The sequence below is a fragment of the Mobula birostris genome, chromosome 13 (assembly GCF_030028105.1).
Source record: "Mobula birostris isolate sMobBir1 chromosome 13, sMobBir1.hap1, whole genome shotgun sequence".
Lineage (NCBI taxonomy): Eukaryota > Metazoa > Chordata > Chondrichthyes > Myliobatiformes > Myliobatidae > Mobula > Mobula birostris.
This window is the reverse complement of record NC_092382.1, coordinates 51,412,055-51,474,146: the sequence shown is the minus strand read 5'-3', so window position 1 is coordinate 51,474,146 and position 62,092 is coordinate 51,412,055. Positions and strand designations below refer to the sequence as shown.

At 43.6% G+C, this 62,092-nt stretch overlaps 1 protein-coding gene across 1 annotated transcript; it reads right to left on the bottom strand.

Moving 5' to 3' along the window:
• Positions 1 to 24,133: 24,133 nt before the first annotated feature.
• LOC140207604 (scavenger receptor cysteine-rich type 1 protein M130-like) lies at positions 24,134 to 49,482 on the bottom strand. Its single transcript, XM_072276151.1, has 12 exons — positions 49,253 to 49,482; positions 44,476 to 44,790; positions 43,549 to 43,863; positions 35,783 to 36,097; positions 33,704 to 34,021; positions 33,550 to 33,624; positions 31,795 to 32,106; positions 31,629 to 31,664; positions 30,021 to 30,137; positions 29,092 to 29,199; positions 27,079 to 27,189; positions 24,134 to 26,182 (listed from the first exon to the last, which is right to left on the bottom strand). The coding sequence occupies exons 1-12, from the start codon at positions 49,458 to 49,460 to the stop codon at positions 26,169 to 26,171; spliced, it is 2,244 nt and encodes a 747-aa protein (XP_072132252.1). The 5' UTR covers positions 49,461 to 49,482; the 3' UTR covers positions 24,134 to 26,168.
• Between the last annotated feature and the right edge of the window lie 12,610 nt (positions 49,483 to 62,092).

The window sequence follows — 62,092 nt, the reverse complement described above, 5'->3', positions numbered from 1 at the left end:
CGCTCTCTCATTTGTCTCCGTTTAACCATGTGCTTCGCTTGTTTCCCCTTCTGTCTTCCAAATTCCCCAGTCTGTAGGTATCAGTCTCTTTGCAATATCAGTCTGCAAATTTGCTAGCCTTCTTATCCCCCTTCAGGATCACTTTGAGTAAGTTTGCTCCGTTATGAATCCATTCTTTTACCGTCACCTCTCCTACCGTTGTTCTGCTCTGCCCCTCGTGTACTGATGAGAAACAACGTCCAAAAACAAACTAAATGAATAAATATTTACTCATTTTCCTTTCTTCTTTTGTTCGTGGGTATTACTTTATCGGATCAGTTTTGACTGCACCTTTTTGTTATAATATTAGTATCCCTTGGTATCAGTACTGTCATATTCCAATACTCCTGCGATTCTCCGACACAGTGGACATTATCTGCCAGTAATGTAGGAACTTTAATAGCCTTTTCAACGTTATCTAAACCCTTCAGAATCTGAGTATTGGCCAAATCATCTTAATTTGACGATCCAGCGGCAACGAGCTAAATGTGATTTCAGGCCTTTTAGGTATTAATGCTGAACTGCTGTTCAGATGAGCCAAATATTTAAATTGAACCTGTATTCCTAATTTGCAATGCAAATGTTTTTCTAAAGAAACAAACTCAAAATCTGTATGTCAAAAGTCTTGAGAAACATGTCTTACGTTCTCTAAAAAGAAAACAGTTTTATTCTCGAAAAGGTAACATTTACGATTGTTCCCCAGATAGTCCAAGCTTCCAAAGCATCAATTTCAGATTCTCAATTTAACTGTCCAGCAATTTCCCAAACTACAGATCCCCGTCTGAAATGTGTGTATCTTATATCCTGAATATAGATGCAAAGATCACCTTCAACTTGATTCCACAGGGCCAGATCGTTTCCCCCAGGGCCTGTTTCAGCTACAGAAAGCAGTCCTGGGGTAGTGTTGGGGATGGTTGCGTCTGGTTAAACTACGGCAAGCAGTCCTGGGGTAGTGTTGGGGATGGTTGCGTCTGGTTAAACTACGGCAGACAGCCCTGGGGTAGTGTTGGGGATGGTTGCGTCTGGTTAAACTACGGCAAGCAGCCCTGGGGTAGTGTTGGAGATGGTTGCGTCTGGTTAAACTACGGCAAGCAGTCCTGGGGTAGTGTTGGGGATGGCTGCGTCTGGTTAAACTACGGCAGACAGCCCTGGGGTAGTGTTGGGGATGGTTGCGTCTGGTTAAACTACGGCAGACAGTCCTGGGGTAGTGTTGGAGATGGTTGCGTCTGGTTAAACTACGGCAAGCAGTCCTGGGGTAGTGTTGGAGATGGTTGCGTCTGGTTAAACTACGGCAGACAGCCCTGGGGTAGTGTTGGGGATGGTTGCGTCTGGTTAAACTACGGCAGGCAGTCCTGGGGTAGTGTTGGGGATGGTTGCGTCTGGTTAAACTACGGCAAGCAGTCCTGGGGTAGTGTTGGGGATGGTTGCGTCTGGTTAAACTACGGCAGACAGTCCTGGGGTAGTGTTGGAGATGGTTGCGTCTGGTTAAACTACGGCAAGCAGCCCTGGGGTAGTGTTGGAGATGGTTGCGTCTGGTTAAACTACGGCAGACAGCCCTGGGGTAGTACTGGGGATGGTTGCGTCTGGTTAAACTACGGCAGACAGCCCTGGGGTAGTGTTGGAGATGGTTGCGTCTGGTTAAACTACGGCAGGCAGCCCTGGGGTAGTGTTGGGGATGGTTGCGTCTGCTTAAACTACGGCAGACAGCCCTAGGGTAGTGTTGGAGATGGTTGCGTCTGGTTAAACTACGGCAGACAGTCCTGGGGTAGTGTTGGAGATGGTTGCGTCTGGTTAAACTACGGCAGACAGCCCTGGGGTAGTACTGGGGATGGTTGCGTCTGGTTAAACTACGGCAGGCAGCCCTGGGGTAGTGTTGGGGATGGTTGCGTCTGGTTAAACTACGGCAGACAGCCCTGGGGTAGTGTTGGAGATGGTTGCGTCTGGTTAAACTACGGCAGACAGCCCTGGGGTAGTGTTGGGGATGGTTGCGTCTGGTTAAACTACGGCAGACAGTCCTGGGGTAGTGTTGGGGATGGTTGCGTCTGGTTAAACTACGGCAGACAGCCCTGGGGTAGTGTTGGGGATGGTTGCGTCTGGTTAAACTACGGCAGACAGCCCTGGGGTAGTGTTGGGGATGGTTGCGTCTGGTTAAACTACGGCAGACAGTCCTGGGGTAGTGTTGGAGATGATTGCGTCTGGTTAAACTACGGCAGACAGTCCTGGGGTAGTGTTGGGGATGGTTGCGTCTGGTTAAACTACGGCAGACAGTCCTGGGGTAGTGTTGGGGATGGTTGCGTCTGGTTAAACTACGGCAGACAGCCCTGGGGTAGTGTTGGGGATGGTTGCGTCTGGTTAAACTACGGCAGACAGCCCTGGGGTAGTACTGGGGATGGTTGCGTCTGGTTAAACTACGGCAGACAGCCCTGGGGTAGTGTTGGGGATGGTTGCGTCTGGTTAAACTACGGCAGACAGCCCTGGGGTAGTGTTGGGGATGGTTGCGTCTGGTTAAACTACGGCAAGCAGCCCTGGGGTAGTGTTGGGGATGGTTGCGTCTGGTTAAACTACGGCAAGCAGCCCTGGGGTAGTGTTGGGGATGGTTGCGTCTGGTTAAACTACGGCAGACAGCCCTGGGGTAGTGTTGGAGATGGTTGCGTCTGGTTAAACTACGGCAGACAGCCCTGGGGTAGTGTTGGGGATGGTTGCGTCTGGTTAAACTACGGCAGACAGCCCTGGGGTAGTGTTGGGGATGGTTGCGTCTGGTTAAACTACGGCAGACAGCCCTGGGGTAGTGTTGGGGATGGTTGCGTCTGGTTAAACTACGGCAGACAGCCCTGGGGTAGTGTTGGGAATGGTTGCGTCTGGTTAAACTACGGCAGACAGCCCTGGGGTAGTGTTGGGGATGGTTGCGTCTGGTTAAACTACGGCAGACAGCCCTGGGGTAGTGTTGGGGATGGTTGCGTCTGGTTAAACTACGGCAAGCAGTCCTGGGGTAGTGTTGGGGATGGTTGCGTCTGGTTAAACTACGGCAGACAGCCCTGGGGTAGTGTTGGGGATGGTTGCGTCTGGTTAAACTACGGCAGACAGCCCTGGGGTAGTGTTGGGGATGGTTGCGTCTGGTTAAACTACGGCAGACAGCCCTGGGGTAGTGTTGGGGATGGTTACGTCTGGTTAAACTACGGCAAGCAGTCCTGGGGTAGTGTTGGGGATGGTTGCGTCTGGTTAAACTACGGCAGACAGCCCTGGGGTAGTGTTGGGGATGGTTGCGTCTGGTTAAACTACGGCAGACAGTCCTGGGGTAGTGTTGGAGACGCCAGGTTCTGCACCCTATGCTGTGATCGAAAGTCACTTTCCCTCACGTTCTAAGTCAGGGTTGCTGTCTCGCAATCTCCGTGTGTGGACAGACCTTTCTTCATCCCATCGTTACTCTCCCTGTCGTGGATATTGTGATGCCTTTGTGTGTGGGAGACTTACCCCGTACGTATATGTGGGAGAGTGGCTCCTTCCACCCCGTGTGTGGGTGGGTGTCTACCCCGCGGTGTGATTTTTCGCTCCCCTCTCAGTTCAATTCTCCTGGCCCTGTGACTCCTCCTTTTGCCCTGTGTGTATAAGATACCATCACTGAGCTGTGTAAGTGGACGTCACTTCCTGTTGTGTGTGTAAAGTGTTGGTCCCCACTCCGAGTATGAGAACCCCTTTTCGCGACGATCTGTTTTCCCCCATTCCCCCCTCCTGTGTGCTCATTCCTCCTCTGTATGTGTTTTGGATAATTTCCGCAATGTGTTGGGACATCTACCCTCTGCCTCGTTGGTAATATTTTCCTCTCCATTCCCAGTGTGGTCCAAGTGAGCGCTGAGTTCTCGCCCCACCAGGTGCTCATCCTCCCAGTGAACGGTGTGTGGCAGTTCTTTAACAGGGAGATACATTTAAACGTTCGTTTCACAACTGATTTAATTTTAAACTAAATAATCTAGTGACGCAAGTGATGTGAGACTACGCACACTCGTAACTGAGTAATGCCAACCTGGGGCATCCGGAGTGAAAGTGATATCTGCCACTGACGAATTCGGACTGCAAAATGCAGGTCTTGTGGTAATTACCAGACTGTGGGAGATTGAGTTTATGGTCACTAATCGTCTGACATGGAACGTTCGTATGGTCATTAATGGTGTCACTGATAAACACTGCGGAAATACACAGTCTCCTCTCTCTCTCTCTCTCTCTCTCTCTCTCTCTCTCTCTCTCTCTCTCTCCATCACCCTCAGTTTATCTGATCTCACATATTGCAATTCCGAGGATCACGTTCCCGTTCTCAGTGCAAACTGATCACTGACGGAGCTGAACCTGAATGAAAGTAAACTGACGGGTGTAATCTGTCTCTGCGCCTCTGATAAATCTGAACTGTAAAACAGAGAAACTTCTGCAAATACCAGACTTTGAAACATTGTGTAAATTGTAACCGGATGTATGGAGATGGACTCATGATCAATGATTGTTTTAATAATAAGTAACAGCGATTACACCCTTTCGTGTGTCTCTGTGTTCTTCATCCCCTCCTCCCCCCCTCCACTCCCTCTTATCTCTAAGCTCTCGGTACAAACTCTAAGAGATAGACTTGGGTGGTAGTGAAATGGAAGACTCGCGAATGTGTCTTGTGTCCATGGCTATGAGAACAAGCAATGCAAGATACAGCAACTAATGACAGTATCAGTCTGTGAAAGATTGTGTTCAAATTGCCTGAAAGCTGGTATCATCAGTGATTGTATTGTTGATAGAGACTGGGAGTCTGCACCGCCTCCATCACCCTCTCTCTGTCTGTCTGAACTCCGGGGTGTACAGAAGCAAGCTCACCAATTCTTGCATCGAAAGTCTTGGCTCCGCTCCTTATAGAAAACCGCTCACTGAAAGAGCTGGATCTTGGATAAAACTCCTTCAGAGACCAATCTACCCCCGCTCTCCACCACCTCATACCCTCCCCAGCCTGGAACCAATCGGGTAGGTGTTTGTTTTAATATTTAACGGGGTAGTTCATCTCTGAATCCCTGGCTTTTTGTGAAGATTCACTTTTGGGAACTGATTTGAAATATACCCACATACACTGTTATTGATAGTGATATGCAATTTGTTTACTTCCTCTTTATTCTTCGAGCGGTTTCGGGCTCAACGGGAATCAGCTCATTCAAATCAAATGAATGAATTGAAATCGCTTTGAGAAGAGCTTGGATCAACGGTGGCCGTCTACTGCTGCCAGTTCACGAGAAAAGAAGGACAAACATTGTTCGGCAACAGAAGATTGCCCTGTGAATTCTCGTGTGTCCGAAACAGGCTGGCACGTACGGACCTGAATTGTCTACCAAAGCCAATTGGTCAAATGTCACATTCCAGAGGGATTTCAATCTTAACATGAAACAGGTTATGCAGAGGGTTTCATAAATTTATTCATTACATTATTCCGTCGTCGTGGCTATCCCTCGATGTCGAGGATGATGGTCTTCGTTCTGAAGAAGTGGGCCACCGAGCGAGACGCCTGTGCGTGTATTTGTATAACGTGTACTTGACGTTGCACTCCAAGAAGCACACGATACTTCACAAATCAACCAACTGACTCCAGTGGCGTGGAAACCACAACGATTGGAGCTGATGGATTTGTTGCAGCCTTCATCCGCCTTCACAGCCGTTGAGTTCGAAGTAACTTTGTCCGCCTGTTCCACCGTTGAGGTTTTGGTTGGATTGTTCTTTGTCAAGGACCTCACCCTCGACCTTACCGCCATGGGTGACCCTACCAGGAGCATAGCTCCAGACGGCATTGCTCTCCGGATCACAAGACCACACAAGCTTCTCCGCCGCGACAAGGTGACAATCCACGGAGAAGTAAATTATTCCGCACGTTAAAGGGATATTCTCAATGACCTCTGTACTTACTGATAAACTGCACTGTCGTCAGGGTTCGGAGACAATAGCCCCGATTTCTTACTCTATCAGAGTCTAACAAAAAACAATTTGGGAAATACATATCCGAGAGTTATTGATCTTATTGTTTGCTGTTTATTGGACGATTAATGTGGATAACAGGTCACTCCAGCTCAGCAGTACATGTTTAACCAGCGTCTCGATTTCTTTCTGTGACTCTCAATGGCTCCGATGAAACTTTCTGTTTAGAATCCAAAATCTTAAGACTACGTACTTCAAACCATTTTCTTTTTACAGGTAACAAATTAATATAATTACAATGCCACGAATAAACTATGTCAAGTGACAGCGCCACGCGAATTTAAAACCATTAATTCAATTTCATCTGCAGATTTCCTCGTGTTTGCGTTTTTAAGTTCAATTTCACTCCTGTTGTCAATGACAACTCAGGATCCTCGGGGAACAACAGGGAAAGGAACCGAACGCTACGCAGGACTGGAAGTTTTGGTTTAACTTACATTTTTATTGATCAATGACATAATAAACCTGCAGGGAAATATTATCAGCGTCTTCATCTGTTCTCTGAACTTAGTTTGTGTCACTGCATAAATACAGGTGTTTGTACAGGAACTGAGCCGGGTGAGTAGATTTCCGGTTTCAGAAACTATGTATGCGGTTGAGTAATAGTCGTGATCAGAACGCTTGCTGAAACCGACAATAAAATGATTCACAGCCGTTGTCAGACTGAGTAACATGAAGCTGCCCGATACACTGAAGAGTAAAATTATTGACTTTCTTCTGCTTTCCATTTCCGGGTCACGAGAATTCTCACTCCTGTGATTTCGGAATCCTTTTCGGGATTTGCTAGCCACCAGGATATGTCTAACTGTCAACCCATTAACTAGAAACATTAAGCCAAAGGCGCACACTGTACCTAGGAAAACCTTAAATCGGGTGAACGCGACAAATGCTGGCGACCTCATGACAGCCAAACTAAAGGCAATACCCCATGAAATACTGTCAATTCTTCGCAGAGGCTGAAATACAAACAAATAGGGGATATTCTCCAAGGAAATCAGGATCAGAATTACTACTGCAAGGATTCTCACAGTTTTCACTCTGCAGTACTTTGCTTTAAACTTCTGACAACACATTGCAACATACCGGTCAAAGGTAAAGGCGACTGTGTACCACTTTGACAGATCCAGACTGACTATTATCAGATACGAAATGGCGACAAGGAAGCTGGTGTAATGCAGAAAGGTCTGTGGCAGACGGGGAATTAAAATTTCCTGCAGAACGACATGGATGACGATGACGGATAAATCTGACACGGCCATGATCATCATGTAGGCGCAGATACATTCAGAAAGTCCGCAATTTCGCCGGGAGAGAATGATAATTGTCAGCAGGTTCGCTGTACAAAATAATTAAAATAAGTCAGTAAGTGAGCAGATATCCCCTGTCCCTGCTGCTTAAGTGTTAGCCATTCCCAACTGTTTTAATGCCTTGGAGCCTTACCACTTACCGTGGACCCGAGGTCAGGACACTCTGTCTCTCCAGCTAAACTCATACAGACCAGTGTCATTTGGCGGCGTCACGGCACAAAGAACAAGACATTACCAAACACCGATAACTCCTGAACAGTTATGTGTTGGTCAAGTATATGAGCATATCTCTGAGTTGAGACAATGACGCAACACTCGGAGTGGATCGGGGCGAATCCTTAGACTTGCTGGACCGAGCCAGATGAATGGTTCCCCTACGTGCAGGGAAAGGAAAGAGACTGTATTTGTTCATTCATTAACAACAGTGGACCTTCACAGTGGACTCCATTTTGTGCGGCGTGTTTATCGTTCCACCGGATCCACGAGGTAGTGAGGAATGAGGAGAACTAGTGAGACAGAACTCACATGAAAATCAGACCAGTAAGAAGGGCTTTTCGCTTTCAATGCTCAATAGTGATCAGAAAGCTGTCTGAAACATCGGGAACAACAGGAATTCTGCAGATGCTGGAAATTCAAGCAACACACATCAAAGTTGCTGGTGAACGCAGCAGGCCAGGCAGCATCTCTAGGAAGAGGTGCAGTCGACGTTTCAGGCGGTTTGGCGTCACTATTAAGAACGGGCATTATTTCTCAAAATAATACTAAAGAAATTTATGTTTCTCTGGTTTCGGTGGCGAAACCAGAGATTTGTGGCGAGAAAGCAGATGATGTTGCAGAGATGACCCTGCCCCATTGAATTCGTAACCATTTGGTGCACCGGTGGACCACAGAGAGATCCTCGGCACAAAATCTCCAAATATCACAGATCAGACTGCTCCGGTTAAAGTACTGCATGCACAGTCGAAGGAAATAGCACGTTTACAATAAATCTGCTCAGGGTTTGACGCCCAGCACAAAAGCTCCCTTACTGAATGGTCTGTTGTCGGTTTCAGGGTCGTGGACTGGCTGCTGTACTCATGCTCTGCACAAGTCGATGGCTCTGCACCGCCCACCTCTCCCCGCATTTAACAACTTTAAATGCGGTACAATGCGACGTAAAATTTGTACCCACTGCAAAGCAGAGAGAAAAAAAAACACCGAGTTGCGAAATGGTCAGAAGCTGCGAGACAATGCGTAACTTACCGGGCAAAGCAAAGATCGCTAGAATCGGATAATAAACGTCATTCACCTGCTGGATCGGGGCGCCACTCATATTTGAATTATGCTTGATTTTGATTCCGTCTTGTAGTTCACCTCAGAGTATGAATGAGATCTGGAAAGCCTCCCGTTTTATAGAAATCCAGAGTCCTCAGGAGGGAAAAGGTTGTGCTCAACGGGTGTTAGTGACAGCCACTGAACAAACAAGAGGCGATGTTCCGCTCCACTGAGACCGGGTAAACAATGTCCGATGGAGCAGATGATTCACATTCCACAACGGATCATACCGCAGAGTAAGTGACGTCCTGCAAGAACGGCCGATAGTAAGATAATTGCACAAACCATCGGTCAGCGCCTCCCGATTGAAAACTAATGAGCCTTTTCAGTTTGGTAACACCCTCCCTCCACTACGCCACTTTATGTCCAGTTAGTGTTGATCGATCCCACTGTTTCCTTCTTGCCGCTTGTCCAGAATCTGCAAACTTATTCACTGAGAGTCCGCTGTATTTAGATGCTTTGCAGGAACAAGTGATGGATGATTACACACTATGATTGTGACCACATGATACTGGTCGGTGAACAACTCGATCTGAAGGGCATCGATAATATTTCTAGAATACAACACATTCAGCTTTCCAACAGTTAGAACGTGACTGAGAATGGATGCGTGTCTCATTAAGAGAAGTGGCTCGAGTCTGGCCTTGCGGGTGGTCGTTGACCCTCGTACCTTTGGCCATGCAAAGGTAAGAGAAAAGGAAACGGAAATAACAATCGGCCACTCAGGATCTTAATCCTGTTTAACATAATGAACCTACTGATCTAATCTTGTTCTCGGTTCGAATGACGGAGTGGGATTATTGGCTTTGCTCTGTCAGCCGTAAAGTTATATATGCTCGTTCCTGTGCCGTGATCAAACAGAGTTATGGGGTTAAAAAACAGCAGCAGATCTTTGACCAAACTCTTCTATGATTCATCAAGGTGCCCATCTAAACTCGACCCACACAGCCGTCTAAACCTTTCCAATATATGTAGTCTTGCAACAGTCTTTAAATGCTGTTATTGTTCCTGCCTCAGTCTCTTTTCCTGATTGCTCATTCAATATAGATATTACCCAATGTTATCAAACCTGGTTGAGGAAAAATTCTGAATGCATTCAACTTATCAAATCTCAACATGATCATACAATTCACTAAGATCACTTCTCATTCTCCTCAGCTCCAATCAATAGTATCTTAGCTGTTGAGCTTCTCGCAGTCCCTTCAGTCGGAACAACATGCTCAGAAACTGCAAATGTACCACTTAAAAAAATAAGACAATCTTACATATAGCAGGCTGGTTAAGGCTGAACATAAAACTCCAATATGTCCTCACTAGCGTATGAACATTTGGACCCCAAACCTACCAACTCATGCATTACAACGTGCCAAAAGCCTTCTTTATCTGTCTGTCTATATGTGACAGCACTCTTAGGGAAACATACACTTGAACTTTTTCTGTTTGCAGCACTCACCATGACACTATGATCACCATGCATATCTTACTGCGACTTTCCAAAATGCAGCTTAACTGCATTAAACCCCATTTGTCATTCATCGACATATTTATTCCACTGAGCATGATGATATTGTAATTTTGGCCCATTGAGCACAATCATCAGCATGTTGCCCTGTTGATAAGATCTCCGAAGCAATTTAAATATAACCACATTTTGAGATTAATGTTGACGGGGCCGCTACGCAGCACAGTGCGGCAACTAGAGCTCTCACTTAACAGCGCCAGCGAGCTGAGTTCGATCGTGACCTCTCTTCTGCCGGTTTGGATGATTGATTTTCTAAACAACAAAGAGCAAAGGTCTCGGCGATAATTATCCTTAATACTGGTGTCCTGTAACCCCGTGCTCTCAGCCTCTTAATTCCCACCCACCCCATACACTCAGAACTGTGCGTCTCAGATTTGACTCCATCTGCATTGACATATTGGCCTAAGATACCACTGTAGCCGGTATGACTTGAAGTAGCGACGAGAAGAAGCTCGGAATGAGATTGTGGACCTGAAGTACAGGGAGAAAATGGAGAACTTCGTGGGCTGGTGGAAGGAGAACACATCAACACAATGTAAGCAAAACGAAACAGCTGGCAACTTAACTTCAAGAAACGGGATTGAGAACACAGCTTCTTCTATTAGAATGGCTCTAACGTGTAGATGGATAAAAACTCAAGTTGAAATGTGTAAAAAAGAAGAACAGCAAGGAAAGATAACGCCAGTAGATTCTGGAGACCCAGACAACTACTTCCAATTCCTCCACGAAATAGATTACTTCGTTTCTCTTATGTCTTTCCTTTCCTCTCAAGATGCTTCTGCCTCGGACGGAGTCAGTGATCTGCAGTTCAAGCTACGGTTATTCACAAGCGGAGGGTTTTCGGACCAACTGTGCGGCCTGGCGATTTGCTGTCTCCAGGAACGGCCTGGAAGACGTGCGCCCTCGGGGATAGCAGGACGGAAGACTCAGAGCGGTTCGGTGGAGGTCATGGCTCCTTGCCGATTTTGCCGACCGAAGCGTCTAGACCGGAAGACCGTTGTGAGCTGGTTTCCCTATCACAACCTGCAATCGAAGGAAGGCTCCCAAGCTCGAGCATTCCCAAACACTCGCTACCCCTCTCTCTTTCGATACAGAGGGAGAACCTGTCGGTTCTTGAGATTAGGGATTGGAGAAGCGACCTAGTAGTTTGTCGCATCGGAAGAGCAAGTTGCATGTCTCCATTGGAGTTTGGACTGGATCGGCCTCTCTCTTCCTCACTGGGGGAGGGAGGGAGGGAGAGAGAGAGAGAGAGAGAGAGAGAGAGAGAGAGAGAGAGAGAGAGAGAGAGAGAGAGAGAGAGAGAGAGAGAGATTGAGATTTTTCTGCCCAGTCGTTTTGATAGAGTCTGGATCGACCACCTTTGCGTCTTGACCTATTTCTCACATGGTGGGGTGAGAGAATTGCTGCTTCTGTTGGTGCGGGTGTCGGGTGGAGGAGGGTGTCATGCTCTGTGAAGGCCGGGGTGCGGTTAGCTTCGGAGATTTGTTCGTTTTATCATTTATTCTACTGGGGTTCTTGTTTCGTTAGCGTATATTGTACAGATACTCTGATATTAAATTGATTTTTGAAGCTTCAAACAATTTCTCCCGTCCCGTTAATTAGAAGCTCCGAGTAAAAATCCTACCTGTACTAATAATTCACAAGCAGAAGGATTTCAGCAGACTATATGTATTGCTTTCCTTACCCAAGCAATGCAAAATTCAAACTATTCGGATGTATTGCAGCTTGGTCTGTCATTGCTCCACCCAAAGCAGCATGAAATTACAGATAGCTATGGTTACGTATATTCCACGAAAATCAGCCTCTCTTCTATTTACATAGTTTTTTTTTTATTTTCTGGAGATCGAGCACGTAATAGGCTCCGCCGGATCACCAAGTGGCGCCGACCAGGGAGGCTCCAATTTAACCCTCGGCTATTCACAGGGCAACTTAAAGTGACGAATTAATCTACCGTCGCTTTAACAGTTACACTATCCTGCCGCTCTGTTGACCCTGTCTGCACGTTCTATTCTCCCTAAGTAAGAGCAGTCCGTTCACCTTGCTATTTCTCTCTTCAAACCCCCTTCTCCCCACGACGACCACAACCTTTCATCTAACAGATGACACAAAATGTCTGTTTCGCTGTTGTAAGGCACTCGGTTGGACGTGTTGTGCGATGAAAATGAGCTCTGGGATCTCTCAATATCCCTCAATATGACCCTTGCAGTTTACTTATTCTCCTTCTCTACACATTCAGCTGGAACTCTCATTGTTTACATTTTGCCTCTCCAAGTGTCCGTACTCAATGCTTTTGACATTTGTACAGGTTCATTTATCAGAAAAAGATAGAAGATTATGAGACAAGCCTTGATAAAAGGATGACCTTGCATAAAAATTAAGTGTCGAACCACTTCATGAAAATTTTGACCTCCGTTACAGAAGAACTTGAACCAGCCGCAGTCACTGTGCTAGTGTTGGACACCTCTGAATATTATTAATTCTTGAACTATGATAGATACCTGCAGCCTGCGCTATTTAGCCACTAGTGTCAATTCGTCACGGCAACAATGTGAAAAAGATTTCCGCCAGCGCTTCAAATTCAGATTGAATTTACGATGATTAGGTTTGCAGAGGCCGGACAGTCAGTAAGACAAGGATCAAAAGGATTCGGGAAACAATGCGATGTTGAGGAAAGCGAGGTAAACCTGAAGGATCTATCAGTTTTACTACTGAGAGGTGCTGAGCGATCGATTGCATTTTTCTCTGATATTCTGTTGTAAAGTATAGGTGCTTCCATCGGTTTAAATATAAGCGTGCTCAGTACCTGTGAGAGGGTTTAGATATGTCCTCTTGGATTGACCACTTGCAATATTACAGTGAAATCTCCACTAGCATTCGCAGAGTGTTATCGTCACTCATGTTGGCAGAGGCCCCGACTCCATTGCCACTTATGTTGAAATGAACCGTAATTGATAATGTTAGGCAAGGACCAGCAGACAAAGTTAGGTTGGAAGCATAAGAATAAATGCTAGAGAGGATTAACCCTTTAAGTAAAGAAGGAATATCAGTAGAAAAAAACAATTCATCACCGATAATCGCCAGAGTGTAAACCAGATCGAATTACAGAACGGGGGATTGAAGTGTTCATTCTTTCTGCAGTACACGATATTCTTTGAGGCCATGGCGTATATGATGCTCATCAGTCTGGATCTGTCAAAGTGGTACCAGCGCCTTCACTTTATGTTGCTATGTGTTGTCCAAAGTATAGCAGAGTGAAAGTTTTGAGAGTGTTTTCAGCATTAATTCTGATCCTACTTTCTTTAGAGAACATCCCCCGTCTGTTTGTATATCAATCTCTGCGAATAACTGGAAACAGCTCATAAGCTGTTGGCTTTAAACTGGGTGTCATAAGCTCGCCAGAATTTGTCGCGTTCACCCGATTCAAAGCTTTCCTGGGTTCACAAGGTTCTATTTAATGGGTTGACAGGGATTCCAGCGTCACAAAAGTGAAATTATCGTGACACAGATAGAGAAAGCAAAGGAAATTGCATAATTTTACTCCTCAGTCTATCGGGTTGCTTCATATTACTCAGTTTAGCAAGGTTCTCTGATTTCAACGTGCTTTCTGATCGCGACTATTATTCGTCCGTATTTGTCCCTGCTCACAACAAATATCAGCGCACCGGCCTGAAATCCTGTATAAGCACCTGTATTTATGCTGTGGACCAAACTAAATTCAGGGGGGAGCTGAATTTCGATAATGTCTCCTTGTAGGATTATTCTGGTATTGACCAAGAAGCTGTAAGGCAAGCCAAGCCAACCTGTCGTACGTTGTACTCGTTCTCATTCCAAGCTCGCTGTTCCAGCAGGCAGAATTCTGAACGGAATGGAATTTGTTATCAACAAAATGGGTTTAATGTCACGTTCTGCAGTTAATTGACATTTTTTTGTATTTTAAAATTCAAATGGCTGAATGTGCAGAATCGCATGATTTTAGACTCTAGACCAGAAGTTCCATCAGGAATTTCAGCTTTTATGTTGTAAACTATTTGAACCATCTCACTCTCTGGACAACAGGGCCGTCTGTCCCACAGACTCTGTCGTCATTTATTTATAAAAAAACACAATGATGTGTGGTCCCAGTTGCGTAATGGTTATTGAGAAAATAATCTCGTTTTCCATTTCAGAGCATTTCAATGTTCCTCGCAATTATATTCTGTGAATCAGATCTGGAGAACTGGCTGCCTGATTTATTTCCCCGTCATTGGAGTCAGATATGACGTGTTATAGCACTGAAATTGACACTTCACACCGATCGTCCGTCCAACAAGATACGGTATCTACCTGTTGAGTCCCGTATGGTTGTATTTTACCCAAGTATTATCCAGACATTCCTGTATATGTGCATGTCCGTATGTCTACTAACCTTCAGTATTTGGTTCTGGTGACGTATTCCGCAGAATCACGATGTCTGCGTTGGGGAAAAAAAAATCATCTTGCACTTCAAGTTCCCGTTACTACCTTGCCTTCTGAACGTAAATGTCTGGACGCTTGTTTTAGACATCACTGTGTTGAATGAAATACTTCACTTTCTAACCTATGTACGTCCATGGAATATTATAAAATTATTAATATCCACCTGCCAGCCGCCTTCGCTGAGATGAAAATAGCCCCACCTCCCCTTGTTCTACGAGACTTCCAGTCCCGGCAATAATTCTGCGATTCTTTCGGGACCTGCACAAGTTAATTAGATCTTTTCTGGAATATTTATGAATGAGATCTGCCGATATGCTACTCGTATGCCACTGGGACAGTCCGGGTTCCCTGTCCGCCGCGAGTGGAACTAAGTCGGCCGTTCCACTGAAACTGTGCTGTTCTGTCCGATGTGTTTCCCTCTGTCAGAAAGACCAGATGTAAGCGTATGAAGCAGTTTATGATCTATATCCCTTTGATCCAAAACATTAAAATGTCCCTTGTCCTCCAGCTGTGAGTTCAGGTTTGGGAATGAACGAGTTTGTTGTCGCGGAATGCAATTGACCACAGCTCACTGATGGAAGAAAGAAAGTTTATCAAAGAATCGAGCGACGAGAATGGATGGATTGAGAAGGGCCAATGATAGACAGTCAAACCCAGAATTCGGAACCAAATGTGCAACTGATGGAAGCAATGATGAAAATTCGATTCTGCTACCTTCCCCGTCCAAGAACCACATTAACCACTACCAGGGTTTGAAGCATAACAGAGTTACAGGCAGAATGTCACAAGAAGCCGATGATACGCCTGTTTTCTGGCTGACTTGGCATATGAACAAGTGAATATGGGCATTTTGTTTCGGATGTCTGAGTGCCTTGAGAAAAGGCTCGCTTTGTAGGACGGATTAGATGCCACCACCGGAACCCACACTCTTTGGGATTAGATTACACGGGTCAGAAAATACCGAGAAAACATGTCTATGTAACATGAGTCAGAATGCAGCTCTGGCGCACCGCACTAAATTCTTCGTAGACAGTGTGTATGGGTAGCGAGTCGCCGTTCCCGATGCCTAACCATTCACTACCGACAGACAGTCGTTTCAGAATAAATTGATTCTATCTTTGCGGGAGTGTACAGTAGGGATAGGTACATCTGTGTCAGGGCCGACATGAGGAATGACCGTAGCGGAGGCTGTGAATACACCTGCTCAGCTGGTGGACGAGTACAGTTTTAAGCTAAAGGCCCCAAGAAGCGAAATCAAATGCATGGTGAATGAATAATAGGAAATAGTACAGATAAAAAGTTAAATTTCCAGCAGGGAAATGTTCATTTTTCTGTTAAACGCCAAGGCAGACAACAATAAAATTGGTCGCATTCTGATTTGGACTATATATACCCACTGAGGAAAAGACTCCGGACGCCGACAGTGGTGGAGAATGAAAACGACTCGGCTCAATCAGAAACCACGAAGGTGAGGGGACGTTTATCCATGGATTTGCAAAACATTATCTGTAAATGATGTAATCCTTGCATAATTCTTACGTCACAATGCATTAATTTGAATATTTTGCATGCAGTTTACGCAAGTACTGATGTGCTTATCTTATCCCTGTGCCAAGACAGGGAGTTCGGAATAATAAAGGGCCACCAACTATCCGTGCCACTCAGCGACACATAGTTTAGTGTGAACTGTAGTCAACAAATCAAAGTGGCGCAATGTAATTCAACAATTAAAATGACCTGTCTTCTAGCATCTCCTAGGCCGAGAAAGCAGGCTCGCTTAGGAAACAAGTAGATCGTGAGGCTGTGAATTACATAATCTGAAAAATGCGTGAATGTGTTCGGGTATGATAAGCGTGTTTACGGCAGGAAGGTAGTTCTGACCGACGTTGTCTCTGTGTGAGTGAAGACAGCTGTTTTCTTATTGTAATTGCTAGATGGGTGTGTTATTAAAAATGATTCAAGTACAGGCCGTTTCAATGTATGTGCGTAACCTATAATCGAGCTCACGGGACTTCAGCTCCGCTGCTCCGTTCCTCCAGGCTAAAGAACTTTTTAGCGCCTACGTTGTTCGAAAAGCAACTACAGGAGGTAAACTTACCTTCAAACACCGAGCCCGCCGCCCTCAAGTCAGAGCTCTTCAAGAGCATTTCTCACTGTTGTCTAAACGTGACGGAAAAATCAGCCGATGTGACCTTCATGGACGCATGGTTCCACCTAAAATCTATTCCCAGAATTTCCTTTCCAGCTCGAACGTTTCCATTAACTCCTCGGCTCTTCTGATTTAGTTCCTTAATAAGCTCAAAGGAACCAGATCTGTTTTGCTAACGAGCTCACAGTGTAGCGAGGACCCAGTAATCAGTCCCAGGACTAGCAATAACGCATCATTTCAACTCTGACACAAGCACGAGGAAATCTGCAGATGCTGGAATTTCAAGCAACACGCATCAAAGTTGCTGGTGAATGCAGCAGGCCAGGCAGCATCTCTAGGAAGAGGTACAGTCGACGTTTCAGGCCGAGACCCTTCGTCAGGACTAACTGAATGAAGAGCTAGTAAGAGATTTGAAAGTGGGAGGGGGAGGGGGAGATCTAAAATGATCGGAGAAGACAGGAGGAGGAGGGATGGAGCAAAGAGCTTGACAGGTGATTGGCAAAAGGGATATGAGAGGATCATGGGACAGGAGGCCTAGGGAGAAAGAAAGGGGGGGAGGACCCAGAGGATGGGCAAGAGGTATAGTGAGAAGGACGGAGGGAGAAAAAGGAGAGAGAGAAAATGAATGTGTGTATATAAATAAATAACGGATGGGGTACGAGGGGGAGGTGCCCTCAAGTTTACCTGGACCATTTCCGACACCTCTCTCCACTTTCTAGAGCTTTCCGCCTCTATCTCTGGAGGCAGCTTATCTACTGATATCTACTATAAGTCCACTGCCTCTCACAGCTATCTGGACTATTCGACTTCTCACCCTGTCTCTTGCAACAATGCCATCCCCTTCTCGCAATTCCTCCGTCTCCGCCGCATCTGCTCTCAGGATGAGGCTTTTCATTCCAGGACGAGGGAGATGTCCTCCTTTTTTAAAGAAAGGGGCTTCCCTTCCTCCACCATCAATTCTGCTCTCAAACGAATCTCCCCCATTTCACGCACATCTGCTCTCACTCCATCTTCCCGCCACCCCACTAGGAATAGGGTTCTGTTGGTCCTCACCTACCACCCCACCAGCCTCCGGGTCCAACATATTATCCTCTGTAACTTCCACCACCTCCAACATGATCCCAACACTAAGCACATCTTTCCCTCCACCCACCCCCCTGCTTTCCGCAGGGATCGCCCCCTACGCGACTCTCTTGTCCATTCGTACCCCCCCCCCCATCCCTCCCCACCGATCTCCCTCCTGGCACTTATCCTTGTAAGCGGAAAAATTGTTACACATGCCCTTACACTTCCTCCCTTACCACCATTCAGGGCCCCAGACAGTCCTTCCAGGTGTGGCGACACTTCACCTGTGAGTCGGCTGGGGTGATATACTGCGTCCGGTGCTCCCGATGTGGACTTCTATATATTGGTGAGACCCGACGCAGACTGGGAGATCCTTTCGCTGAACACCTACGCTCTGTCCGCTGGAGAAAGCAGGATCTCCCAGTGTCGTACTCGATCCGACCTGATGCAATAGCAATTGTACCACAAGTACACTAACACGCGTAATTCTTTTCAAACCTTCATTCTTTACTCAGAGCGTGCTATGGGGGAAGTTACAGACTGATCTCCCAAAAGAGTCAGTCCAGACACTGACCCCGAATTACACAGTTCTCCACAATCTATAACATTGATCAGGTAGCAGGAAATCTTACGATTACAAGTTTAGATAATATTAGAATCATTTCAATCACATGCTGAGATACAATTAGATGTAAGATAATTAGTTATAATTGCTATAAGCCAAAGCTAGCCCATGAGTTCCTCATTCGGATTCTTCCCCTTTTCTCCGGAACATTCTAGCCCCTACACTATACTTCCCATATTTAGCTCTACCTTGAGCTGCTTCTGCAAGATCAGATAGTTCCTGATTTGAGCCTTTGCCTGTCTTTAGAGGACAATGACTAGTACGTCACCGGTTGCTGGGTAAAGCTTATTTTTGACTGTCCAAAACACTAAGCTAAGGCGCCCACAAGGTGATTGACCATTAATTAATCATTGCCTCTGTTTTTCTCCCATTTACCTGTCCCTTCATTCTATCATTCCTCCTTTTTATTACTTTATGATGAACAATTAAACAGGGACCAAGCGAAGCATCATCAGTCTCTCCGTGCAAAGTCATCAGCCAGCATTCAGGCAGGTCATCATCACACAGCAGGCAATAACTATAACAATAAGAATAATCAGCCCATGCAGCAAATAAGATGCCCATGATCCTCCCTGTAACCATCCTAACCAGCCGTCCCCCTTCCCCGAACCTTGGCTGAAATCATCCAATTGTTTCTTCATTGACTGAATGGCATGGGTCACGTTGTATGATTCGTCAGTGACATGGGTGATACATTTGTCTCTGATTATTACGCACACCCCTCCCTGTGGGGGCAACTGATAGTCCACTGCATACCTGGTCTTTTGTGCGTAAAGCCGCAACTCTACCAGTTCTCTGCTAACAGCCTCCAGACCTTCCATTGTACTGTTCCCCAATGCCGCCAGCCAACAAATAATGTATTTGTGGTTCATCGTTGCCATGGTTCCTGCCGAACTCCCTAGAGAGAGAGCGCTCTCAGGAACCCATAGCCCACAGAAGAGCCCAGAGCGACGGGACTCCTCCAGTCAGCACAGAATTCCTTACTCACGGCTCGAGCTGTCAGTCGCCGTCGAACGTGGGCAACCTGAGGTCAGGGAACAGAAAGTGGTCCGATCGTTCCCATTGCAAAGAGGTTAGGCAGTGTGATGGTAGCTGGAGCATAGGTGCCATTGAACAATAACACATATCCTCTCTTGGCCCTGTAGCAAGTAATTCTGTAACTTACTATTTTATCATACGACAAGTGCTTCTGAAGATTTAGGAAAGATTATTCAAAAGTCTCTGAACCTGCTGACACACGAGTCCCATTGCAATATCCACACACAAACTGAGTTCCCTTAGAGAGGGGCACGCATTGTTCGTGGATACATTCACAAGAGAATATTCCCTGGATTATCTTACATCGGCGGTCCGGACAATGTTTCTTCAGGCAAGGTATCTCCCTGGGTACCCTGGCAAGGACGCATCCCTCCCCTTCTCCTGCAAAACAGAAGGGATAATTCCCAATGCCCTTACCCGCATTCTTATTCCCCACTCCCCAACGACACTTTCCCCTGAACCCCCTTTACATCCAGCCCCTGATCTATCCTCCACTATTAAGTCATCTTCTGCCCAATTTAGGACTGATGGGTTATCAACAAACAATGCTTCTCCAGATTGTACCAAAGCATAACATGCAGTACGGCTTCCATGCAAACTCATGTGAGCTTTATAAAAGAAATGTCCTCCAGGCTTCATGCCACGGGGGCAATTATAACAGCGAAAAGTCGAATAACAGTCTTTAGTCCACCTGCGGAGCCCATCGTTTGCAATCACTTAGGTGGATCCAGCGGCTGTGCTTTCGAACCTTAACGGCCGTCGGTGTTTGCAGTGGTATCTGGAATGGCCCTTTCCACCGGGGTCCAAGCTTGGAGCGCTCCCAATCCCGGATCAGTACCAAATCTCCAATTTTCAACTCCGGCCACTCTGTTCCCTGACCTCCAGGCTCCTTAAGGGTATTCTGTACTTGGGAGTGAAGAAACTTTAGAGAGGATATTAGTTGGCGAAAGTACTTCTGCAATTCGTCCCCCATGACATTTAGATCAATTTGGGCGGGAGGCTGCATGTCAGCGTCCCACGGGGTCCTCCTTCCAGGACGCCCATAAACAATTTCAGCTGCAGATATCCCTGTAGTGGAGTACGGGGTAATTCTCATATGGTATAAAGCCAGCGGAAGAACCTTCAGCCAACTCAGTCCGGTTTCGGACATTAACTTAGACAGCTTGTTTATCAGGGTGCCGTTGGCCCGTTCCACTGTTCCTGCAGCCTTCGGGTGGTCAGCACAATGAAACTGCGGTTCGATGCTCAGCACCTCGCATAGTTCCTTATTTATATTTCCTGCAAAGTGAGAGCCATTATCCGAAATTATTTGTCTGGGCACTCCGAATCTCGGTATAATCTCTGTCAGCAACGACCTTACCACCGTGGAAGCTTTATTATTGGTGGTCGGAAAAGCTCAATCTATCAACTGAACGCATCTACAATCGCTAAACAATGCTTATAACAGTGTACACGTGGTACTTCGATAAAATCAAGCTGAATACATTCAAAAGGACCACTTGGCAAGGGGTTTTCCCTGCGGCACACTTTACTCCCCTTCCCGCGTTTGTCTTTTGGCAAATCAAACAGGCTTGTATTTTTGCTGCAGCAGCTTCCCCCAGCCTGGGGTGTCACCATGTACGGAGCAAAATATTACTCATTCCGCCCTTGCCAAGGTGGGTGTCCGTATGCAAGCAATCGAGCATCATAGGCAGCAATGCATCAGGAATACAGACCTGGACAACTGGGGTATGCCAGAAGCCCGTGGACACCGAATGCGCACATCCCTGTGTCTTGCAAAGTTGTTTTTTTTTTCTGAATCAGGGGCGTCCCCCTGGAGTCTTTGAACTGTAGCCCTGTCTGCAGAACACAGCGCTCGTGGTGTTTTAGTCAGGGTGAAGGCCTATCGCTCTGCAGTTAAACTATCGCAGTTGCCTCCTGCGCAGCCTGCTTGGCTGCCAAATCGGCCCTGTTATTTCCTTTAGTCACTGCAGATTCATCTTTTAGATGAGCAGAACATTCAATAATGGCTAATTTTTCGCGGGGGGGGGGGAGTATGGCCTGAAGGAGGTTCCTTACATACATGACATTCTGGATGGGGGTCCCGGAGCGGGTGAGGAACCCTCGTGGCGCCCAGAGCTGTCCAAGGTCATGGGCCACCCCAAATGCGGAGCGGGAATCTGTGTAAACATTGGCCTTTTTGTCCTTGGCTAAGATGCAGACTCGTATGACAGCAACAAGCTCTGCCTTTTGGGCAGAAACTGGGGGCTGGAGAGTGCCACTCTGGAGCGTGCGGTCGTCGTCGGCAACGGCGTAGCCGCAGAGGCGCTCCCCTGTCTCAGAGACCGTGAAATGTCATCCACGTACAAAGTGAGCTGTGGCCCCTGGAATAGCTGCATCTGAGAGGTCGGGACGCGGTTAGGTGAGAAAATAGTTCCATAGCAAATAGTCATGAGGAGGCTCAGTCAACGCAACGGAGGCCGTCTCTAAAAATGCAGCAGGGTTTACGGTATCACAGTATGCAAAGTTGAGGAGTGGGTGATTAAGTAATGCTATTTCATAACGGCTTAGTCTGGACTGAGTAAGATGTTGGGTTTGGTGGGTGGTCAGTAGCGCTACAATGGTATGGGACGAGTACACTGTAACTGGCTGTTGGAGGGTGATGTTGGAAACAGCCGTAACTAGGCAGTAAACGGCCGGGAGCGTCTGCGAACAGGGGGGTAATCCCTGCGCTACGGGGTTTAACTTAGTGGAATAATAGGCACCGGGCCTGCGTCTATCTCCATTAATCTGAGTGAGCACTGCGGTGGCGCAGCCATCAAAAACATTCACAAAAAGCTGGAACGGACGAGCCGAAGCTCTCGAGAGGGATTTTTTCAATTCCTTGAAAGCCTCTCTCTGTTGCTCAGTTAGCCCTAGGGGCCCTTTAAGCGTACAGGAAGCCAGAGGACTCAAATGTTTTGTATACAGAGCAACATTGGGAATCCACTGTCTGCAAAAGTTTACCAGCCCAAGGAAGGCACGCATGGCTTTCGGCGTAGATGGCAGGGGCGTCACAAGGATTGGGGTTACCCTTTCTGGGGTGAGCTGCCTTTCGGTTGCACTCAAAAGGGTTCCCAGAAATCTCACTTGCCGCTGGGCTCTCTTTACATTTTGGGACGGGATCAGGTATCCTCATGAATGCAGAGCTTTCAGAAGCGTATTGGTGTCCTGCACGTTTGAGGTTTCTGACGGGCTTGCCAGTAGGAGTTCATCCACGTACTGTGTTACCGTAGAGCCCCCGGGTAATTGTAAATCTCTAAGCTGCCTGTGTAATACCTGTGAGAAAATTGGTGGGGGAGTGCACAGGTCCTTGGGGTAACCTAGTCCAAGTGTACTGCTGGTCTTGAAAGGTAGATGCAAAAAGGTACTGTGACTGAGGAGCAAAGGGTATTGCAAAAAGCGCATGCTGCAGATCAACTATAGTGAAAACTTGGTAATCCGGTGGAATATTGCTTAAAATCGTAGGGACCACCGGTTGTATAGGCTGCACAATATCATGCCTTCGGTAATCATTCTCTCTCTCCGGGTCATCTTTACAAAGTTTAAACAATAGCGTGTTATTTACAGACCTATCTAATGTTTGCCCCATGTTTCCTAATCGGATGGTCAGCCGCCTCCTTTTCTCACTCCCATTTCAGGGTCCTGACCTTCGCGTGGGGGATTTCGTCTCTTAACAACCGGTCTGAGGCTGCGTGCTGATACTCCACAGTGCGGTTATACCACCTTATAATCTATAACCCCTACTCCCCGTTAATCTTGTGCTGTGTCTCTCTGCATCCACTTCAACGTCCTGACCTTCGCGTGGGGTATTTCCCCTCTTAACAACCCGTCTATAGCAGGGTGCTGAGACAGGCAAATTGTCACAATGTTCCTCAAAACGTATTTACAGCATCCGGACGGATAGCAGAGGAGAGCCACTTCCCCTGTGTTTGGCCAAATGTCTGCTCTGCCCTCTGCTGGTCAACTTACTGCGCTACACGCCCCGCACCCACCGCCCCCGCGCCAATTAGAATGGTTACCAGCTCCAAAACGTAATAGGTTACTGCCACTAACCTGCTGACCAACTTACTGTAACACACTCAAAGAAAATGTAACAGATCACTTCCAATGATCCGCTGCCCAATTTGTTAGCACCGGCAGGCTTTAATATTCTCAATACTTCTTTGGGGACTCTAGACCCTTACCTTACCTTTGTCGGGGACTCTAACCCCTTACCTTACCTTATACCTCATCGGGGACTCGAACCCCTCTTTTAAACTGTGGTACTCGGACGATCCTCAACTCAGGTTTCGAAAGGATTCCGTCAGATGATTAGCCGCCAGATGAGGGGATCGTCAGGGTGGGCAGTTAATGAGAGAGGTCAAGGTAAATCTTACCTTGTGGGCCCACCTGTCTCACGTCACCGCCACCGAGTCGACCGCTGACGCCGTCTCACGAGACCTCTGACCTCGTCTTGGACTCCTGGCTGGCTCGCCAAATTGTCGTACTCGATCGGACCCGATGCAAAAACAAATCTACTACAAAAAACACTAACACACGTAATTCTTTTTCAAATCTTTATTCTTTACTCATAGCATGCTATGGGGGAAGTTACAGACTGATTTCCCAAAAGAGCCACTCCAGACACTGCCCTCGAATTAAACAATTCTCCACAATTTATAACATTGATAAGGTAGCAGGAAATCTTACGATTACAAATTTAGATAATATTAGAATCATTTTAATCACATATTAAGATACAATTAGATGTAAAATAATCATTGGTCAGTTAGTTATAATTATTTTAAGCCAAAGCTAGCCCCTCAGTTCCTCATTTGGACCCTTCCCCTTTTCTCCAGAACATCCTAGCCCCTACATTATACTTCCCATATTTAGCTCTACCTTGAGCTGCTTCTGCAAGATCAGATAGTTCCTTATTTGAGCCTTTGCCTGTCTTTAGACAACAATGACTAGTACGTCACCGGTTGCTGGGTAAAGCTTCTTTTTGACTGTCCAAAACAGTAAGCTAAGGCGCCCATAAGGTGATTGATCATTAATTAATCATTGTTCTTCGTCTATACCCGTATTTACCCCTTCACCCCAGCAGAGGGTTGTTAGAGATTACAGCAGGGCATTGATAGGATGTAGAATTGGGCTGGGAAGTGGAAGGTGGAGTTCAACTCAGATAAATGTGAAGCGGTTCATTGCGGTAGGTCAAATTTGAAGAAAACATATCATTAATCATAACAGTCTTGGCAGTGTTACGGACAGACGAGAGCTTGGACTCCGTGCCCATAGGACAGGCAAAGCTGCTGTGCAGGTTGTCAGTGTTGTTAAGAGGGTGTACAGCGTGATGGCCTTCATCAACCGTGGTATTGAGTGAATTCAAGAGCCTTGGGGTAATGTTGCAGCAAGAGACGTCTATAGTTGGATCAGTTCTGGTCACCTCACTACAGGAAAGATGTGGATACTATGGAGAGAGTGCAGAGGAAACTTACAAGTCTGTTGCCTGAATTGGGGAGCAGGCCTTATGAGAACAGGTTGAGTGAACCCGGCCTTTTCTCCTTGGAGCGACGGAGAAGGAGAGGTGACCTGATAGAGGTGTAAAAGATGGTGAGAGGAATTGATCGTGTGGATAGCCAGAGACTTTTTTCCCCCAGAGCTGAAGTGGCTACAACGAGTTCGCATAGTTTTAAGGTGCTTAGAAGAAGGTACATGTGTAATGTCGGGGGTATGTTTTTCCACACAGAGAGTGGCGGGTGAGCAAATGCACTGCCAGCAAAGGTGGGAGATGTTGATGAAATAGGTTCTTTTAAGAGAGATGAGTAGATGAAGCTTGGAAAATAGAGAGCCTTGCGGCAGGGAAATTCTCAGCAGTTTTTACAGCAGTTTATATGATCGGTACAACACTCTGGGCCAAAGACCCTATAATGTGCCGTAGATTTCCGTGTTTCTCTGTCTTTATCAATACGTCCGTTAGAGGGAATAGAGCAATAGAAAATAACAATATGAAAATCTGCAGATTCATCTTTCTGGATAGGAGGAAATGACATGCTATCAGGTGTTGTACGTTTTATTTAATGTAAAATCAATACTCTCAATAGTAGAAGAAGCTGTGCACTTGTTTATAAATTTGACCTGACAAATACTTCGAAGTTATTTCTTGTTGTATAAAAGGGATTGCAATTAAATGCCAACACCGATAAGAATATTGTTTTCGTGAATATATTAAGGTATCTAGATTTTAAGTAGCAAAGTAATCGCACTGAAAGTAGCAATCACTTTAAGATGGATTACAAGCATCGCCAAAGTATGCTACCTCAATATAAATGTACAATTTAATTCAAAACAATCATATGGAATTCTTCCCGCATTTATTATATTAGTTCCATAGTCTGCTGCTACTATTTGAGCACCGCACCCTTTATTGTGTATATATTGAACAATTCTACAACCGCGTACTTTACAGACAATAACATATAGAAAGTGCAAGCAAAAGAGAGCACATTTAGTATTTTTTTGGTCTTCAACGGGCTGATGTGAAGTATGGGAATGAACTGTCGACGATTCGTTCTGCAAGTGATTTGGAAATCCTGATGTGCTGTCGGTCATTTCATCATTGCTGTCAGTCGAAGAGAAAACATGGAAAGCCAGATGCAAGCGAATCTACGACTGGGCCTCTGTTCGAGCGAAAATGAGGGGCATCAAATTGATTAGAAAAACACAGTTTCACCAAACAAAGTAACTTTTGGGACAATGTTCAATGTGGAGTCAAAACAAACAATTTCTTTGAAACATCCATTATAGGCGACAGATTGTCTGCAATATTTCTGGTTTACACAACTAGTCCGCTTCGACTTTTAAAAAGTAGCATATTAAAAGAACATGTGGAGTGTGCAATGTCACATAATTCGCTTTAACCTTGGAAATCATGTTCTGCACGCATAAAAACAGAGCTTCTCATAGGCCACTGACGGAAACTTGATGTATTTTTGGAAACAGAGTGTTAAACAGACACAAAAATACATCAGAAAATACAAGGCAACCAATGAATATATACTTCTGGTTGTTGTGGATAGTCTAGAAGAAAGGAAAGAACTCGTCTTGTTTGTTCTGAACAATATCGGCAATTCAGGGTAGCAGAATATCAACACAACCACTGTCCGTCACGTTCACACAGTCTAAGCAATAAATTATGTCACTCACAACATCATTGCGATCGTCAGGAACCAGATCATGGAGCGATCATATATAAAACTTTATTTCTGCCGATTGCCGCTGTACAACAAAATACTTGGGATGATGAACTATTTTCTCATACTCCGAACATGCTCATTTATTTCATTTTTAAAGGACTATAATTCAAAGTGATTTAAAAGGGGGAAATCAATGATTTATTAAATTGAATGCTGACTACAGACTTCATTAACACTCTTCCTGTAACGCAAGATCCTCACAAAACCACGAGATTGTTCAATCACATCAATACGCACAGAGAAGGACAATTTTCTTTGCTGGGTTATGATTACAGACAGATTGAACCAAAGTAGAGCAAAATGAAAATAAGTGTACTGACCATGAATATTGGAAAACAACCCTTCAGGGTCTTGTAGATCATGACATGCACTATATAGATAGTCGTTGGTGTAATATTCGGCTTCATTAATGGAAGGAATGGATCCAGTAACTAAAATTCAATGAAAGAGATCATCAAGGTATTTGTTTGGTATTTTTCTTGTTTTTGTAATGAACACATCATTAAGTCATCGCGTCAATGACTGTATCATCTTTACCTTAAATGGCATAATTGTTGAATACCGTTCAATAGAAAGTGAAAAGGAAGATGCGCGTTCCGCCTTCAATTGCTAATGAAACAATCGATATGTGTTTATGGAATCGATTTTATTGCTAACTCGTGTGTGTATTGCTCTTGTTAACGCTTTCATTGACGGATGAAGGTGACTAAGACAAGCCTGCTGGAGGAGAATGAGGAAATATGTAGATAGAAAGACAGATAGATTGATAAAGTAATACAATGCAAAGGTATTTATCTCGGCCTTCCTTTAAGTGCGGACAGTTAATGTTATCGGTTACAGTTCAGTCGATATATTAAGCAAAAATAAAATCAGCTGAAGTGACTAAAGTCGTCATCCAATTGGCAGAACATTTTTATAGGGAAAAATAGTTCAAGTTCCTAGTTAAGTGTCTTCGTACAAGAATGTGAGTAGGTACGTCCTTGGAAAGTTTGGTAGAGTGAGCCATAGTTCGTGGTGGGTAAAGTATTGGAGAGGATAGTCAGCGACATAATTTACCTGCTTAAACCACACTCAGAATATCACGCTCAGTTCTGGTCAGCTCATTTTAGAAAGGTATGAATCCTCAGAGATAGTGTAGAAGAGATTGAACACAATGATTCCCGAACTAGGGGCAACAATTTATAATTATAGATTGTTCGAGCTGGACCTTTCCTCCTTAGAGGCTTTTCCCAGATCGGAAGTGGCTAATATGAGGAAGCTACCTTTAACCTGATTCGAAGAAAGAACGCAGTGTTGTCAGTGGTAATTTTGCTAGATAGATAGGGGTGAAAGCGTGGAACGCCCTTTCGCGCTGGTATTGGAGATAGATATATTAGGGCCATTTAAGAAACTTTTATGTGGCCACATGTGGTCCATTGCTTTATGTGAAAGCAACTAAAGAATGTGTAGGAAGGGAGAGCAAAATTGATCCCGTGTAAGTTAACAGGTCGGCACAACACCGTGAGCATAAGGAACCGTACTGTGCCATATTGCTCGATGTTCAATGTTCTCCGTTCTGCATTCTACTGGCGAACTGAGTAAAGTTTAGAATTCGGAATTGCTGAGAAAAGTGCGAGTTATTTCAGGAAAGAAGAAAGGGAATGCCTCTAATACTCTGAAATATTGGAGACTATATCAGCAGATGCTGGCAGAGTATGCTTCAGATTTCTATTATCCATTGAGCTTCCGTACGTTGATCGTGAGTAATATCATACCACTCCAGACTCCACACTCAGACAGCTGATACCTGGTTCTCAGCAACCTTCACAATTCATATCTATTGTGCCGTCGAACAATGTATATGGCTTTTCATCATCTACTTACCGCATCTACTTATGTCCTCGAAGCTTCTGACTTAATTTCTCACGTGCCATAAGGTTTCCTTTCCCCTCATCCGGTCTTGCCTATCACCTGCCAACCTGTACTCCTTCCCCATGCTCCATCTCCTTATTTTGGCTTCTGTAACTCCTTTACAGAGCTAATAAAGTGTTTTGGTTCGAAACGTTGACAGTTCATTCTCCACCATAGGTGCACCTTGATCTGCTGAGTTCCAGTAGAACATTGTGCGCTTTGCTCAAGATTTTCAGCATCCGCAGAATCTCTTGTGTTTATTGTATGACATCACACTATTATTTTTGTTACAATTTCATTTCTGAAGTTCCTATACAGTCATGTGTGTGTATGTGTGTGTGTGTGTGTGTGTTTTATTATTATTGCTTGATTTTGTTACCAATATTGGATGAATTGAGACGGTATCAATTTGTGCATAGCGGATTCCGTGTCATACTACACACCTGAACCTTGCATCTCAGTAAATTTCTTGAATGGTGGAATATTCTCAATTTCCTCGTAAATTGCTTGGTAAAAGTCAACAGGTGATCCATAGCCACTCATTAGTGCATCTAATAAAGAGAGAGTGGGGATGAACATCAGCATAAAGGAATTTGTACATGAACATTATGCTTAAACTAAAATTAATTAAAATGATCTTAGTCAAGGTGAAGAGTTAGTGAACGTGATCGTTGAATCAACCGATGTGTGGATGATGACTCTGGCCAATCAACCGAATAAATTTGGCATCAGAAAAATGAAAGGAAGGGTACAGAATAATGAGCATATTTCCGATTACTGTTTAATAGTGAATACACATCACATTTGAATCGATGACAAGTTTAATATTATGATTAGATAGATGCGAATGCCATCATTAATGGTAGTGGATGAAGACAGGATGGAAATTTAGAGGTCACTCCAGAACATGACAGAGAAAGCCTGGCTGTGTCGAAGAAATATAAAAGCATCGTGAATATGGAATGATGAAATGATAAGATGATGAAGAATGGGGAAAATGCCTCCTCTTACTTCGATTGGGAGAAACGAATCAGAATATTCGAGGATACAGAGCAGATTCTTGAAATTTATACTTCCAGGTGTTCAGAGCATGGATGTATTACAGTGAGATACACAGTAAGGTCGCCACTTAACAAATCAGATTTAACCATTTTCCATTACTACATAATGAAAATTTATCATAACTCCACGATCACTAAGGGCCAGTGAAAACCACCATTACAAATGTCCCACGGAAGGCAAATAAATTCCCAACAAAAGCGATGAAAACATATTTAAGTTTAGTCATGTTTGCACAAAGATCATGTTTTGGGAAACCCCAAAAAAACTGAAAACGTCACAATAAAACGTCGATGTGAAGATTGGCCCTCACCACTGATTGCTGACCGTCTCCTTGCTATCGTCACCAGTATCAATAACTCAATGATGAATACAGATCCAAGGGTTATGCAGACAGTGACCATGATGGATGGGGTCCAGTTTCCAAAATCTTAAAACGAAAAGTAAAAACATGTATTTCGATAAACACGAAACAAACACTATACATCCAATGCAACGAAATTTTGAGCGATCTTTAATGAACTTAATCATACATTCAGTTATCACGATTTTTAAAAGTTATATCCCTATGTATTTCATGACAGAAAGAGCGGAGCGGAGACACAAGGACTATTTCACAATAAAGCCTGATATGTCAAAAGTATTTCCCAGCACAATAAACCTACTCTCCTTCACCTGGTATCAGATCAGGATAAACACCTCAAGTAACGTCGTGTTCAAATTCCATTTCCCCGCACATTGCTGGATTGAAACAGCAAGAAGGAAGGTGAGTTTAATTATAAGAAAACATTTCCAGGAAAAAAAAATATTCCATCGTACTTATCCTTGCATTTCTTGTTAACCGCCTCTAATCAGCACAGAGAGATTTAGCTAGTAATGGTACACGGTTAAGTGTACACTCAATGAATTCAGAAAATATTGGAAAGCTGCCGAATATTATCACTGACACTCTGATTGTAACCAGCAGCTGCGGAATTATTTTCATTCCAATTATGTACTTATACGCCAGGCCCACATAGCGAGGTTGGTCTTTATGAAGGCAGAGCAATACTGAGGAAATGGGATCTTATACCCTTACTATTTCTTCCTGCACGGGTGCATGCAGGGTCCAAAAATAAGACTGAGCACTTGCACTGTTACAAATCGTCACCAAATCTCGAATACTATTTCGGGTCCGACATATTATTCAACTATATTGCCGTTGAGCACACATTAAATACAGCGCCTTCGCAGGATAACTAAATAATCATCAGACCATGCTCCCTTCTCACTGATGCGATGTACCGGAGCCTTGGGTCCTCACAACTGGGCTCAGAAATAATTATTACCTCTCAACCACCATGCTCCTGATAGGGTGCATTACTTCAATTATTCCAGTGGTAAACTGATTCCACAACCTATAATTTCTTTCAAGGGTTACATAACTCTTGTTCTCAGCATTAATTTTTACTGATCAGCTTGTTGACATTGTTTTCTGATTTTGCATTTGCGTACTTAGTTGCTTTTTGCTATTTGTTATTTTTCCGCGCTTGTTTCTGAGTAGTTCTTTAAAGTTTCTGTTGCGTTTCTATACATGTACAGTGAATGCCGTAAGAAAACGAATCTCAAGGCAGTATATGACGATATATGGATATTTGGTAACAAATTTCCTTTGAACTTTAATATTTAGTATCTGCAAACACCAAAACTTTCTCAAGAGTATTGGACGAGCAACTAATTGATTCACAGAAAATGTCTGACCGGGAGTGGAGATCATGTTTTTAACAATTCTGCATACTCCTGCTTAAAATATTTGAGAAGACGATCAGGATCCCATACAGTTTCTAGAGTGTCTATTGTGAACTCAGCAATTAGGAAATACGAATAATCAATTCTTGATATCTGCAGCATAGATGCAAAATGTAAGCGTCGAAATCCATACCTGAATTGTTGCGTTCAGTAGGAGTCACTCCGGAACCTGTGTACATATTGCAAAGAAGTTTCAGAAAACGCATCTCTATTGGTGTTTATATTGGATATTTCTCATTCTGAAATTAACAAATCATTTGAAGAGAAATTGGAAATGTCAGACAAAGCACAGAGCATACCAGAACAAAGAACGATGACATCTTCTTTGTGATCACAGTCGTGTTGACCAAATGATGAGGAACGACAGCTGGACAGAAAAGGTTCACTTCCCGTGCATTTTACTTCATCAAGCCAGACAGGACCGGCTGCCTGGGTCATTTTAACATCTCCTGGAGCCCAGAGAGCAAGGCCACACCTTAGTTGTCTGCAGACGACATTGGCATCAGCCAGATCCCAAGAGTCGTCACACACCGTGCCCCAGCTGTCATTAAACCAGACCTCAAGCTTTCCGGAGCAGTTGTGATTGCCGTTAACAAGACGCAATGGAACATCTAGGCATGAAACAATAAAATTGAGATTTATTTAATAATTAGTCTGGGAATCTGAAGTTCGTCAGAGAGAAAATAGAACTAATTATAGAACGCAAGGGCAGGCACCTCGGCCCACCATTTCTTTATCCAACACTGCCAAATTATACCACCTCTCTTCTGCCTCACATAATCGATATCGCTCAAATATTTACACTTGCCTACTCCAGCTGAAAGCCTTTTAATCACGATAACTGTAAATATTTCTATTATCACTCCTCAAAACCTGCTCCAAGCAATATCATTCTCAATTTACGAATAAAGGTTTTCCTCAACCACTTCATTTAAGCCGTCATCTGTCACCTTAAATACGTCCATTAATATTTGATTTTTTTTTTTACAATGGTTCAGACTCTCTACCTGGCCTGTCTCACCTAATGATACGTATCTATTAGGACTCATTTTAGGTGCAGAATGAGCCCCAAGTGTTTCCATTCCTTCTTATCCAGGCAGACTCTGAGTAAATCTCTTTTATAAACCCCACATGCTTCTTGAAATGCGACGAATGGAAATATAAATGATATGAAATCATTGCTTTTCATATCCACAAATAGTTTATGAAGTCCATTCATTGTTGATCGAACAGGCAACATATCTTATTCTTATCATTAGTGTCCGATTAATGAAGGCATTACGTCACAGACCTTGCTCTTCAACTCATACTTCATCATGAAATGCTGAAAGACATGATGAAGGACAAAACCAATTTCACTGTCAGCCAGTTTGTTTTTTGTCTTCAGTTCATACCGGTGAAACAAAAAACACTCGAATACAGCTCATGCACATCTTTCAACTCCAGCCATAAATTGTGGGCGTTATATATACGTCGTCCTATGTTCTCTCTAGTTAACCACTTGTGTTATTTTGGTTATGTAATACAGAATGCCTTGCTCTCTCATTTTCTCATATTTCCAACGAAATAGATAATCTTTTATCTATTGATCGTAGCCTTTATTCATCTTTCTATATTGCCCAATAGCCCGACCGTCTTTATGTATCCTGCTGTTTAGATATATTTACTTCATTTGTTTTATCCAAATCAACAATGTCTCTCGCCTTTGACTATCTCCATACTTTCCCTCGTTCATTTCCCTCCTTCCAAGGTAATACCGATTCCCAAGTCCGTCCAGCTGGTCAGAAGACAATTCCTGCATATCATTTATAATCTTGCCTGATAACAAATGTTCCCGAGGAATTCCAATTAACTCCCTCTATCTTCTGTCTGGACATGGAATTCGTCACAATTCACTCCCCTTTGGCAGTGCTCAACAGAGTCGTGGGAAACCAGGATTCTGGTCAATGCGCGCCCAATTTCGTAGAGGGCAAGAGGAACGAAATTTATTTTTCTGATAGCGGCATTAATACAAGGTTTTCTGATTTCAGCAAAGAAGTTTTCGAATTCGTCACCTTTTAAAGGGAAAGAGGAGAATGCGTTTTCTTGCAAGCAGCCTCTTTCAGTGATTCCTTCCGTCATATTGGTTTCTGTTGACAAAATAAATATTTTGACGAATTTATACATAAATATGTAAAACGTAAATAGATATAAGACTGTCTTATTTACCTTCGCAAGCAACTCCTGCATCCTCAGTATGGTCACACTGGTGTTTTCCCCACGGTTGCGACTGACACTGCCAAAGGGTCGATTCGTGTGAAGTACATTCAATCTCATCCAACCATATAGGTCCACGTCCCTTTCCAAATTGATATGAGCCAGGATAAATATTATTCATTGGTCCACATTTCATTTGTTTGCAAATCACTTCTGCAGACTTGCCATAAAGGTTCGTGGAACAGACTGTTCCCCAGGTCCCGTTGTACCACACTTCAATTCGTCCTTTGCATCGACTACCTCCGTCCTGCAGGCGCAACTTTTTGTGCTCTGATAAGGATGCATTTGAAGACAAAAGTTGTCGCAAAATTAGCATACAATGGGAAACGCGTTTTTTTTCTACTTCTGCAACAGAGATTAGCCGTGTGTGTGTGTGTGTGTGTGTGTGTGTGTGTGTGTGTAGAACATAGATAAAAAAAAATAAAATGAGCACATTCAGTAGGAAGTTATTGATTAGCAAAATTAAACGAACCCAGGAAGCACGGAGTGATATATTGTGCTGAATTACTGAAAGGAGGGTACGGGTTAGTGACGGAAAATTGAGGAATAGAAGATCGAGCGTCTGATACTGGAATCTTAACGGATTCACCAACAATTGAGAATGGTAAATATTTGAATTCATTTAAGGAAGAAGTATGAAGAGCAGGGAGAATCTGTCCATCCTCTGTCCTTAACGAAAAGTATGAATTGAGACATTGGAAATATGTTGACCGACAGAAACCGCCACTTGCTCTTCAGGGCAAAAAAAAAAAAACGTGGTTAAATGTTTTGACTGTCCCTCAGTACCTCATTCTTAAGACCGCACCTACTAACTCCAGACTAGTAACAGACTGTGATGAAATAAAGGCGGCGAAATTACTATATTATTTTCATTTATTCTATCCCCCGATTCGATAAGAGTGTTTGAAACTGATTTTAGGATTTATTTGTATATATATATTCCAGGCATTATTTTCGGAGATTCTAATGTAATCACCTACACTATTTAATCGCATGCAAATCACCTGTGTTTTGAATTCGGAAAAGCTGACCTCACATTAGCTTCTGGCTTTTTGCCACTTCATTCAGCCACAGCTACTCTGATTGTGTTATCTGTCTTTTATTCCTTTCTGCGACAAGACAACTCAATAGAATATTCGTCTTCTCTGGACACACTACAGCCTTCTAGTCTCGGTATCAAATTTCTACCGTTGGCTCTTTTAGTTGATTTTGTTTACAGATATTATTTTACTGCTGACTTTTTTCCCAATTAATTCAGTAAGTGAGAAGAAGAGGTAAAGAAACATGGGGAAAAAGAAACAATGGGAATTGAAAGACAATGCTATGTTTTTGAATCTTTTTCTTTTTGGATTTTATTATACGGAATTTCCATCGATCCGATTTGATAAATTGTATTATTCTGTCTCTCCTGATTTGGACTGCTATGTTATTTCTAGTCACTAGATGGCCCTGCTTACTCGCATGTTCACAGCAACTTACTACTGCTTTGCTAAGTAATTGAATTTCATCATAAGATCAGGTATTTAAGAATCGCTTGCATATTTTAGTCTGAAACACTTTGCTACGGGTCGAAGGAATTTGGATCAATATTTGAATCTATCTTTTGTAAGAACGCCTAGCAGTATTTTTTTTTCACAGCTCCTCGAGTAGTGTAACGAGTTGGTGAACAGTCAGTCAACCATCAAACTACACCGATACATAGACTGGAGATTATTTATTTGCCTCGCTTGAGTAAAGAAAACGGGGAAGCACTTGAGCGACGGCAGAAGAATTATCAGGCAGAATCAATACTGAAATCAGGATGATTAATGTTATGACATTAGTAATGGGAAATATAAACATTCCAGATGCATAGGGAATAAGTTTAATGTTTCTGCGTACGTGTGCTCCACGCATTATCAACATTTAGACAGTTCATTCTGGCCCAATCGTCTCCTGTCCAGTTTTACATTATTTATTACATCTCTGTAGTCATGGCGTGCTGCACAGACAAAGAAAAGTAAATTTAAAGAAAATTGAAATGTTCTTTACCAGAGCATGTCAATGTCACAGCTTCTTTTTGACTGCAGTCATGTTCGGCCCATGGTGCTGATGGACATTCCCAGAGAAATGTTTCATTACCCGAGCATCTCACTTCATCTAACCAAACTGGGGGAGGGCGTCTTCCACAGTAACCGTGAGTTTTATACTCCAAAGCATATCCACAACCCAGTTGTCTGCAGACCACGTTGGCGTCGACCAGATCCCAGGAGTCGTCACAAACCATGCCCCAAGATCCACGGTAATAAACCTCTAGCTGACCAGCACATGGATCTTCACTTCCGGAGAGTCGTAACTGCAAGTGGCCTATCGAACAGTAATATGGAAAGTAAATCAATACATTGGAAAGTAGAAACATCACCGGCTTGTCGTTTCTAAAGATGATTCTGGGATTATTATTATTGCTCTTAAAAAGAGCTGTGCCACGTTGTAACAATTATTCCAGAACTTGAAAATGTTTGAAATCCAAGTATAAAATGTAAAAGTTTGGATGAATACAACATATGAAGAAACGTAGAGTTGCTTCTATCATTAAGGACGGAACTCAGAGGCTGGTAGTTGGACGTTTTCCCACATCTGCTATCATTACATTTTCCTGCTTTTCGCACAAACGAGGAAACTACAAGCGAGTTAGCCGGATCTCAGTGTTTGTAAGTGTATTGGGATCTATTATCAATGAGAATGCAGAAGACAAACACATGTCTGACAAATGTACTTGCCTGACAAATCTGTTGGAATTATTTGAAGAAATAGTAAGTAGGATCGACAGAGGAGAAGTGGTTGATTTTGCGGTACTTGGATCTTCAAACGGCCATCGTCAACCTGCCGCACATGTGGCTGCTTAACGAGTTAGAGCCCGTGGTATTAAAGGAAATATTCTAGGATGGACAGAGCAGTCGCTGATTGGCAGCAGGCAAAGATCGGGAATAAAGGGAGCCTTTTCCCGTTGGCCGCCAGTGACACGTGGTGTTTTTAGTGGTCTGTGATTCGACCAATTCATTTCACGTTATGTGTCAATGATTTGGATGATTGTGTTGATGACTTTGTTCAGAGGTTTGCAGACAATATAAAGGTAGCTTGAGGGACAGTTAGATTTGTGGAGGTGATACGATACAGAAATACAAATATAGATTAGGAGAGTGGACAAAAATGACAGATGCAATACAGTTCTGGGTAGTGTATGGTCATGCACTTTGGTAGAAAAAAAAAGGTTTGACTGTTTCCTAACTGGAGAGAAAATACAAAAAGAAAAGAAGCGCAGAAGGGCTTGGGAGCCCCTGTACAGGATTCTCCAGACGACAGTTTACTGGTGTGAGCCGGTGGATAACAAGACAAGTGCAATGGATGTAATTTTGGGACTATGTGAAGCACTGGTGAGACCTCACAAGTAGTAATCAGTGCAATTTTGGGCCCCTTATCTTAGATTGGATCTGCTGAACAAGGAGGGCGTCAAAGGAGGTTCACTAGAATGTCTTTTCATAAGAAGACCGTTTGATGGCTCTGGGTTGTGTTCACCAAAATTCAGAATAAATACCATGCCGAATCTTCGAAACTAGATTAGATTAGATTAGTTTCAATTTTATTGTCATTGTGCCGAGTACAGATACAAAGCCAATGAAATGCATTCAGCATTTCACCTGAAATGCAAAGAATAGCGTTATTTACAAAATAACTGCGGGAGCGGAGGCTACCGGTAGCGCCTACCGGTTGGGAGGAGAGCGATAAGTCCATGGTTGGGGTGAGATGCATCCTTGATAATGTTTTTCGCCCTGCCCAGGCAGCGTTCATTGCCGATGTTCTCAACAGTGAGCAATTGCGTGCCAATAATCCGCTGGGCAGTTTTGACCACACGCTGGAACGCTTTGCAGTCCGATACACAAATCTCCTAAGAATCTCTGGACTCCGCTGTGCTTTCGCTATAATTGCAGTTCTGTGTTGAGTCTAGGACAGGTCGTCAGGTAATTGAAATTGCTGACCTTCTCCTCATCTGATGCGCCGTTGAGGCCTGACTCATGGACCGGTGGTTTCCTCCACCTGAACTCAATACCTCCTCTTTGTCATGCTGACTTTGAGAAAGTGGTTGGTGCTGTGACACCGCTCCTCAGGATGTTTAATATCCCTTCAAAATGCTATTGTGTCATCAAATTTGTCAGTGGTGTCGTCAGCAAATCTGAGTATGGCAGAGGTGCTGTACTTTGTCATACAGTGTAACGCGAAGGAAACACGGAGCTGCGCTCGCAACCATTTGGAGAACCTGTGCTGATGGAGATTTTGGAGTAGATGTTGTTGCCATTGGGAACATATTGACCGGGTCTGCAGTCCAGGATACAATTGTATAAGTAGTTATTGAGGTACAGACTTCGAGTTTTTGATCAGTTTTAAGGGGATGGTGGCATTTTATGCTGAACTGCAGTGAAGAAACAACCCTGCAATGTGTGTATCTTTGCTGTCCAGATGATCCTGGATAGTATGAAGAGCCAGTGAGATGACCTCTTTAGTGGACCTATTGCTCCGGTAGGAAAATTTGGGCCGGACAAGTCTCCTCTGAGGCAGAAGTTGATATGTCCCATTAGCAAATTCTTAAAACACTTCCTCATTGTTGCTGCCATTGTAACTGACAGATAGTTATTCAGGCAGATCATCAGGTTCTCCTAAGAAACCAGTATGTGAAGTATACTTGAAGTTGGTGGCCACATCAGACTGCCGAAGCAAGATGCGAAAGAGCACGATAGGCAGTTGATCAGCTCAGTTCTGAACCGATTGGCCAGCCATCCCTTCTGGGCCGTATGCTTTTGGTGAGTTTACCCTCATGAACTCTAATTGCATGTCAGCCTCACAGACTTGAATCACAGAATTATCGGGGGCTCCGGGAATACTTGTTGGCTCGTCCATGTTTTGACAGTCAAAGCGGGCATAAAGTGGATTGAACCCATCTAGAAGCGAAGCTTTTTCCCACTACGTCGCTTGATTTTACACTGTGCAAACCCGTCCAAAATGGTCGAGCTTCCTTCATGGATTTCAGCAAGGCATTTAAAAAAGTACACGATGAAAGGCTTAATGAGAAAATAAGGAGACAGGGGATCCAAGGGGACAGTACTTTGTGGATTCAGTGACCAGCGGGGTGCCTCAGGGATCTGTTGGACCCCTACTCTTCGTGAATCTTATAAATGCTCTGAATGAGGAAGTGGCGGGATAGGTTAGTAATATTGCTGATGACACAAAGGTTGGGAGTGTTGTGGATAGTGTGGGGGGTTGTCAGAGGTTACAGCGGTACATTGATAGGATGTAAAACTGGGCTGAGAAGTGGCAGATGGAGTTAAACCTAGATCAATGTGAGATGGTTCATTTTGGGGGGTAGATCGAATACAATAGCAGAATATAGTAGTAATGGGAGACTATTGGCAGGGCGGAGTATCAGAGGGATCTTGGGGTCCGAGTCCATTAGACAGTCAGGGTGCTGGGCAGTTTGACTCTGTGGTTAAGTAAGATCACGGTGCATTGGCCTTCATAAATCGTAGGACTGAGTTTGGGAGCCGACAGGTAATGTTGCAGCTATATAGGAACCTGATCAGACCCCTCTTGAAGTACTGTGCTCAGTTCTGGTCGCCTCACTACAGGAAACATGTGAAAGGCATAGAAAGGGTGCAGATGAGACTTACAAGGATGTTGCCTGGGCTAGATACAGAGGAGATGACATGGGTAATTTTTTTTTTTTTTTTTAACGCGGAGAATGGTGAGTGTTTGGAATCGGCTGCCGGCGACGGTGGTGGAAACGAAAATGATAGGGCCTTTTAAGAGACTCCTGGACAGGTGCATGGAGCTCAGGAAAATAGAGGGCTATAGGTAAATCGAGGAAATTTCTAGGGTAAGGACATTTTCGGCACTGCTTTGTGGGTCGAAGCAGCTGTTATTATGCTGTAGCTTTTCTATGTTTCTATGTTTCTATGGTTCATGCTAAGTGTGGAAATCCCCTTCACCTTTTACATTTCTTCCTGCATAAAGTACCACGGCCACCTGTAACTTTCTTGCTCACCGGTCTTGTATGCCTCTTATCCGGTCCTCGCCAGATTGCGAATCTAATGTTTCATCTAATTTTTCGTTTTGCGAAAGATTCTGAGTGATTCTGTACGTCCACACTCATCTATAATTAATTATGTGAAGTATGTGAGAACCTCGGTGTTTTCATTCAGATACATAGATATGTTCTTCAACTCTGCTCAGTCCTCCGAAGAGAAGCATCCCGTAGCCGTCGCTTTTGCCTCCCCCGACGTCCCTTTGCTGTCCAAATATATAGAGCTTGTCTGCTTGTCTGCAGGTACGATAAGGGCGACCACGAAATCAGATTTACCGAAATCCGGTCTGCTCATGGAACGACAGTTTTCTTCAGTTATATATCCGAATACATAAATTACACGAATAACAAATTAAGAATTGCTCAGGTGGATCGGAGGAATGTTCTGGCGGCGATGACAGCAGATGAGAAAAGGCTGAAATTTCTGGGCAGGACAGGCAGGATAGATATATCACACGAAGGAACAAATACTCAATTGGCAGGAGTAGGCAACTGTGTCTGGCAAAAAGAAGTTATGGACTGCATAAAAGCCAAGGAAATGGTATGTGAAGTAGAAAAATTGAGTCGGAAATTGGATGATATTAGGGGGTATGGAGGGAAGGCTGGGGCGGGGTTCTGAATTGGATGATCAGCCATGATCATAATAAATGGCGGTGCAGGCTCGAAGGGCCGAATGGCCTACTCCTGCACCTATTTTCTATGTATGTTTCTATGTATGATTCGGAACTCTTAAATTCCAACAGAAGGCATCCAAAAAAGCTTGAAATATGAGCGCAGACTAGCCAGTAATATGAAAAAAATGGATACCGCAGGTTGTGCTTTCTTCAGTTGTATGAAGAAGGAAAGGGAGATGAACGCTCGTATTAGACCACGGGAAAATGACGCTGATGAGCTGGGAATTTGAGATAAAAATTGGCAGATGAGCTTAATATGTACTTTACATCTGGGGTGCACTGTGAAGGCACCAGCTGTGTGCTAGTAACCTGTGAATATCAGTTCGCAGGAGAGAGTGCCATTTCAAAGGAAAAATGCTTGGCAAACTCAAAGGTCTGACGTCACCTGGACCAAATGGACTAAATCCCGGAAATCGGAGACTGGTTGCAGAAGAGATAACAGATCCTTTGGTCCTGTCCTTTCAAGATTCATATATACATATACATATATATATATATATATATATATATATATATCAATAATTTAGACGATGGAATTAAATGCAACATCTCCAAGTTTGTGGATGACACGAAGCTGGGCGGCAGTGTTAGCTGTGAGGAGGATGCTAAGAGGATGCAGGGTGACTTGGATAGGTTGGGTGAGTGGGCAAATTCATGGCAGATGCAATTTAATGTGGATAAATGTGAGGTTATCCACTTTGGTGGCAAGAACAGGAAAACAGATTATTATCTGAATGGTGGCCGATTAGGAAAAGGGGAGGTGCAATGAGACCTGGGTGTCATTATACACCAGTCATTGAAAGTGGGCATGCAGGTACAGCAGGCGGTGAAAAAGGCGAATGGTATGCTGGCATTTATAGCGAGAGGATCAACTAGGCTTATACTCGCTGGAACTTAGAAGACTGAGGGGGGTTCTTATTGAAACGTATAAAATTCTAAAGGGATTGGACAGGCTAGATGCAGGAAGAGTTTCTCCCGATGTTGCGGAAGTACAGAACAAGTGGTCACAGTTTAAGGATAAAGGGGAAGCCTTTTAGGACCGAGATGAGGAAAAACTTCTTCACTCAGAGAGTGGTGAATCTGTGGAATTCTCTACCACAGGAAATAGTTGAGGCCAGTTCATTGGCTATATTTAAGAGGGAGTTAGATATGGCCCTTGTCACTAAAGGGATCAGGGGTAGGAAGAGAAAGCCTTTCTGAGTTGAATGATCAGCCATGATCATACTGAATGGCGGTGCCGACTAGAAGGGCCGAATGGCCTACTCTTGCACCTATTTTCTATCTAAAGTATCTACCTTGGTATGGTCCTGGAGGACGGGAAGATTGCAAGTATCACTCTGAGAAGGGAGGAAGGCAAAGGAAAGAGAATTATAGTCCAGTTTACCGATCGTCAGTGGTTTGGAAAGTGTTGGATTCTGTTATAAATGATGTTGTTCCCAGAAAATCTACAGAATATAACAGACAATTAATCTTGATTTAATATCACAAAATCGATCTCTCGCCGACACTCCTGGCGACTAGACATACTGATGCAGAGAAAAAAAAAATATTACATGAAAAATGGTATTAGTGCACGGACAAAAATATCACCAAACTACTTCATTAAGAGATGTAGCGAAAAATATTAGAAGTAAAATACAATTATTTCCGTCGTATTTGAACATTTATTTGAGTCCTTATCCCTAATGGTTCGGATCAGAAATAATGCCAGGCGTCAGTTCCATCGCCTCGTTTAACACTTCTTCGCAAATTTCCTCTCTCAAATTCCCCCTCCAGAATCCCTTCCTTGTGCAACTAAATGCTCAATTTCCTCTTTTGAGAACACAGAACAAAGAAAATAGTTGTGACTGGCATGTAACCTTCTCTATAAACTGCCTATAAATGCCCTAACACATAGCACTCTATTTTTCTAAACTTAATGTACCTATCTAAGAGTTTCGGAAAAGACCCTATTTTATCCGCATCCGGCAGTGCATTTCATGCACCCATCACTCTCTGTAAAAAACTTACCCCTTCCACCCCCTCTGTATCTACTTCCAAAGAACCTTAAAACAATACCCCGTTGTAGTACAATTTAACTCCGAACAAATGACCCAAAATATATTTTCTAAAATCTTTGTATACACCTCTATCAGGTCACCTCTCATCCCCTGTCACTCCAAGAAGAAGAAGCCGGGTTCACGCAACCTATTCTCACAGGGCACAGTCTCCAATCCAGGCAAAACCCTCGTAAGTCTCCTCTGCACTCTGTCGATAGTTTCCGCATTTTCTCTGCAGTGTGGTGACCAGAACTTAACAGAATAGACCAAGCGGGGTCTGGCCAAGCTGTAACAGTAACCCGCGGCTCTTGATTGTGCCATCGCTTTAACTTAAATCATCATATTTTCAGACCTGAATGGAAGTCTGATTTTGAAAAGGATAAACCTGGAGACTAGCAATAATACGGAGGGAATAAGCAAGGGGCGGGGGGGGCGGGTAGCAGAGAGAGAGAGAGAGAGAGAGAGAGAGAGAGAGAGAGAGAGAGAGAGAGAGAGAGGAGAAGGCAGGTAGAACTCCCAGTATTTAATTGTAATCAATAGCAAAATTGTCGAACTGCCAGGAAGATCCCTTTCAGTATATATCCTAAATTATGAATAAATCGTTGAAAGCCTATGCAGTAAATTCGTAGTTCCAGCGAAGCAGAATTAATTTTGCACATTTTGCCCGGGTAAATGCGTTTTTATTCATCGTGTTCAATTTTCTATGCACCTTCCCAACTTGTACTAGCTAGTAGGTTAATTGATTACAATAAATTCGCTCGTATGTTTTAGGAGCGGAGCTGCCGTAGGAGGTGTGGTTGGGTAAATAAATTGGAAGCCCTGCAAGAGGGATATGATTGATAACGCCGATTTGATGAGACAAATGGAGATATAAATACCTGGAAGTCTCAGTATTTCTAAATTTATCTCTCTAAATAATTAATAGCCACACGATATTAAAAATTACAATTTCCACTTTTTCATGCTATTCACCTGAACACAGGACGCCAACGCCGATGAAGTCAGAGGAAGACCGATTGAATATGGATGCACTGCAATTTTGGAGATGAGATTCGCTTCCTTCACACTGAAGGTCGGTCACCCACACGGGCCCTTCTTTCCCTCTGTACCCCGAGGCGATGTAGGAGGATGTGGCCACACCGCAACGCAGTTGCTTACAGACGACGTTGGCTTCATTGATAGTCCAACATTTATCCTGTATTCTGCTCCATCCGCCATTATCATAAACCTCCACCTGGCCGTCGCAGCGGCTTCCTCCTTCGGTCAGCCGCAGAGACCAAATTTCATCTACAATGTGGGTGAGATTGTGTAAAACAGTTAATAATTACTCAATGTATCCCAGATACTTTCAGCTATTAGCGGCAGATATTAGTTTATACACTAATTTCCTACAAGGCAATCATCCCAAAAGCCATTTAACCTCTCTTCTCCCTCCGCAGGATAAAAAAAGACACACACGTAGCGGTCCCAGGCATTATTCTTACTCGCCGAACATAAAGAGAGCCATTTAAAGTTTTATTATAATTCATTGTTCTTTTTCAACTGTTTATAATATGACTTAACTCACCTGCAAATATTACATCTTTATTTTTGCAGATTTTAAAATGGTACAAAAATTACTATCTTGAAACACCAATTGACATCATTCTCTGCACTTTCCAATAATTTCTGCTCAAATTTTAGTTTTATTCACTGTGTACTCAAGGTCTGTGTATCCAAAATAAAACAGTCCAAGTTGCAAACGCAGACTGTTGCCACAAAAATTTAGATTCGTGACATAGTTTTGCCAGAAAACTTTGGATACATTCAATTGTTTCCTTTTCCTTTTTTTTGTCTCCGTTATGGATATCTCTACGACCAAAGAAAGGTTTCATTCAGACTAATGTTTCAACAACTCACCGGTGCAGATCAGGCTGGCGTCATTTCCATGCGAACAGCTGATCTGACTCCACGCTGAGACTTGGCAATCAGCTAGTCGGGACTCATTGCCCAAACAAAGGTAGTTATCTTTCCACACTGGCCCGTTTCCTGTGCCAAAGTATGCATCTCTGGGAGTTTCCTTTACTGCACCACACTGTAGCTGTTCACAGACCACGGCAGCATCTTCCAAGCTGAAGTACTCATCACAAAGTGTTCCCCACTGGTCCCCGTGCTGAATTTCCACCCGGCCAGAACATCTGCTGTCCCCATCAACGAGTCGTGCTACAGAATTCCCTGTTTCATTAATAATTGAATTCAGTTAATTAATCTCAACATAAACTAATTAAAAGAACTTGCACAGGATCGGACCGCTATCCAGAGCATCTGCTCGGCAGAGCTTCGCAAAAGTAAGAGTATGGCACAATGCAGACCGGCATATTTTTTTTTAACTGATTGACACACAATCATTTTTTTTCCCCAATTCATTTTTAAGTGTTGTGAATAATCTGCATACACCACGACAGGAACCTCGCGTTTTTGTAGGTTTATAACAAAATCAGTGCTATTGTTTCAAACATTGGGCCGAGCAGGTGAAAAAGTGTTTCCTTACCTGATTTCTATACAGCACTCCTGATTTTGTTGATCGTTCACAGTTTCATGCCCATCACTCTAAATGTTACATTTTGTCGAAGTTGAAAATACCATTATTCAGCACCATATCCCACCCATGCTGTTCTTGCCCACTCAGTGGACGATATGCATATGCATCATATTTATCTATCTATCTATCTATCTACCTATCTATCTATTTACATGTAATATTTGAGGATACTTCCTGCAATCAGATAGTGTGCACTCAGACGGGGCATTTTCGATTTTCTGTTTCGTTATTGGCGATTAAATTGATGTTAGTCTTTGCTTGGGATGTTTATTTTCTTTGCACTTTTCCATTATCTATTTTCATGTTTGTTTCTTTCACTGACGACTCATTTCTTAGGTTCATAAGCAACTTTCAAGTTGTCCTTCACATTAGGCCCCAAGAAAATGTCCGCTGATGATTATAAATTACGGGGAATTCACAAGGCATCTGTCTTTGAACTAGCAGCTATATAGTTGATGTTTTATTTATTCTTCTGCTGAGGTTTTTATCATGTTTACAATCGTTATGCAATGGAATGGAAGATCAGCAAGTATGTGAAGAAGTGGCTTAGCGTACCGAGCAGCCTCACCAATTCCGCAATCCATAGTAGCCAGACAAAGCTTACCATCCCAGTGTAATCCCTTGTTGAAGAGTTCAAGGTATCCAAGATGAGATATTCATGATGCCTCGAGACTCAAAAGACCCTGTCATCAACAACACCCAGCCGGTTGTGAGATCAGGCAGGAAGTTGTCAGCCCAAGCAGCAATTGATGAGGCAGAGTCTAGATTGAAGGACAAGGAGGTGGTTGGGGCTACCCAGCTAGGCCGCCAGGGAATTGGCTGGACAGCCCACAAAAGGTGGTTGTCCTCTACAGGTGAGGGGCGCCGTGAGCTTGTAACACAAGAAATACGAGAGGTAGAAGAGGAGAAGAGGTTAGCTAAAACCCCTGGCCTGGCCAAACAGGGGGCTTGGACCTGATGGGAAAGTGTTGAACAACGACATCTATCTTGGAATGTTCTGTGGCAGATGGAACCGCTCCGCATTTCTGTTCTGTGCAGAGCAGCGTACGATCTGCTCCCAACACCTGCCAACCTCAGCACCTGGTATGAAGATAAGACAGACAGATGTGCTGCTTGCGGCGAGAAGGGAACACTTCAAAGTATTTTGATTGCATGCAGAGTCAATCTTTCCTGCGTCATGTACACTTCGAGACATAACACCGTTCTCAAAGTTGCAACAGAAGCGGTTCAGCAGAGAGTACTGCAGCACAACTTATCTCATGCCCCATGCTGCACAGAACACCGCATATCATTTGTGAAAGAAGGCTCCAAGTCAAGGGTGTACAGCGCAGGCCCACGATCAAGCATACTTTATTCAGCCAATGACTGGTGTGTCAATGCCGACCTGGATGGGAAAGGCAGTTTCCCGGGGCAAATACCTTTCACCACATTGCGCCCAGATATAATCGCATGGTCGGACACCAGTGGAGAAGTGGTTATTGGTGAACTCACAGCCCCCTGTGAAAACAACATCGATGAAGCCCATGAGCACAAGTTAACCAAGTATGCAGAATTAATGTCAGAGTGCAGCGATAGACGGGGGAAGGTCTCATGCTATCCATTCGAAGTAGGTTGTAGTGGCTTTATTGCGTTCACTTTCCAGAAGTGGCTGCGTGAGCTCGGCTTTACTAGAAGAGAGATCAAGGCAACCAGCAGGGCTGTAGCTGAGGCAGCAGAGACAGGATCAGCATGTGTGTGGACCAAATACGTCCAGAGGGGCAGACAGTCGGACAACGTATCTATTCCAGTCGGTTTTTATTCTTTGGAACGTAGAAAGTTGAGGGGGACTTGGGAGAGGTATTTAAAATTATGAGAGGGATAGGTAGAGTTGACGTTGATAGGCTTCTTTCCATTGAGAGTGGGGGAGATTCTAACAAGAGGACATGAGTTGAGAGTTAAAGGACAAAAGTTTAGGTGCAACATGAGGGGGAACTTCTTTACTCAGAGAGTGCTAGCTGTTTGGAACGAGCTTCCAGCAGAAGTGGTTGAGGCAGATTCGATGATGTCATTTAAAGTTAAATTGGACAGCTATATGGACAGGAAAGGAATGGAGGGTTACGGGCTGAGTGCAGGTCGGTGGGACTAGGTGAGAGTAAGAGTTTGGCACGGACTAGAAGGGCCGAGCTGGCCTGTTTCCCTGCTGTAATTGTTGTATGGTTATATGGTTATATGTTATACATCTTTTGCAAACCCTTCAGTAAGTTACATAGGCACCCGAAGAGTAGACTATCTGTTGGATGGAACAACTCTGATAGAGGCAGATGCCAAGTTTTTAAGCAACACACATCAAAGTTGCTGGTAAACGCAGCAGGCCAGGCAGCATCACTAGGAAGAGGTACAGACGACGTTTCAGGCCGAGACCCTTCGTCAGGACTAACTGAAGGAAGAGTGAGTAAGAGATTTGAAAGTGGGAGGGGGAGGGGGTTATCCAAAATGATAGGAGACGACAGGAGAGGGAGGGATGGAGCCAAGAGTTGGACAGGTGATTGGCAAAGGGGATACGAGAGGATCATGGGACAGGAGGTCCGGGAAGAAAGACAAGGTGGTGGGGGTGGACCCAGAGAATGGGCAAGGGGTATAGCCAGAGGGACAGAGGAGAAAAAGGAGATTGAGAGAAAGAATGTGTGTATAATCCTCTCGTATCCTCTTTGCCAATCACCTGTCCAGCTCTTGGCTCCATCCCTCCCCCTCCTGTCTTCTCCTATCATTTTGGATCGCCCCCTCCCCCTCCCACTTTCAAATCTCTTACTAACTCTACCTTCAGTTAGTCCTGACGAAGGGTCTCGGCCTGAAACGTCGACTGTACCTCTTCCTAGATATGCTGCCTGGCCTGCTGCGTCCACCAGCAACTTTGATGTGTGTTGCTTGAATTTCCAGCATCTGCAGAATTCCTGTTGTTTGCCAAGTTTTTAAGCTCACCAGTGGGAGGTGGTGCTTTAGCACTGCTGGCCCACCACCTCGAGGGAGTCTTGATCATAAGCGGGCCGAGACTCCGGAAGACAGGTGGCAGATCAACTGATGATCCCACTGGTGACAGCACAGGACAGTTAACATCTTAGTCCAAGTGTATTTTCAATTCTTTAAATTCTGTTTGTCTCCTTCACTGACGACTCATTTCTTAAATTCATAAGCAACTTTCAAGCTGTTATTCACGTTAGGGCCAACAAAGTGTACACTGATGATTATAAACTATGGGGAATTCATGAGCCATCTGTCGTTCAACTAACAGCTATATAGTTGATATTTTATTTACTCATCTGCGGGGGTTTTTGTCATTTTTACAATCTTTATGGCTAAATTTGTAGCAGTAAATTCCGACGCTATTGCAACAAGTTACCTCGCTATAATCATGTATATTCTCTACTGGTGCAAATACATGCTTGGAAGTTGTGCTGCAAAAACAATGGTTTGTATTTATCTACAGTTCCGCACCAATTCATCTGTGTGTTTCCTTAAAGAAGAAAGGAGAAATGTTTCGGGCAATATTCAATAATCCATCAAAGTATCAGTACGGAAATAAACAATATTTGATTGCTTTTTGTTAATAGAGATAGCCATTATATAGCTACAAAGCCTGCTGCGCATTTTAACGTTTAATCAGTTTTCTGTCTGTATTTAGGCACATGACAAAATTCAGTATCATTAAATTTCTTCGAATTATTAATTTTCACGTTAAAGTGTATGATATAATTTGAAAGGAGTGCTGAGAAAATTTCCAGCATGTACTTCACACTCAATTTCTCAAGGAAACACCATTTTTCATTTTTTATATATTTTCTACTGCAAAAATGATTGTTTAATTTATAATAACGCTGCATGCTACGCTTTTGTTGGTGATATTTGTTTCAACTTATTGAAATCTTCAAATATGTTAATTTCTTTCGTTGAAACCCAAATTGAAGTCAATCGTTATTTTATTCTTCCAGCAATATCACCCTCTTAATCTGTCCGTCAATGTCAGATGAAAATCATATGAAAAAGTACTCTGCTGATGGAATTTGCAAATCGCTAATGGGAAAAATGTCGAAAAGAAATACCTGGATCCTAGGTACTCACCAGAGCAGATCACACTGACATCATTCTCATGGGTGCAACGATGAGCTCCTGAAGAAAATGGACAGTCCCATAGCCTCGACTCATTACCCAGGCATTCAGAGGCATTAGTCCATATATGTCCTGTTCCTTCTCCAAAATAAGCTCCTCCCCGCACAGCAACAGCGGCTCCGCATTGAAGCTGTCGGCACACCACGCTGGCATCATCCATATCCCAGTGCAGATCACACACCGTGTTCCAGGTTTCTCCAAGCTGCACTTCCAGTCTTCCAGAGCAGTCATCACTTCCGGACACCAATCTTGGAACTCGGTGGTCTGAGGAAGATATGAAGCACAGTTAGGAAAAAGAACATTTGAGAAATATGCAGCGAATTCCTCTTGCTTTCATTGTATATAAAGTCCCAATTGGTTCTCAAACAGATGACATTGTTTTCCACGTCCAAATTTCATAATGGGATATCGGAACTGAGTATCAAAATTACTTTCTCTCTTTGGTGGTTAATTAATGCCAGATAATAGATTCTTAACACGTTTATTCCTATTACTTTTATATCTTCTTTTTACCAGAGGAAATTATATTATCTTTCTGATGGTATGATACCAAAAGCATGAAATATTATTATAATTAAGGAAAAATAAGATTATTGTTATTATTATTATTATTACTATTATCATTATTATCATCATCATCATCGTGACCATCATCATCATTATCATCTTTAATTCTGGATATGGTGACGTTTGCATCGGAATCCCAAAAGCATCATTCATTTTTCTCAAAGGGAATACCGGGAAAAAGATTTATAAAAAAAATATTTTTACTTCCCCATCGTCACTCCATGGTGGAGCCAAGTATTCACTGAAAAACGTGCATAGAAAAAAAAATGATGTAATCATTCTATATAGAAGACAAATACTTTAAACATGAAATAATTCTGATGAAATTAAGTCAAGATTTTCGACGAAGAGACCATGGCTAAAAATAGCAGTCCACTTTCAATGTTTCTTATTTAGAATTCTACAAAGGTAATGAATGCAAACACGGTAATTAAGTTAAGTCAAGACTGACTGCATTCGATTAGATTAGATTATTGTATTAGATTATGAGGACACTCTGTCTTCGTTTATTGTCATTTGGAAATGCATGTATGTATTAAGAAATGATATAATGTTCCTCCAGAGTGATATCACAAAAAAAAACAGGAAAAACCAAAGACTAACACTAACAAGACCACATAATTATAACATATAGTTACAGCAGTGCAAAGCAATACCATATTTTGATAAAGAGCAGACCATGGGAACGGTGAAAGAAGTCTCAAAGTTCCTATCGACTCCCGATAGTCCCCGATAGCAGGCGGAAAAAGGGAGAAACTCTCCCTGCCAGAAACCTACAGGCACCGACAACTGTCGGCGCATTGGAAACACCTGACCACAGCCGACTCTGAGTCCGTCCGAAAACTTCGAGACTCCGACCAGCCCTTCGACGCCGAGCACCGAGCACCGTCTTTGCGCAGAGCTTGGATCCTATCCAAGCCGCCGAGCAATAAGCAAAGCCGATGACTCGGGGTCTTCCCCTCCGGAGATTCTGGATCACACAGTAGCAGCGGCAGCGAATAAGACATTTCAGAATTTTCTTCAGATGTTCCTCCGCTCTCTCACTTCTGTCTCCATCAATTAACGATTGTGCACGGCACCCTACTTGACAGACTACAGATATCATCTTCCATCTCTAAAGGTCCCCTAGCACTAAATTAATTTTATGCCTCCCATTCTAAGTAGGCGCACGGCTCTTTCCACAGACATCGTCCCGTCTGTAGTTCCCTTCTCCAGTTATCCCTCCCCTCTAATCTTTCTCTGGGCATTTATCCCTGCAAGCAGCTAAAATTCTGCACTTGTTCATTCACCTCCTTCCTCCCCTCCATTAAAGGATGCAACGAGTCCTTCCAGGTAAGGTAATTTTTCACCTACCAAATGCTATGGTCGTCTATTGTAACTGTTGTTTCTCTGTTGCCTCCGCTACATCTGTGAGACCTCGTCAATGTGCAGCTCATTTTTCACTCTCACAACAGAACTTCCCGATAGGCCAACAATTTAATTCTAACTTCCATTGCAACATGACCCTATGTGGACACATTCGGGGTGAAGTAACAAAACCTTGTCTACCGTTCTTGTAGATTTTATGCCGAAGCCATAAATATGGATTTCTCCTTGGAGTTAAAAGAAGTCGCTTACCCTCCCCTCCTCTTCAGTTCCCCATTCTAGCCTCTTATGGCTTCTCACCTACCTAGGGCGTCCCTTGATATCCCTCCTCTTTCTTTGCTTTACTTTACTTTGTTTTCGCCAAACAATTGATACTAGAGCGTACAATCATCACAGCGATATTTGTTTCTGCGCTTCATGCTCCCTGGAGTACAAATCGATATTAAATATAATAAAAAACAAATAAATTATAGATAATAAGTAGAAAAGGGAAAGTAAGGTAGTGCGGAAAACCCGAGACACAGGTCCGGATATTTAGAGGCTAAGGCCCAGATCCGGGTCAGGATCCGTTCAGCAGTCTTATCACAGTTGGAAAGAAGCTGTTCCCAAATCTGGCCGTACGAGTCTTCGAGCCCCTGAGCCTTCTCCCGGAGGGAAGAGGGTCGAAAAATGTGTTGGCTGGGTGGGTCGTGTCCTTGATTATCCCGGCAGCATTGCTCCGACAGCGTGCGGTGTAAAGTGAGTCCAAGGACGGAAGATTGGTTTGTGTGATGTGCTGCGCCGTGTTCACGATCTTCTGCAGCTTCTTCCGATCTTAGGCAGGACAACTTCCATTCCAGGTTGTCATGCACCCTAGAAGAATGCTTACTATGTTGCATCTATAAAAATCAGTGAGGGTTTTAGGGGACAGGACAAATTTATTTAGCTTTCTCAGGAAGTAAAGGCGCCGGTGGGCCTTCTTGGAAGTGGACTCCGCTTGGTTGGACCAAGTCAGTTCATTTGTGCTATTGACCCCGAGAACTTCCATTTCTCTGAAGTGACGTTTCCCTTTCCTGTCAGATTCCTTCTATGCGTCTCTATAGTTTCCCCACCCATTTGCTCTCACCTATCAACTTCTAGCTGTGTTTCCTCACCACCTCCCATCTTTCCATTCAGGTGACTGCCCTTTCCATACTCTTCCATGAAGGGCTCGCCGAATCGTTTACTCATTTGCATGGACGCACAGACCATGTGCTTAGTTACAGCAGCGTTTCTGTTGGAGACTTTAGATTTTCCTTATCTTAATGGGTACGTTTAATGTCACAGAAATATCATCAGTATACATCATGAAATTATTTTTTCTTTGCAAACATAGACGAAAACAAAGGAGTGCCCCAAAGTATGAGTAGCAGTTAAAAAGTTCGAACTCCGAAACGCATCCAGCTCCCCCTCCCACGCACAAGCTGCGGCAACGCAGCGATAACCCCCACCCACCAACAAAAAAACATCAGCAGCCTCTACCGACCAGTCAAGCGTGCAGCGAACTATCAATAAAGACCCAGACTTGCAGTATATCAAAAACGACGTGCACCCGATAATGTGTCATATCACAGGCTCGCTTTCGCCCTAATAAGGGAACAAGAAGTGTCCCCGTTTCACAGTGAGAGGGGGAACATAAAACAACTCGCTGACTTAGGATTTTAAAAGTTTGTTGCGTCGTTCTTCCCGAGCTGATTCGGCAGCAGAAAGGCGCTGATTTCCAGACAGACAATGCACGGCAGTTAACTCGCTGCCGAAGTTCTTGTCTATGCAATGAGTCATTATTTTTTATATACACTATAAGGTAACATCTCAGTCTGCTTTAGTGAAAAATAGTTTTATCTATTGTTCACAGATCTCCAGCTGCCCGTGCAATATCATTCCGACGCTTTTCTACACCCTGTCAAGTTTAATATTAGTATTCACATATCACGTCGATTATAATTCCATAAAATTTTAAATGCACATTGGCATGAAGATTGCGTACAGCCTTAGCTCAACAGAATCACGCTCGAATCCTTGGCCAATGATGCAAATATACTCCACCAATTTTAATTGGCATGTCATTGCCGGTAAGCAAAGTACTCACCCCGGGCTCTCTATGCTCAGTAAAAGACCTCAAGATCTATATAATAATTCTTTCTGTTCGGATCTCTTCTAATTTCGAAAAAAAATATAACACCATGCATCTGAGTTAAATTCTTAAAGGCATTCCTTTCCGCACATTACCATTTGTTCAAATTCCATCCGTAACTGCAGGCAATATTCTTAACAAACCAATGTATCAGTAATTTGATGTCATCGACAGACCCAGTAATCATTATATTTGGATTGCAACACAATTCTTCAACCGATACGACAGAAGCAAGGAAAATGATTTTCCTCGGTCGCAAAACTGAAAGACAGAAACAGTACCTCAGTTTGGCTCTCTGTTACTATCAACAATAAAGTTTAGTATTGAAATAGCTACCCCAAAAGCAATACCACGTGAGTTAATTTTGTGGACCAAACTTCCATAAATTTCATGGAGGAATCATTTACCGCATTGCCTCGTCACTTCTCTTGTTTAGCTTTACTAAAATCTCAGTTTCATAGAATGGTACAGCGCATTACAGGCCCTTCAGCCTACAGCGTTGTTCCGATCATCAAACCCCGCCTCCTATATACCCCCCCCCCCCACCTTGAATTCCTCCATATACCTGTCCAGTAATATTTCAAATTTCACGAGTGTATCTGCTTCCACCACTGACTCAGGCAGCGCATTCCACGCACCAACCACTCTCAGAGTAAAAGATCTTCCTCTAATATCCCCCTTGAACTTCCCACCCCTTAGCTTTAAGCAATGTCCTCTTGTATTGAGCAGTGGTGCCCTGGAGAAGAGGCGCTGGCTGTCAACTCTAGCTATTCCTCTAGCTATATTGTATACCTCTATCACGTCTCCTCTCATCCTCCTTCGCTCCAAAGAGTAAAGCCCTAGCCCCTTTAATCTCTGATCATAATCCATACTCTCTAAACCAGGCAGCATTCTCGTAAATCTCCTGTGTACCCTTTCTAATGCTTCCACATCCTTCTTATAGTAAGGCGACCAGAACTGACAACAGACAATAGGTGCAGGAGTAGGCCATTTGGCCCTTCGAGCCAGCACCGCCACTCTCTCTGATCATGGCTGATCATCCACAATCAGTATCCAGTTCCTGCCTTATCCCCATTACCTTTGATTCCGCTATCTTTAAGAGCTCTATCCATCTCTTTCTTGAAAGCATACAGAGACTTGGCCTCCACAGCCTTCTGGGGCAGAGCATTCCATATATCCACTACTCTCTGGGTGAAAAAGTTTTTTCTCAACTCCGTTCTAAGTAGCCTACCCCTTCTTCTTAAACTGTGGCCTCTGGTTCTGGACTCACCCATCAGCGGGAACATGCTCCCTGCCTGCAGCGTGTCCAATCCCTTAATAATCTTATATGCTTCAATAAAATCCCCTCTCAGTCTTCTAAATTCTAGTGTATACAAGACCAGTCGCTCCAATCTTTTGACATATGACAGTTCCGCTATCCCGGGAATTAGCCTTGTGAACCTACGCTGCACTCCCTGAATAGCAAGTATGTCCTTCCTCAAATTTGGAGAGCAAAACTGCACACAACACTCCAGGTGTGGTCTCACCAGGGCCCTGTACAGCTGCAGAAGGTCCTTTTTGCTCTTATACTCAATTCCCCTTGTTATGAAGGCCAGCATGCTATTAGCTTTCTTCACTGCCTGCTGTACGTGCATGTTTTCTTTCAGTGACTGATGTACAAGAACACCTGTATCTCCTTGCGCTTCCCTTTTTCCTAACTTGACTCCATTTGGATAATAATCTGCCTTCCCGTTCTTACCAGCAAAGTGGATAACCTCACATTTATCCATATTAAACTGCATCTGCCATGCATATGCCCACTCACTCAGCCTGTCCAAGTCACCCTGCATTCTCATAACATCCTCTTCACATTTCACACTGCCACCCAGATTTGCGTCATCAGCAAATTTGCTAATATTACTTTTAATTCCCTCATCTAAATCATTAATATATATTGTAAACAGCTGCGGTCCCAGCACTGAACCCTGCAGTACCCCACTGGTCACCGCCTGCCATTCCGAAAGGGACCCGTTAATCACTACTCTTTGTTTTCTGTCAGCCAGACAATTTTCAATCCATTTCAGTACTCTGCCCCCAATACCATGTGCTCTAATTTTGCCCACTAATCTCCTATGTGGGACTTTATCAAAGGCTTTCTGAAAGTCCAGGCACACTACATCCACTAGCTCTCCCTTGTCCATTTTCATAGTTACATCTTCAAAAATAAATTCCAGAAGATTAGTCAAGCACGATTTCCCCTTCGTAAATCCATGCTGACTCGGACCAATCCTGTCACTGCCATCCAGATGTGTCGTAATTTCATATTTTATAATTGACTCCAGCATCTTTCCCACCACCGACGTCAGGCTAACCGAGGTATAATTCCTTGTTTCCTCTCTTCCTCCCTTCCTGAAGAGAGGGACAACATTAGCCACCCTCCAATCCACAGAAACTGATCCTGAATCTATAGAACATTGGAAAATGATTACCAATGCGTCCAAGATTCTAAAGCCACCTCCTTAAGTACCCTGGGATGCAGACCATCAGGTCCCGGGGACTTATCAGCCTTCAGACCCAACAGCCTATCCAACACCATTTCCTGCCTAATATAAATTTCCTTCAATTTATCCACTACCCGAGGTCTTTTGGCCACTATTACATCTGGCAGATTGTTTGTGTCTTCCCTAGTGAAGACAGATACAAAGTACCTATTCAACTCGACTGCCATTTTCTGGTTTCCCATAATAAATTCACCCGCTTCTGTCTTCAAGGGCCCAATTTTGATCTTAACTTTTTTTTTTTTCCTTTTCACATACCTAAAAAAAAGCCTTTACTATCTTAGTTATATTCTTGGCTAGTTTACCTTCGTACCTCATTTTTGTTTTCTCTGCGTATTGCCTTTTTAGTTACCTTCTGTTGCTCTTTAAAATTTTCCCAGTCCTCCGGTTTCCTACTAGTCTTTGCTATGTTATACTTCTTCTCTTTTATTTTTATACTATCCATTACTTCCCTTGTCAGCCACGCCCTCCCCTTACTCCCCTTAGGATCTTTCTTCCTCTTGGAATGAACTGATCCTCACCTTCCGCATTATTCGCAGAAACACTTGCCATTGTTGTTCCACTGTATTCCCTGCTAGGGTATTGTTCCATTGAACTTTGACCAGCTCCTCCCTCATGGAAGCATAGCTCCCTTTGTTCAACTGTAATACTGACACTTCCGAGTTTCCAGTCTCCCTCTCAAATTGTAGATGGACACTGGCCACAGTACTTCAAGTGTAGCCTAACCAGAGTTTTATAGAGCTGCATCATTACCTCGAGACTCTTAAACTCTATCCCTCGACTTATGAAAGCTAACACGCCATAAGCTTTCTTAACTACCCTATCCGCCTGTGAAGCAACTTTCAGGGATCTGTGGACATGTACCCCCAGATCCCTCTGCTCCTCCACACTACCAAGTATCCTGCCATTTACTTTGTACTCTGCCTTGGAGTTTGTCCTTCCAAAGTGTACCACCTCACACTTCTCCGGGCTGAACTCCATCTGCCACTTCTGCAACCTATCAATGACTCCCTGTGTCCTATCAACAATAAAGTTCACTATTGAAATAGCTGCCACAGCCGTGATACCAAGTGAGTTAATTTTATGTACCAAACTGGATGAAACATTTACCGCGTTGCCTCGTCAATTCTCTTGTTTAGTTTCTCGAAAGCCTCAATTTCATGATAGATGACTCCTCGTGGAAAAACGGCAAATCGCATTATACGAAATTCATACAAACCCTCACATTGAATCTACTTCCAAAATTGCACATGTAACACGCTGTACGGTTTCACTGCTAAGGCTTATGGAATGGCGTCTGTGCAATGTTCCACTGTTAAGGTAATGGCTTCTCTGAAGCAGCAATGTCTGTGTTCTGTATAGAGATAACGGGACTTTGGAATTCAGTGGCTAGCCAATAAGAGATTGTTGTTGTGTCTTATGATTCTGGAAGCAGCTGTTTTCGCGGTCTTTTGCCAGAGGGAGATCGAGGGATTAAGAGAGTGGACGCAAATGGAGAGATTCGGTCGGCTGCTAGACGGAGTGAACTCCGAGCGGGCGTTCGTAGGTGGGCGACGCTCGGAGAAGATCGATTGGTGGAAGGAAGGCTACTAAGTGAGGCCAACGATTGTGCACACACTGTTTAATATGACTGGCGCCCTTTTTCTTCTGTATTTTGTTTCTCTACTAACCACATAGTCAAAGTAAGAGTTATAAAGCTTAATCATTTAATCGCGTATTGTGTACTGCTTGTTATTTCGGGGTACTGACTTGTAACAGGGGACACATCGCGCAGCTTCCACCGAAACGGGGTTTCTTAAGTTTGGCCGGGCAGGGGGGTTATCACCCCTGAGATCAAGCCGCTAGGCGAGGCGAGTGTTACACACCTTTCATACAGTTTATTGTTCTGAATACTCGATGGTCATTGCAGTCAACATACATAAAGGCTTTGCATTAAACTCCCTGAATCTTCAGCTGCATCTCCTGTAGCTAACAAAAATGCATTGATCTTTGCCAGGGTTCGATATTTCTGAATTTGTTTACCACGACGTCGAGGGATAGCATTCTGAAACTGACCCCAAAAAATAGTTTGCAAGATTCAAGCAGATCAGATGAGGTAGATTCTTTTTTTCAGACAATAGAGGTTATCTGGAAGAAACGTTCGCAGGTTGATACTTTCTCTTTGGCCGTACATTCAAGATGTCATTCAGAGTCTGTCAGGCAAAACATGCCCCCATATTCATATAAGATTAAATATTTGTCGTTATGTATTTTATAGCATTGTAAAGACCAACTCTCTTGCTCTCTAATGATTTATACGCATTGATCAAGCCACGTTTCAACTTGGGACACACGTTTCCGTAGGATTTACTGTAACCCTGTACAGCGCCAGTGATGAAGATTGAATTCCCTCCACGGTCTGTAAGGTGTTTCGCCGTCCTGCCAAAGACCGCGTAGGCTGCTTCAGGGTGTTCCGGTTTATTCACATTCAAAATATGTTCAAGTTATTCGGGGTTAGTGAGTGGTGAACATGCTGTATTGAATCATGGCCGATGTTCGTCTTCAACTTATGAGACGCGTTTCACTGAATGTTTCTATGATTCAATGTACAGATGATAAACAAACAAACTCTTCATTCTATTTTTAACCTAATTTTACTGAATATAATTTTTTCACAGGTTACCCACTCTGTCTCCTTCACTAAGTTACTCAATTTCCAGCAATATTTTTGTATCACAAGTGCGGATTAACCACAGCTGTATAAAATTCAAATTAATGAAAATATTCTCTTTTTAATCTATATCCTGTTGTATTATATATTAGATATCTAACAATTTCTTTTCATCTATACAATTGATAATTATACGACAAGCATTTATTTCCTAGTTATTGATACACATCGTACACAACAGAAGTTGAAGCACCGCCCTTTGGATGCAAAATCGGGCACAGATTAACAATAAGACAAGTATTGTTCTGTAATTGGATTCTGTCTCCTGCAGTGCAGCGTAATTTCAAAATTATTCAGCTTGCCTTGCAACCCATATGCCTCACCTTTACGAAATCCCGTTATGCGAATCCTTGCGCAAAATATTTTAATGGGCACTGCTGTACCATCAAGAATATTCATAATTACTTGAACAATTAATCAAGTTTATTAGAAACACGAGGTTACCGCATCACAACGTTATGCAGACTATGCAGAATCAGACCCCGCCTTTCCAGTAATCTTTTGTTTCCCTAGTGAATACAAGTATCGTCCTGCGGAGTTCCTGTCCGTTGACGACGTTAAGAAAAGTCAGAAATAGTTCCAGACGATAGAATCCCAGCAAGCCTATACAATTACCTGTTTTAGTAAAAGTTATTTAATTGTTAAGGACTGTTAAATTTAACTAAATAGAGGTTAGCAAAATCGAAGAATTACATTAAAAATATTATCGCTAGGTGTTATATTAATATATATTAGGTATGCTGTCTGGATTTTATGACAACAGATTCTCCTCGTCAAAGGCAGAGAAATCAAAGCTAAACCGGAATATGTAAACCATATTCGGGGTCAGTTGTATAAATTGCTACTGTGTAAACCGATTTTGCTTCATGGGATTTGACGGAGAGAGAATTGCTTGACCGCAGTCATGAAGACTTGATTTGAGTAACTTTCGAACCAGTAAGTCCTTCTCGCCGTCCGCTACAGCGAGACAACTGCAAGGATCTCGTAAGCTGCAAAAAGTGGTAAATGTTGCCAGTCCCATCATGAGAACTGGTCTGTGTAATATCCAGGACACGTCAAGGAGCGGTGCCTCAAAGAAGCGGTCTCAGTCATTAAAGAGACTCCCTCCAACAAGGACATGCCAATTCTCATCGGTAACATCAAGAAGGGGGCACGGAAGCCTGAAGGCACTCGCTCATCGATTCGTGAACAGCTTCTTTCCATCTGCCGTCCGATTTCTGAATTGTCCTTGAACCCATGATCAAGGCCCCACTATTCTTTTTATCTGTTTTTGCACCCTTTATTTAAATTAGCTATTTCACACACACACACACACACACACACACACACACACACACTCACACATATGCCATGTCATATATATATCATGACATATATGCAACAAATGGACCAGCATTGATGAAGTGACGGAGTGAACCTGATGTGCCGAATGGCGTTATGTTGCTCTGATATCTATGGTCATATATATATATATATACACCTAATGCAATTCACGGTTGTTCTATATTTTCCCGTATTGCATTATCCGGCTGCTACAATGTTAACACACTTCACGCCAAATGCCGGTAATATTAATTCCGATTCTGAGTCCGGAAACCCGATGACCGAAGCAGTAGCCTCTCTAGAAACGGCAGCATGTACTACGGTGCACTTCTCTTTTCCGCTGTTAGTAGAAACCCCTTTCAGCCGTATCTCCAATTTTATGAGGTAGAGAACTCACTCTGAATCCCTTGCTCTCTGTTTCCCGTTCAGGCAATCTACAACATTGTCCCGGAATGGAACGGTGTGCTTCATATTTTCTCTATACAGGACTGGTGATTAGTTCAGTTCATCCAGAGGTTTAATTTTATTCAAGTTTCCTGCAGTCCCGATAGCATTTGATCCTTTCAAGTGTGAAAATGTCTGGGAATAATTTTATATGAAACAGTAATTTCGGAATTGCATTAACCTTATTTTTTCCAGATTGTTTTCATACACTGTGGGTTCAATTACTGGTTCTGCAAGACAATGGGAGTTACATAACGGCAACATTTGCTTGCATTTGATACTTAAAATGCAACGCTGCAGTTAACAAAAATCTGAAACAAATAGAAAAGAACACAGAAGCACACAGACCGCATTATCAATTCGAAGAGTACATGCACGTTCTGAGGTCGAAGTTAGTTCGTTATAACTAAAAATGCAAACGATTCTATGTAATGATACCAAGCATTAGCGATGATCTGAAATCATGTTCATATTTCCTCACAAAATGAATGTGGAATCTAATTCGGAGGGAGGTTGGCATTCACAATGCCATGAGTGTGACCATAAGAACATAAGTTATGAGAGCAGAAGTAGCCATTCGGTCCATCCAGTATGCTCCGCCATTCAGTCATGGCTGATCCAATTTTTCCAGTCATCCCCACTCCCCTGCCTTCCCCCCAAACCCTCTGACGTCCTGACTAATCAAGAACCTATTTACCTCTGCCTTAAATGCATTCAATGACTTGGTTTCCACAGCCGCTCGGGGCAACAAATTCCACAGATTTTCCACCCTCTGACGAATGTAGTGTATCCGTATCTCTGCTCGAAAAGGTCGCCCTTCAATTCTGAAATCATGCCCTCTTGTCAAAGACTTCCCGTCCATGGGAAACGTCTTTGCCGTATCTAATCTGTCCAGGACTTGTAATATTTCGAATGTTTCTATAAGAACCTCCCTCATTCTCTGGAACTGCAGGGAGCACAGTCCAGGGGCTGCCCCTCCATTCCTGGAATCATTCTCGTGAATCTTCTCCGAACCCTCTCCAATGTCAGTATATCGCTTCTAAAATAAGGAGGTCAAGACTGCACACAATACACCGTGTGGTTTGCAACTACCTTATAGAGCCTCAACATCACATCCCAGCTCTTACATTTTTTTCCTCTAGAAACGAATGCCAACATTGCATTTGCCGTCTTCAGCACCATCTCAGCCTGAAGGTTAACCTTATAGTAACCAATACAAGGACTCCCAAGTCCCTTCGCATCTATGCATTTTGAATTCCCTCCACATCTAAATAATAGTCTGCCCGTTTATTTCTTTCCCATGCACTTTCCAACGTTGTATTTCATTTGTCACGTATTTGCCCATTCTCCTAAACTATCTAAGTCTCTAAACACCACACGCTCTTCCACCTATCTTTGTATCATCGGCAAATTTAGCCACAAGTCCATTAATTCCACAGTCCATATCATTGACATTCATCGTAAAATGCAACAGTCCCAACACCGACTCCCGTGGAACTCCACTGGTAATCGGCAGCCAGCCAGAATAAGATCTGTTTTCTGCCGAACAGCCAATGCTCCACCCATGCTAGCAATTCCCATGTAATTCGATGGCTCTTATCTACCATATTGGTCGCCAGCGTCCTTCCATATTTCATCTTTATTCCTTATGACCATCTTTGTTTCCTTCTGCAATCTTGATCTTCCTGTAGCTT

What these genes read in the sequence shown, in the direction of transcription:
- LOC140207604 (XM_072276151.1), bottom strand. Translation starts at nt 49,460, where the DNA reads ATGGATGATGCCAGCGTGGTGTGCCGACAGCTTCAATGCGGAGCCGCT. An exon ending in TGCAGGAGTTGCTTGCGAAG is followed by an intron (nt 33,625 to 33,703) that starts GTAAATAAGACA and finishes TTTTGTCAACAG; the next exon opens with AAACCAATATGACGGAAGGA. An exon ending in TACTGAGATGCAAGGTTCAG is followed by an intron (nt 27,190 to 29,091) that starts GTGTGTAGTATG and finishes ATTGAATTTTAG; the next exon opens with TTACTGGATCCATTCCTTCC.